Source organism: Dipteris shenzhenensis, chromosome 19 (assembly GCF_047967505.1).
Source record: "Dipteris shenzhenensis isolate YYH24624 ecotype China chromosome 19, Dip_SZ_1.0, whole genome shotgun sequence".
NCBI classification, from domain to species: Eukaryota; Viridiplantae; Streptophyta; class Polypodiopsida; order Gleicheniales; family Dipteridaceae; genus Dipteris; species Dipteris shenzhenensis.
Window position 1 is genome coordinate 42,195,620 of NC_141614.1, and position 72,089 is coordinate 42,267,708.

Genomic DNA, 72,089 nt, shown 5'->3' on the forward strand with positions numbered 1-72,089 from the left:
CAAAGGAAGAGGGAGAGCGGCATGCTGACAAAATGTGCTTGCCCAAACTTCAATAGACACACAATCATCAACCCTATTAGTGTGTAGCTCCTTGGTAGCACTCTATATCGCAATCCCAGCAGAGATATAGGAGAGGGAGGGTGAGGAAAGGCAAAGGAAGGGGAGGGAGGAGAGAGACATGTTGAGGGAGGGAGAGTAGAGGGTTGTGAGAACAGGGAAGTGCAAGAGAAGAAGGGGCATTGAGAGAAGTGGGAAGGGGAGGAATAGAGAAACTCAGGGGGCAGAGGTGAGGAGAACAAGGGTAGGGCAGATGGTGAAATTTTTTCTATACGAGGGGTTTTAGAATTTTCAACTAGCTTACATTAGTTTTTGGCTATTTGATGTTTTCCAGGGAGGAGTAAACTAATACTATTCAAATATTGAATTTTTATTCAAAGGGGGGAGATACTAGAGTACCTCAACCCTAAGCTTAAGTCCCCACACTTTGACATGAAGCGCACCCCTCTCTAGAAAGAGGTCCCAAAACATGTATGTGCATAACAATCATCCAAAAGAGTCGTATTTCCCAAGAAGTATCAGAATGATTGTACCCCCCCAAAGCTTAGGAGGTCCCCACACTATGACAAAAAGTGCACCCTCTCTCTTCTAAGAGGTCCCAAAACGTATCCAATGTGCACCACCACCACTCAGCAAAAAAGTCAACATTTTCAAAGAGACATCCAAATGGCCCACAATCCATTTCAACACCCCTTCGTATGCACCTAAGCCCAAGTGTTCCTATAACAAAGCCCTTCCTCACTTCCAAATTTCTACATCTTGTATAGCCTTCCCAACCTCCAAATCTCTATCATCTTGTACATATACCCATCCCCAACTACCAATTCTTATCATGGATTCAATTGAAAAGTATCATGCACAAAAAGTTGAAGTGCATTCTCCACTGTGAAGCTCAAACCTTGGACAAAGAGAAAGTGTGGTCATGTATGCAAACAAGGCGGACCAAATCACATTGATATATAAAAATTTCTAGCTCTTGATGTTACACATGAAGAAGGCCCTTCTAGTAGGTTATCGCTTAAAATCATCTTGGAATAGAAATCTAGATTGTGGTATTCTAATCAACTATTATTTTTGAATTTTAGGGTGTAATTCATGCATGGATCACCACACCAAAGAAGAAGTTTGAAATTTGGGAGGAGAAAGGAGAGATAACAATCCCACAAAACCATGTTTAGGGAGAGATCTATTTGTGCCATTCCATATGGATAACAATATTTGGATCAATTGGAGCAAGGTCACATCCTTAGTCATGCTACATAAGGGACATTTTTCCTTGATGAGTTACTTCTAAAATATTTGCATTATCATTTTTACTATAGTGCTCCCTATACCAATGTGGATGTATGGGTCATCAATATGGTCCACCCACATGTATTCTGATGTGGCACATCTATAAGCGTGAAGCTAGGTTAATGAGACCCTAAGAAACCTGAGTCAGTGTGGTCCTTATTGACTTTAGCTATCCCACATCAGGGTTTAATATATATGGTATCAGATTCCTTGTAAGGTTGAACCCAACTTTCACAACCAATTAATGATTTGTTTTTTTAAAGAATGTTAGGGCCCCCTATATAGATAAAATTCATACGAGTGGCTATTTCTATAAAAAATTCATAACTTCCCAACACTCGAAGACTGATTAATTGAATTTTTGGCCTACCCTCTGGGTAGCCTTAGCAACGTTTCAAATTGGACAAAGCATAAATTAGGCATTTTTAGAATTTTTAGAAGTGCATTTTTCCTATTGGACAATATGTCGATACTTGGCTTCTCTTCATTAGCTCTGAATTTTTGGCCTACCCTCTGGGTAGCCTTAGCAACGTTTCAAATTGGACAAAGCATAAATTAGGCATTTTTAGAATTTTTAGAAGTGCATTTTTCCTATTGGACAATATGTCGATACTTGGCTTCTCTTCATTAGCTCTGAATAGACTTCAATGTAGACTTTAAAGTGGTTGACTCTCTCTCTCTCTCTCTCTCTCCCCCCTTCTTCTTGATCTCCTAAAGTCTTCCTACACACCATCTTGACTGTTTCTCGCTCCCCCCAGCTCTCTCTCCCTCTCTCTCTCTCCCCCCCCCCTTCTTGATCTCCTAAAGTCTTCCTACACACCATCTTGACCGTTTCTTGCTCCCCCCACCTCTTTCTCCCTCTCTCTCCCTCTCCCTCCCTCTCTCTCTCTCTCTCTCCTTCCTTTACCTCCTACAGTCTTCCTCCACACCATCTCCAGTGGATTTTTTTTTGGTGTGACCTACATGGGAAGGGTATAGGAACAATTCATGTGTTTAGCAAAGTTGAAATGATTTTTTTGCTTTTTCTTGGATTGGCCACGTGGAAATTTGGTATTGGTGGCAGGATGCATGGTTTAATAGGGGTATTGATTAATAAATCTACTGAGGTAGATTCCAGCGCGTCTCCATGAAGCCTTGATGGCATGCCATTGTGCTTTGATTTTGAGCCTTGATGGCGTGTAGTTGTGCTTTGAAAAATTGATGCTTCACTTGATTTCACCTTGTTCTTGATTGCACCTTGTTCTCTTCTAGACTGGCGAAGGATTTGCGAATTCATAAGGAAGATATTGTATCGAATGTTTCATATTTGTGGCATAGGAGCTTGGTGTCATAAGAATGTGCTTCCTTCGATGACCCTCATCTTGTTCTTCTCTTTGTTTTAGCGATGGTGGTTGACCACAATTATTGTCCTGAGGCAATGGACAGTGAAAGCAACACTTTGGGCACATATATGCTACATTTCCAAGATTTCTCTTCACACTTCTGATTTTTTAAAATTTTTAATTTTTGTCAAAGAAATCGTTGATTATATTACAATCATATGATTTGTACAATGATGTCAAAAGTGGACAGAATAATCTCCTCTAGAGAGGAATTTCTATCTTGCATACAAGAAAACCACTGTCTAAGAGTGAGAAACAAAAGATCTTGTAGCCAAAGATTCACTATTCTGATCAATAAGGCTTTATCAAATGTTGCTCTGTTTGTTGAAGGATAATCGTATCTTATATCCTGAGACTAGGATGCCTCCTTATCCAACCAAAAGAAGCAAGATCTGCTGCAGTAGACCTGATGCCCAAAAAACATATAGTTGATTTGGAAACAAAATTTGTTGTTGTTGTCCTGGTAACCACCAAGGCTGCAGCAGTCCTAGTAGCAAAAATTGGTGTAGTGGACCTGGGAGCAGAAGAACAATGTAATATAAAATGTATGTGCCACAGAAGGGTCTCTAGACAGTGGGTTATGCTTTAACAAGGAACAGAGATGGAAGGAGCTGTGCTTGCATGTCAACCCTTGAATTGGAACATCTCCCTACATCCTGGATGTGTTCTTCAAGGTCCAACAAGAACTTGGCCTGGACCACAGCAAATAGTGATCAGTTAGTAGTAGAACAGCTTTCATACCAATTAAAAAGGATCTAATCAACATGCATGACCTCTTCATTGAATTGAAAAGCATTTCTAGAAATCCAAATAAACCATAATGCATATGCCCTGATGTGTACCCATGTAGCATAAGGAAGTTTGAGTGCATCTCCCAAAAGAATAGACCTCAAAGGAAATAGGGTCAGCAACTTCCCATTCACCATGCTTGGCATATTCATCAAGGTGTGGCCCCGTAATGCCCGGGTGGAGAGGTTTTATTTCCGTCTCCACTGCGGCGTTGCAAGTGCTCAATGCTAGCCCCTACATTTTAGGGGCCATGCATGGGAACATTTCGATTGGTTCCCCTATTCTTAACTGCACAAATTTCCAGTCTTTTCTTGCTCTAGGGCAACAAGCTATAAACAAATGGAAGATGTCCTCCTTGATACCCACACAGTGTTTGCATGTACCATCTCCCTTACCAATTTTGAAGCTTCTACAGTTAGTCCATACAACCTTGTGTAGAATTAAACACAACAAAGTGGACATTTTAAGCCAATGGGCATCCTTGTCTTATGGATCTTTTCAGCATGAAGCTCTAAGACATTTCTCCATTAACACCCACCTTTGCAGAGGCATTGGAGAGTAGTAGAGCTACATAAGAATTAGTTCCCAGTCCCAAACTGTTAAGGCACTATAGCAAAAAATCCCAATTAAGTCTGTCACATGCCTTATCAAAGTTTATTTTTATTGAACAAATCTCTTGCTTGCTTTCTTCAGCATGTGTGCAGCCTTCCCATAAGTTGATGATTGTCTCCAGAAGATGTATGTTCTTTATGAAACCTTTCTGTTCCCCCAAAATCCACTTGTCCATTTTACATCTCAATCTCAGAGCAATGGGTTTGGCATAAATCTTATATGAACAATTTAGCATAGTGTGGGGTCTCCAATTTTTAAGAACGGACCTGTCCCCTTCTTTTGGTATAAGCTTAATTACCCCTCCATTTAAGTGATCTGGAAGAAAGCCCTGATTAGCACTCTCTCTCCAAATAGCCAGTAAGGAAGGTCCAACAGTGTCCCAGAAAAACTTGTAGAATTCTACAGGTAGTCCATCTTCTCCAGGTGTTTTGCCATCAGCCATTGAAAAGGTAGCCTCTTTAAGTTCATGTAGGGATAGATCATTTTCTAGATGGTTTCTGTAAGTTAGACACTTTGATTTGTTTGACTGATTGACACCTGTCTCTAGCCTTTAGGACCTTGGTACTCAAAAGATTTTTGAAGTGACTGAAAATGATGTCCACCTTTTCTGGTTTTGTTTTAGCCACTTCCCTATCTTTCTTCTGCAACAAAGGAATTTCCTCTTGGTGTCTCTTTTTTCTAATCCTCATGAAATTCTCCTTGGTTGGTATGTCTATCTTGCCTGCCCACCAATCCCTGCAGTAAATTTTGGCATTTTGTATCTTGATCTGCTCCTATATCCTGTGCTGAGCATTGAAATTCATTCATCCTTGCTCTTTGTTCCAGTATTTCAATCACCTACTTAAGTTTCTCCATTCTCCTTGCTCTGATAGTAGCTCTGTTTTTTCTGGCTTCCTTTAGAATTGTCTAGACACTTTCTATAGCATTGTGCCAACCTTGTGAAAATGAATCTGCTGTTGAAAAAGAAAATTTCCATTTTTCTATAATTTATTTTTGGACCTGTCTACAGCTGGAACAAGAAAGGGTCAGCTTTAAACCATGAATTTCCTTTTTTGGACCTGTCTACAGCTCGAGGAAAGGGTCACCTTGGTGGGCGCCTGAACATCCTCTTTCTTCTGGCTCGAAAGCAACCCCCCCTCGAGGTGTCTGCATCAACACTACCCCCGTCCTTCGTTTAGTGTCTCCTCTCGGTTCTCCTGATGATCCCCCATCATCTCCATTGAGTGAGTTTCATTGTTTAAGGGAGATGCGATTCTTTCTTGTTCCTTCACATTCTCCTTTGCTGGCAAAGCTAGAAGCAAGATGCGTGAACGGGGGGGTGAAAATCCCTCCTCTGAACTCTTGGACAACGCCCGCGTATGAGGGCCTTAGTGCCGGCTTGTGGTTTCCACTGCCAATGGTTGGAGAGTGAGGGACCGCAGCATTAGCTCTTGAAGGTTCATGCTCTACAGTCGGCGAGGAGATCGTATCCTTCAGGGTCACCACGAGCAAAATCGCCTTGCCATACGTCCTTGTCGATGAAGTCAGCATCAAATCCATGCAAGGAGGATGGTGTCATGTTGAATGTTCATTAGGATGAAGCTAGATTTGGAGGACCTCTTCCTCCAGTGTCTGTCCCCATCTTCCTCTCTCTTCCACAGTTATTCCAGGTGTAGTCACCCACACTTTTGATTTTACTTCAATGAAATTTTCAATATGCCTTATAGAGCGATCGTGTTGACATGCAAAAATCGTGAAACGGTATAGGAATGGGACAGTGGTAGAAACGCACAAGGAAAGCACTGATGCGCCTTCTGGTAGTTGCATGCAAGAGATTTTCATTGGGTGAGGTTTTGTTAGTTGCATGGAGAGGGGGTTTCTTAGGTCTTCATCATTGTTTGTGTTGTGGATTTGTGTGTGGCAAATTCCTGTATCCTTCCCACTCAGCCGATTGTTCTCTAGCTTGAACTTGTTAATGCAACATAACCAATTAGAGAGGTAGTTGTTGGAGAGATTTAAGTCCTACAGGAGTACGAGTAATCCAAAACCAGTTAAAGAGTTTGCAATAGATCCAGATTGAGAAACCCGGCAAGGCAGTGGAAGATTGGTGGAATGGCACATGAGCAGTAACAATGGTCAAGAAATGAGAGAAGTATTTTCGTAAACACAGATCGAGGCAACAAATACACAACATTTGCACGATGTCAAAAGAGAGAGAGATGTTGGGCTTTCAAAAAGGTATCTGGAAGCAAGAACAAAAGAGCTGAGGTGCGTGAGCAGTCATAGGGAATGAGGAAGGTGCCCAACCAAAGAATTCTCACCGAGAGGTAATATGATGAGGTCCTTGTAGCAATCAAAGAGATATGAAATTTCTCCTTGGAAATGGTTCGAGCACCTATGCCAGGAGTTGCAGTCTCCTGAGGTTCAAAAGTGAGAGGAGAGCTCGATCATGCCTTCCCATGAGTGGATTGTCACTGTCAACCTTCGAAGAGCCATGTTTTTGCCAAAGTCCCAGGCATGTCATGCATTGAGCCTATTTCTTTGAACGTAAAGCACCTCCAATTGACTCAGCATGGTTGATAGGTGAATGCAATTACTTTTTACTACTTCGTGCTTCTTCAATCTAGTATTTATACTTTAAGCAAATCTCTCTTTCATCTGATGGTTAGTGTCTGTTTCTTGAAGTAATTCCATGGATCTTTGTATCCACATTTTCTTTAGACAACCGTTTCCATCCGTAGCTATAAGACCCTCTGAAATTCGTGTCGCTCAATGGATTTTTCCACCATGAATTACTCTTGCACCTTTGTTCTTTGCTTCGAGTTTTGCTTGACTAACTTTGTTTTGGTCCAATTGCAGTCTTGTTGTGGAAGCCAGTCTGTGTCGAGAAGAGGATCGTTTGGATTCTTTCCCATCAATCTTCACTAGACCTTGTAGCTGCCAATAGTGTGCCAAATATGTCGGGGTTGCAATACTCAAAGACAACTTGTCTATCGAAAATGAGTCCTATCAAGACAATTACGTTCCCTTTTTCCTACAAAAGTAATCAAATCTGAGACAGCTCAGTTTGAACATTTGTAGATCTAGCATTTTGGGTAGGCGTCTTGAATGATACATCTTGTTGTTTGCTTTTTGGCCTGCCAGGGGGAAAGGCTATAGTGATTGGTTGGTCTTGGTGGAGATGATAAAATGTTATTTTTGGCATGCTCCTTGATATTCAAGTGCGTTGTAATTTTGTCCTCATCCAATTGGCGCTTGCTATTTTTGTCCCCATTTTTTTTCTCCCCATTTCTCTCTCTCTTCTTCTTCTTCTTCTTCTTTTTGTTCTCTCTGTGAGCTTCCAAGGCAAGCCTTTTGAATGATTAAATATATGTTCAATAGGGTGGTGACCTATTTTTGGCCTGACACAGGTAGAGGCCTAAGTAAACTCCTGAAAGCTCATTTTCTGGTGGGATTGGCGACACTTGGTAGAAATCTAGAGATCTCCTCTCTCCACATTTTTAGCCCTCTCCTCTCCTCTCCTCTTCTCTCTCTCTCTCTCTCTCTCTCCCCGCCCCCCTCCCTCTGAGTCCGGACTCCCTCTCTTCCTTTCTCTCTCTTTCTTCCTCCTGCCTATTGAATGATACATATCATTCATCTTGTTGTATTTGGTTGCCAAAAATATTTTCTGTGAATTAACATACATGATTGTGGCGGAGGGGAGGACACGTAGGGGGCGGTGTGGAAGGAGGGGACACGTGTGAAGAAATGAGTGGTGCGCCTGCCGTACGTTTCATCATCATTCATCGTCACTGTCGTCCATTCTTTTAGGGTTTTCCTTTTCCTGCATCATCACTTCCTTCCTTCATGCCTTATTAGGAATTTCGAAGATGCAAAAATTCTGATGTCTGCTTGCGATTAGAGTACCTCGAGGCTTTGACACGATTTTCGTAGAGGTAGCTTGCTCGGCTGAATGCATTGGACGTTTGCCAGATCAATCCTCGGAGGAGAGCGATCGATTCTGACCTCTATTCGTCAAGGACTAGAGAATTGCTTGCTCAAATGGAAATGATGCACGAAGCTGGATAAAATGCTTGAGGGAAGCCCGGGTAAAGGGAGCTGGTAGAGAGAGCGGCCATGGCGAGGGAGGAGGAGATGGCTCTGTCTCCTTATTCGACCTGTTAAGAATTCCCGTAATGTCAATTTACCGAAGCCTTCCTTGTACCATTTCTGGCTGCATGTCTCTGATCAACAGTCTCAGCGTCGTCTACCACTATCAGGCGTTGTCGCCTGATGAACCTGGATCTTTTGTGTTACTTAGTCTATCTTCATATCTGAGGTGGCGAAAGTTAACCCCCTCATTGTTGTTTGTACCATCAGTTAATGTTTCCCTTTTGGTTTCAAGCGGGAAACTTTCTGGGAAACACTTACGTGCCCGCAATTCAACCTGGTGAAAAAGATATGATGAAGAGTCGCCGTATACTTGTAATTGTTGCTTGCGGGAGTTTACCTGCATCATTGCTGTGGACCCTATGTTAAGGATGTGTCTTTCATGGAGGGAGGCGTTGCACGAGGAGATGCATCCATGTGTTACATAGTTTCCAGAACAGGGAAGCTAGTCTATCCACGAACTCAGGATGTTAAAACCGAGAAGCAAGAAAAGGAGAAGGGTTATGCGGAAGGGCAGGGTGAAGGTTTCATTCAGAAGAGGAAGTGGGCATCGGCGAGCTCAGATTGTCAGCTTACAACATCGAAACTGAGAAAACAAAGTGCTGGAAGGACGATTGGTTGTGAGGAAACTAGTCATCGGACTGGCACTTGGGAGCAAGGTGAATTAGGGCACAAGGCATGTAATCAGTCGAAGCATGTTGACGGAGTTCTTGGCTCAGAGCGAAAGTGTTGTCCTCAACAGCATGTCAAGAAAGGTCTCGCACAGCTCTCGGTCCTGCTTAGGTAAGTGTTTTAGTGACTTTTTCAAATATATTTTGCCCTTTTTGACGTGTTGGAACGGTGGCAGATCAAACGAGCGTTTAAGAGGCCACTTCCAGGAAATTTTGTGTTGATCTTTAAAGAGGAATGTAGGGTTCTTCTCAATGCAGCTTTATGACTTTGGTTGTATGTCTGAATCTTTTAATTGTGGGAGTCCCCCCCCCACCCCAAAAGATAATTTATATGTTGAGAGAATGCTACAACTTGTGTAAAACTCGGGCTCTGGCTAAAGGGCTAAGAAATCTCCTTCAAATCGTTCTCAAGAGTGTTTTAAAGGGTTTCTCTAAAGGTGGTTTGTATGCATAATATAATTGATTGCTGTTCACTTGCATGTAGGTGGGAACAAGGGACTAGAGAAGTTGCTGTGAAATGGGCTTCCTGGCTTTTAAAGCTGCTACGTAAAGCCAGGCCTCACCTTCGAGCCCTTCAGCATTTACTTTTTACTGTCTTCTCCTCTGTGCTGCCTCTAGTGTACTATAGTTTAATCCGTCAGACATGGCTTCAGACACAAGATTCAGAGGTAATAACTTCCTGTGATATCTATTGTAAATGTTTTGAAGGATGTAGCTCCTAATTGCACTCTGCAAAGATTTCATGCTCATTTGTAACTCCTTTCTTCCTGTTTGCAATCCTCAAGCTTGAATTTAAATGTACTTGACCTCTTTACAACCATGGGGACCAAGCATCGCTCCTAATGGTTATTTATAAAACTGCAGTACCGCAGGGACATGGTGCAAGGAGTTCTTGTTGTATGGAACATAAGTTTGGGTAACAGTTTTGATCGTATATGACACTTACTGGACGTAACTTTTGCAGCTGTTCAGGGCCGTCGATATTCTTTGTGGAGCTCTTACAAAAAGCCGTAGTTGCTTTTCAGAAACCGAGTGGGAGAGAATAGGGGAGAGAATCCATGCATGCCAGTGTCTGTGTTTGAAAGTAGGAAGTTGCAAGGAGGGATTTTTGCCATCGCAGGATGCTTCAAAGGTAGCCAAAGGGTCTTGAAATTATTACTTTAGCAATAGACAAATAAGTAATATATCAAGTTGTGCGCAAGATTTCATAACGTAACGTTGGATTCTGATTGGCCAGACTTGTTCCTCAAGACTCCACGAAGAACAAAAATTTGGTTGCTTTGAACTTGATGTTGGAGCTGAGAGGACGAGCGATGAGTTGATTTTAAGCGAAGGAGTACAAGCTTTGGTAAGGTATTGCTTGCTTTCATGTCCTTGCTTATGAAGTCTATTTTCCATTGTTTGTGCTTTCTTGAAATGTGGGTTAGTTACAGTGCAAATGGCATTTACTTAGTTGCATGTTGTGCAGGTTAGGTGCGCAGTAAGAGAGAAACTCCTTACCGGCTGTATTCATAAGTTCGATTCTGCTCAGAATTCTCAGAGTACAGGTAGGATTCCTTGGTTTGCAACTTAAATGCTTATTTGCGAGGGATTCCTTGGTTTGCAACTTAAATGCTTATTTGCGAGGGGATTATCACTTGGTTGAAGATATTGGGGACTGCTTTTTAAATAGCCTTCTCCTTTAGTGCTAGCGTTTGCCATGTTCCCTTCAGCTCCAGAGTTCTGACAGAAATTGACTAGGAGACATCCTTACCAATGGATGGTTACATGTTTGTGGGGTGACTATGATGAGGTTGAAATTGCACTATTTGTGTGTTTACCGCTTGAGTTTGGGCATGTTCTTTGACCCAGCTAGGTATTGTTTTCACCTTGTGAAGTTTCTGTCCAAGGTGCTGCCTGCCGGTATTGCAATAATTCTTTTCCTTGTAGGATTCCAGCTCCCTATCATCTTTAGTGTCTGAGGTTTTATTCCACTGTAGGCAGGCAGAGCTGGTCGAAGATGGCTCTACAACGCTTGCATGCTGTTATGAGCTCAAGAGCTACAGAGCTACAGTATAAGCAGTATAATTATGCTGGGCTTTCTCGTGTCTTTGGTGGATTAATCCCATAAGCATAGATGCATTTATGCCCAGTCTATTTAAAGACAGAGTTCAGTCATCTTGGAATAAGCATTGCCAATGCTGCTATTTCGAAATCACCCATCCAAATTGGATTCTGAAATAAATAGAGATATTTCACATTTGAAGGGGAGACTTTGGAATGCATGTGTGGAACGAAGGATTCTGGGAGGTTTAAAGCCTAAAAAAAAGAGCACAGGAAGGCACATTTGTGGAATTGGGAGATTAGGAAATTATGCTGGTGCTAACAGTGGATTTCTATGGGTGTCCAGCTTGAGTGCTCGGGCTCTCCAGAGCTTATTGGAAAAGAATAGAAACAGTGCACAAACATCTATCTTAGGAGAGTTGGGAGTTAAGACATACAGCTTATCTCATCGTGTTAGCTGAAACAGGTATGATACCACTGGAAGGTGAAGCACTATGCTATTATATAGGGTACCTACAAGATTAAAATTTGGATGCACACTAGATACCACACAAAGCAATGGAGGCCACTAAGACAATGGGCTCGTAGAGAGATGAGGCGGAATGGATGGATTTATGGGGGATAAAGGCGACTGATATACCAGAAGAACCAGGAGAATGAGAAACTTAGTGATGACTGAAAATGCTACAGAAAATATGGCGGGGCTCAAGAATAATAATGCAGTTCTACAAACGGGAAATCAACACGATGGACAGTTGGGGACATCTCAATATTCAAAAGACATTTTATGTGCAAGCTAAGGACCAGCTCACATGATCTAGAAGTCAATTATCTATACTTGAAGTATCATGCATGCTTCTATGATTCTAAATTCCTATGATGATTGATCTATCTAGTATCATCTATTAGCCATGAATGATGCTTCAACAATCAACATGTGTCGTGAACTAAGTTCTAAGTTCTAACTGGTAAAAATGGGAGATGGGCAGTTCAGATTTGGACCAGAATTTTTTTGGGAGATTATCCAAGAGGCTTCCAAATCTGGATGTCTTTTGGACACTTCCATTACTAAACTTGTGTCTGCCAATCTGGCACCTTAGCAGAAATTGGGCAAATGTATGAATTTCTCTCGAATTTATTACAAATTGCCATTGGACTCCAGGTACCAGATATTGTGTTCCACGAAGTGTAGGGGGACTCATGCAACGTGGAGAATCATCATTAGGCACATTGAGCCAATTATTTCTGTCAGCCTATTCAATTATGAAATGGGACGACAGCAAGGGTATACGCCTGGAAAAGTGCAACAGGGGAAGAATATTGAGGAGGATGATACAAGGCATTCCTATATCAGGCTCAAGCCCTGGCTATCTAGGGTTTTAAACATAAATTGGTCCAAATGCTTGAATTTCTCTCGAAAGTATCACAAATTGCTACTGTACCTTCTGCATGTATCACTGAGGGACTATATTTAGAAGATTCCAATTTTGAAGTTCTAGAATTTTGTGGCAGGAACAATAGTAATGTATATTGTGTATGTATAGCCATTTGTTACATCAACCTGTGCTGCTACCTATCTTGACCCTATCAAATTATGAAAGAAACTCAGTACGCAGATCTTATTATAAATGAATGCTCAAGTGTGTAGATGTGGCGATATGTATGTGTGAGAGTTACAATTGAAAACATTACAAAAGTACCATTGCCCCACACAAAGGAGCACTCTCATTGGTTCACCTCAAATCCCTCTCTAAACCCTTGAAATTAGGAAACACTAATTGGAGGCCCTTTTGAGACCCCATATCTCCTCTAATGCTTTGGATGGGTGCTAAGGATTGATGCCACACCACGTGGGCCGAGCCATGTAAGCATCTGGCAGTTGCCCACTCTATGGCCATGTTTCATGCATGTCCCTCTTGGGCCCCCTCCACGCGTAGGTCGTCGCCCTATCACATGCATTTACACTTACAATTGTTGTCCCCATTCTCTTGCGCATGTCGACATCACCCTGCATGCTACCCTCTGTTCCGCACCTCCAGCATGTCCCCCTTGGGCCCCCTCAACTCATATGTTGTCACCCTATCACATGCATTTACGCTTGCAATTATTGTCCCACTCCACACATGCATTCTCTTGCACATGTCGACATCACAGATGGGTATACAAATTGAAGTACAATCTAGATGGCAGTATTCAAAGATACAAATCTAGACTAGTTGCAAAAGGAGCTGATGATGTGGCATGGGTGACGTGACACATGGAGGGCTCTCCCAAACTATATGAAAATTCCCAAATTCCCAATATATCATAGTCTATATTCATAAGCTACTGCATGGTGGCAAGAACACGTAGCTACATTGACTAAAACTACGTATAGAAGAAAATATTCAATTTATACATGTGCAATATTATTATGATAATTGTTGCATTTTATAATTTACATTGCTGCTTTTTCGATGCACTTTCTTAAAATGAGGCTCATATAAATGTGAATGATACATGTAGAATCCACACCATCGAATCACCTAGCTGTTTTTTGGCTTTTTAGGTTTCTCCACAATTATGCACTTGACCATCGCGTGGCAGGTGCTGCATTGGTAGAGGGCTTTTAAAATATCCGGTATCGCTCTTTGTGGCTGGTTATTGAATTTTTTTTGACCCTTCTGCCTATAATTTCGAATGAGTAAAGTTCTTATGAAAGAAGTGTTGAGAGTTGTGGTGCCATGGGCACATGTAGAGCAAAGCTATGAGTAAAGGACAAGCTGCCACATGGCATGGAGGACATATCCCACATGTGAGCAAGCATATGGATGTAAGTATCCTCATCTATAAAAGGGAGGTTCATTTGAAGTAATATAAAATCAAGCACTTTGCACTATCTCAAGATTCTCTTTATGAGTCCAAGCTAATCTATCTTGGAACCTAATTGACTTGAGGTACATGTCATGAGCACTCTCTTCATCATGTCTCCACATAGGTTCCATCCACCTTAGAGTGCTCCATAGATCCTGAGGCGCACATGTTTTGTCATGGTATCATAGCTTAGGTCTAGTCTCCTAGATTAGTTGTAGGCATGTCGTAGGAGCTCATGTTTTAGGAGCTCATGTTTTTCTCCTAGGTTAGTTTTAGTTTTAGATTGAGAACAAATTTTCCGTCCATCCATTTCATGAGAGATTCATTGTGAGCTTGAGTGTTCCTTATTCTGTGAGAGCGAGAGAGTCCCTTTAGTATTTTCTTTGAGAGAGATATTGTGAGAGTTCTTCTGTCATTTGGAAACTCCCATCACTTGGAGGCATTTCATGGGCTGAGGCTTCGATAGTCATTGAGGCCTCTACAACCGGCTGGTCGTCTGCCATAGTTCCCCAACTTGAATGGATTAACGAGATGAGCTCTGCGAGACACTTATAGAGAGCGTAGTCAAAAATGGGAGCTGGGTAGCATGACAACAACAAGGGTTGAGCTACTGGGAGGAGTGAATGTCCAAGGCAAGCAAGCCTCCAGCAACAAGCCCCTGACGAACACCAGCTTCAGCCAAGCCTTCTCCAACAAGATGAATCTGCAGCACGACTAAGCTATCTACGCCTCTCCAACGACCAAAGTGGCATCTCCCTCGACTGCTACAATGCTCATGGCCCAACACTGGTCTTCAAGGCAACTCATTCATTGTTTGCGACGAATAGCAGCAAGCGGCTGCCCAGCTTTGGCGCCCTTCAAGTTACCCCATCGTCAAGCTTGCCCGCCATTTGCTAGCTTCGACTTTGCAATGTGCCAATGCTCTCTAGCGACTAGATTCAGCCTCACGGTGCATGCATAGCAGCGCCAAAACTTCAACAACACGACTCAAATGACCGAAGGTTTGCGCGCAGTCTTGAAAAGCTTGGACATCGACCACGACCTGCTGCAATAGATTCTGAGGAGCTCGTCACCAAGATCTCACGATGCTGTCGATTACAGCCCTCCACAACTCCAAAGATCCTCAAGGCCTTCAGCAAGCTTATAGCAAAGCTGGCCCGTCCACCACACACCGTCTTCTATAGCTCAAAAGAGCTACAAGTGCTTCACAAAGGCTTCCAGCTTCATGACTAGCAGCCTTCCTCTAGACAAGGAACCAGCGACGGCTCCTAGCTCCATCGCTTCCTAGCTTAAGCCAAACGTTCGGCAAGATGCTCCCAATGAATGACTCCCTGAGCTCCAGCCTTCATCAGCCATCGCCACCAGCACAGCTTCCATGTCACCAACGCCAGCCTACGGCCTCGAGGCTCTAGCAACATCTACAGACCCATAGACAAAGTTCTCTGCACCACCAGATTGAAGCGCAGCCGTCTTCTCTCCAGCACGGCTGATCCTGTACTAGCGGTCACGACGGTGGTATATACCTTCTCCAGAAGCGATGCCTTTCACAAGGTTTTCCACAGGACACGTGGCACATAAGGCGTGTGTAGTTAAGCTAAGGTTTGGTTGGGTTCATCATGTGGTTTAGTTAAGCCTATGGTTAGATTGTGTCCACATGGCAGATAGGACCTATCCTTGGTTTGGTCAACTCAACTTACCATGATGAGGGTAAAGGTTAGTTAAAAGTGCCACATCACCAAGTGCTACCTAAGCTCACAAGCTTCTTGATACGCACAATTTGTAAGCTCCATATGAACAGCCTATGCCACATCATCAATTGCCTCCCTTCTTCACAGAAACTTCGACAAGCTGTAACTTCCAATTCAAGAAGAATTTGCATGCGCTCCAAAGAAGAAAAAATGATCGTCTTTTCGAGCTCTACGCATCTATCAAGTCAGAATCATTGGACACTGCCATTGAAGCAAAATAAAGCTGATGGTAAGACCTTTGCAACAAATGATAAATCAAAGCATGAATGCACACATCGCTGTCATAAGCATGCCAAAAGCTCAAGTGCATGAGATGACCATAGCACGGAACATGGCATCCACACATAAAGCGTTAAGGCACATGGAGAACAAAGAATCATGCATCAAGCTACATCGAGTAAAGATGTGAACGCCATCGACATCAAGCATTGAGAAACAAAAACCTTGCCAACCTTGCCTATATTTTGTAAATCAAACCTGACCACTTGAGATAGCTATGTAAGCACCTAGGGGAGGATTTGATCTTGTAACTCACATCTGACTACCTTGCAGTAGCCAAAGGATCATGGCACCAAGGGGAGGTGTTGAGAGTTGTGGTACCATGAGCACATGTAGAGCAAAGGTATGAGTAAAGGGGCAAGCTGCCACATGGCATGGAGGACATATCTCACATGTGAGCAAGCATATGGATGTAAGTACCCTCACCTATAAAAGGGAGGTTCATTTGAAGTAATATAAAATCAAGCACTTTGCACTATCTCAAGATTCTCTTTATGAGTCCAAGCCAATCTATCTTGGAACATAATTGACTTGAGGTACATGTCATGAGCACTCTCTTCATCATGTCTCCATATAGGTTCCATCCACCTTAGAGTGCTCCATAGATCCTGAGGCACATACGTTTTGTCAAGAAGCAGGCTATTCATGGATTACAGTCTAGTATTGCTTTTGATGCATGTACTTCTCGATTAGAAGAGGCAATGCAACTGGTTGAAATGCTTGAAGTTGGCTCCTAGATAGCCGTGTCTCTATGGTTTACCCTCTCTTGAGTAATCCGGCATGTTGAGTTTGCTATTGCATCACCCACCCCACCCAAGTGTAGGAAGCATACACCACCTTGCGATCACCTGGTAAAACACTACTAGAACATAGTAGGTGCATCATTTGGCTCCCCTAATTTGCTAAATGTGTCCTATGATATTGGAGCCCTCTAGAACTCTTAGGACATCTAATTAGTACTGACTGTACTAATTTCTAGCACATTTGCTAAATGTGTCCTATGATACTGGAGCCCTCTAGAACTCTTAGGACATCTAATTAGTACTGACTGTACTAATTTCTAGCACCTAAGGAACATGACCATTGTCTTTCTTCCTAATTTCCTAACCCAAGACACCTCCTACGGGTAATGCCACTATTTCAATAGTTTAAGAGTCCATGCTCGCTGAGATAACTAGTGCTACAACTCTCTAGTGTTCAAGTACTTGTAGAAGGTCATGTTGGATGCCTGCTTGGTGATTACGCCATACATGATGGGTGGTTGTTTCACTAAGGCAAACTTTGTGTGCTTTCTTAGTTTCGGCTACTCATGACTCACAGTTGACATGCATCAATGTTTTGCAGGCACATTAGAGAATTGGAAATAAGTTATTCTGGCGACATTTTTGGAGGGAGGTGCACTAAGTATGTTTCTCTTATTAGGTATGCCGAAAGGTATAGGTTTTCCATAAGAAATTGCTTGGTTTACTACGGTCCCTGGAGATTCCCAGTCGGCCCTTTGAATGAAGTGCTATGTTAATGAGCAACATGTTCCATTAGTCCAATTGATTTTGAACACCACCTATTCCACTAGTGTGAGTAGGGCTTGCTGTGAGGGAAACAATTTCAAGTCCTCTGCCAAGCCTTTGCATTTCAAGAGCTTTTAGCAGGTCTGGTGTGAGTGAAGGAGAAGATTGCCCAAGCACATGAAGCTTACCAGACCAGGGCCGCCTAGTCAATGACTCAATGGGTCTATCTCAGAATCATCAAGAAAAAACTGGAAGAAGTTGCCAAAAGCTATCCTGTCAAGTTTGTGTTGTGGCTAAAGCCATATGTGGGACCAGCATTGACAGATTCCAAAAGTGGTGCCAGAGATTGTCGACGATGCGGAATTGGTTGAGCCTCACAAGGAGACTCCCAATCTTCACAAATAGGTGTAACACTCTTTCATATCAAGATAAGTAATAGGCTATGACAGGGACAGCTGCATCCCATGAGGCTCTCTTCGCAAGCATCAATCACGACGCACGTGCATGCTCTTCAGTTCAGTATAGACCAGTCACATATCCTATCAGAGAGAGTCGTCTGAGGAGTTTAGCTCATGTGCCTGTTACAGCAGTAGTGGGGTGGGGGGTGATTGCGGAAGAGGATAGCAGAAGAGAGAGACTGAGTACAGAAGAGGTATAGAGACTGAGGGGACTCAAGAGGCTGAGCAAGATTAGGATGAGGGATCAATTGTGCTGGTGAGACTGGGGGAAAGAGCAAGAGAGCATCTAACAGGGAGTCTAAGCATGTTTTTTTTTGGGGGGGGGGCGGGGGGGTTGGCAAGTAGTGAGGGCATCAAATAAAATCCCTACCTCGTCACTGCATCAGTCTGCTTTCTTCCCACCTTATGTTTCCCCATCTTTCCAACCCCTCCTCCGCTTACCTCAGGTAGCAATTTTTTGTCAAGTAGGCGGGCATACTAGTAGGTTGGGTGTTCCATGATCATGCCATGCCATTGTGGTTTTAGGGTATAGTATATATGCCACAGTTTCTTTTTATACTGCTCTTAGTGGCTCATTCGTAGAGTCTTGTATTTAATTTTACTGTCATTCTCTTGTGCTCTTGTGCTATTTATTTATTCTAATCTGATCAATGCAAAATGGGAATTCGTATATCAGTTGCTTCGAACATCGATTTGAGTTCACCTCAGAGCTATGCAATTGTAAAAAGAGAAACTATATAGACGTTGTGCCCCTTATTTTGGCAGAATCTGATTCTCTTCAACATTTAACATGTTCTGATACTTGTCCAAGCATTGTTCATAGGAGGGTTTGATTATGGTATGTGAATAATTTATTTGGAGCAAGGGGTGTCTTTCTCCTGTATGTGGGTTTTGTATAGCCCTGAATTTATGATGGCCATGGTCTTATCTTAGCCAAATAAGCATTACAGACTATTTTGGAAACAACCTGATGTGCTTTCAAGGGAACTGTAGCTTGACAAGATGACTGGTAGGTTTAGTTGTGGATTCTTAGGGTTTAAATATGTTGTTTGAATAAGGGGTATCCTTCTGCTTTATGTGGTGTTTTCTTGAACACGGAACTCATGGTAACCATGGTCTCATGTAGGCCAAAGCAAGCATTGTTTTCTATTCGCCTGGCATGTTTGACAGGAGTAGCTATTTACACAGTTTTTCCGGGAGCTACCTAAATCTCTTCTTTTTATACAAATATTTTAAAGGGAACTGTAGCATGACAGGATGACTGTGTATGTTTCTATGAACTGCTTGCCTTTTCAAGAAAGCTGGCATTCAAACTTGTACTCCACAATGTTAAACAGTCTTTTGGTGAATGCGAAGAAATACATTTGTTACTGTACTTATACAGTATATTTTGAGTTTCACTGCTGGGAAAGCTGTTTAAACTCCTGCTTGACCTCTGGAGGGTTGCATTTTCTTGAGAATTATTGCGGCTGACATGATGACTTTGTTCATCGGAGTAGACATTATAATTTTAACAATGAGAATGGCTGTCGATTGTGATATATTCTTATATGTTGTTGGTTGGTGGCAGTGTCTCTTGTATGCCCCTTATCAGGAAGTCGTATTAAGGTACTCGTCCACAACACAGCCTTGTGATTATCTGATTGGAGCTTTCCTTTTTTTAAAGTTTGGTTGTAGTCTCTTTGTATCTTTTTTTTATGTTTTGTTTTGGGTTACTTCATCATATTGACTACTTACATGGGAGTAAGGATTGGAAAAAGTAGACATCACAAGTGCTCCAGAGTCAGAGCAACTATGTATAAATAAGATTGAAAGCTGTACCTTTTAAATGCTTGAATGCATTAGAAATAAAGAGGCAAACCTGCCAGTATAAATAAGCCATTGACTTTTGTAAGCAAAGTAGCAGCAAAGCAACAATATTCCATCGGTAATAACTGGTTCAAATGTTCTAAGATGTTATCTTCTCTGCTATCCTCTATGGGACCTACGCAAACTAGTCCTGTTTGGTAGCGTAAGGGGGGCTAAACTCACGATTATCTTCATCTTTCTCGTGGCTGATATTGAGCTGCTTTCTCCATTCTGAGCAAACAAATTACTTTGCACTGAATTGCTCACTCAGTTTTGTTGAGCAGCTTTGTGTACACACCCAGCCAGTTTCTGATCTAGAGGCTGTAATATCGTCTCTAAGGCAGCCAACAAAATATTACAGACTCAGGAAGTTCTGTAATATCCATTGTGGCTGTAATGTTACCGCTTTACAAGTATCCCACCAAATTGCACTCGGTGGTTGTACAAATGACCACCAAAGTGTGTTCTCTTATCATATGAAAATCTCAGGTCATTTCTTGGAATTGACTGACCCTTGACGGAGGTGAAGTCTAATAGATGGTTTGCCGTCTATCTGTCAGCTTGTGATATGGTCCTTGCTTATCCTTTTGAAAATCTGACTCAAACACTGCATGGAAACGCGTAGGAACATTATTTCAGGTGAGCTGTGGAGCTCCTGCTGCCTCACAGTCAAGAAGGCATGGATTGGTGATGTGCTCAGTCTTTCTGTCCATGCCATCAGAGTTTTTTTGTTTATGATTAATTTCCACAAGATTACTGAGGGAAGCAATGGAGAGAGTGCCTTCAATTAGTCTTGATTTCATTGGATGCACTGATGGAGTAACATGCAACACGTTTAGAGATTATCTATATCAAACTGCAGCTAGCAACATCTAACGATTATGTGCCTCTTTACCTGATCAAAGAAGAGTACTAGAGCACTATGGTTATATGTAAAAGGCTTGGTCCTAAATCAACCTCTTTATTGCCAAGGATATTGGGCTGCATCAAGCGATTTCGCTCCATTTGTGGAGCCCAGTGGCTTTGCCTTTGTTATTTACATACATAACTTCCAACTCCTAGAAAGCTTATGCTGGTTCCTAATAGAAGCAGTCCTCTAAGGATCGTGCCTCTCCTCTTCGCAAAGCAATGACCGTCATCAGCAACACTAAGGTTTGGCCTCGGGCAAGAAGAGCGGTTCTAGCACAATACGGACAAGTTAAATTTTGACATCATGCTCCTTTCCCGGTACCATGTCATCCTCGGACAACAGTGGCTCTACAACTATGATCCATCAATTAGTTTCCATAGCCATACAATTCAGTTTTTTTCACCAAGGAAAACTTATCAAGTTAATTGTTCTAGGGATGCTCCTTCACCAGTTGCCTCTGCCTTATAAGTTAAGAAGTGGGTTCGTGTAGGCCATTCTATGGGCTTTCCATAGGTGCCACTCATGCGTTGGTATGTGCCTTGTAGGTCTAGTTATAGGCGGTAGTTAGGACAGCTGGTATAGTTAGTACAATTAGTACATGTACCATTTAGGACACTTACTCCAATTAGGACACCCTGCCCTAGGGTTTTGTTATATTGGGTGTCTCTCGTACTCTCCCATTCTTGTTTTCTTGAGCTTCCATTGCTTGCCCTAGCCTACAATGGTATCAGAGCTGTGTGGAGTGACTAGTAGACTCCTCATAGAGGGTCCACGGCAAAAATACTGTCAGCAGCTAGTACTTTGGGTAAGACCTGATGTGTCACCATGCAACCTCTAGATATCCTGTGAGCTATATGTATAATGAGGGAGCGGAGGTGCTAGCCCCCTCTCGAGCATCAGGCAATGCTCTAGACCTCTGCTCTACTGAGCTTGTACCACAATGGGCTCAAGCTGAAATGCTTCCAGGTAGAGCTGCAATATCCTAGGTGAATTTGCCAGTTCACCTTCCTCCATCCACTTGGCATCCAGTGCTGAGTAGTTCTGAAACTTAACTAGATACCTTTTGGAAACTCTACCTCTAACTTTTCTTTCACGGTGTGCCAGAGTCTGTTCCGGAACCAAAATCTCATACAGTTCCTTCACTTCAGGTTGTTTCTCATCAAGCATGTCTTTTGGCACATCTCCTTGGAAAGGCTTCAACAAACTCACATGAAAGGCATTGTGAATTGTCCAATGGCGTGGTAGCTTCAGCCTGTAAGCTACATCATTTATCTTTTGCAAGACTTGCAAAGGTCTATAGTACTACATCTTAAGTTTGGTGTACACCTTATCTTTGCCTTTCATCCTCTTAAGTCTTGCTTTCTGAAACGCAGCAACACCCAATCATTGTCTTTGAAGACCAAGTCACATCGGTGCTTAGCTGCTGCTCTTTTATGCTTCTCTTGGCTTTTCTGTTCACCTTCTGATAGGCTGCATCTAAGCTTTCCACAAATTTGTCCGCTTCATCAAAGATCTTCTCTTTGGTGTGCAAAATGGGAGGTACCTTTCTTCTGCCATTTACAATTTCGAAGGGTGCTTTCCTTGTGGAAGAATGCACTGCATTGTTGTAGGCAAACTCAACCAGTGGCAAAAATTGTTCCCATTTTGTTTGCTGTTCTGAAAGATAACATTTAAGAAGATTGTGTTGGAAAGGTCACCTCCCCATTTGTAAGCCCCCATATGAGGAGAGTGTGTGGGAGGGAGACCTAGGGCAGGATGTGAGGGGGCTGCCACATGGGCAGCACCTCACATCAAAGAAGAGAAAGATCATGTTCCTGGAGGCATCGAAGTGGCTGCAACAGATGTTGCCTTTGTGCAGGAGAGATGGAGGGGGCAGCATGCCTTGGATCTGTCCAGGCAAAAGGATTCTGATGAGCAAGATGGCGGGGTATCCCGGGGCCCATAAGCTTATGGCGAGCCACGTGGCAGCGGGTGGGGGCAGGAAAAGACCTGAAGCAGGCCCTACATGTGGCGCAACCTGGCTAGAGTTACCAGCATCCTGGTCGGCCAGAAAGGAGGGCTGGTTGGGCTGGTAAGAGCCAGCCAACCAGGCCCTGGTTGGGGCAGATCTAGGGGCTGGGCCCCTACATAGAAATGAGGGCAAAAGCCCCAGTTTTAAAGGTCCAAAGGGGGCGGTTTTTGGGACAGACCCTGACTGAGTCGGCTATTGCCCCTCTCCTGTTTGTTTATTTTGGGTAGACCTGGGGCCTATATAAGGAGGCCATCCAGGTCCTCATATCTCATCACTTGGAGCAGCAGAAAAGCCCCATCAGAAAGGAGCAGCAGGGAGCTTGTCTTGGGCCTCATCATTGGAGGAGAAGAGAGCATACAGTAGTTGCAGACTTAGCTGAGGGTGCTGCACATCTAGGCTGGTGCAAAGACAGCAAGGTGGAAGGGATTTGGACGGAGAGTCTACATATGCTTGAGGTGGAGCACACGGGCTCAAGTCTAGAGATATTCGAGAGATAGTAGGAGTACCTTGTGGTAAGATCAAAGGACCACGCTTTGGTGGGAATTTGGATCTCTCTCTTTTGTTGTGTCCAGAGTTTTGGACGAAAATATATTGTTTTGGTAGCTTCTATAGCTGGTTGGTTCATTCTCTATTGATGAGTCTACACATTTATTTGATGCACATAAGCTAAAGAAGTTTGTGATTCCACTCCCCACACACTGTGTGAGCGCCTGGGCTATTCTATCAGTCTTTCGTTGTGCGTACCCTCTGTTGGTCGATTTCTAACAGATTGAGGGTAGTAGAGTTTGCCTCTTCTGACTGTGGGTAGAAAGAAGATGAAAAATTCAGCGTAATGCCCATGTTCTCAAACAAACCTCTTTAGAAAAGGCTGGCCATACGGGGATCTCGATCATTGACAATGGGTTGAGGCATACTAAGGTGCTTGAAAATATGAGACATAAATAATCTCGCCATTTGATCTACTGTAATTTTTTTTCGCACTGGAATAAAGTGGGCGTGCTTGCTGAATCTGCAAATTATGGTCTAAATTCCATCATGTCTTGATGGTGTATGAGGCAGATCGAAGATGAAGTCCATGGCAATGCTTTGCTAGGGTCTATCTGGAATAGGCAAATGGTTGTAGCAATCCAGCTGGCTTCTTTCTGTCATACTTTACCTTCTGACAAGTGATGCATGTCTTGACATAACCCTCAACGTCCTTCCTCAAATTCGGCAGTGCTCCACACCTTTGACTGTGGCTTCAATGCCTCTGTGTCCTGCATATGGTGGGGGATGACTCTCCATCAAAACCTTTGGCCTCAACTACTTTGTGACACACAGTTTTCCATGCATCATTAGGAATCCATCCTTAAGCATATAGTACTCATGCCGATTTCCCTTAACCAGCTGATCATAAACCCTTGCAAAATCATCATCATTGGCATATTGATCCTTCATGGCATCAAGTTCACTGTGGTATGCAATGGTGACGGCTGAAACTTGCGGTTTATTTGATACTGTATCAGGATTGGACTTCAACATTCTTCTTGGTCAACCCAAATGGCATCACGAGAAATTCATACAAGCCAAGTGTGGTCCTTAAAGCTGTCTTGTGCACATCCTCAAGTCGTATCCTGATTTGATGGTAGCCACTCTTCAAATCTATCCGGCTGAACATTGCAGGCCCCTTTAGCCTATCCAAGATATCCTAGGTATCGAGAATCTGTTCTTACTGGTTATCTTATTCAGAGCCCTACAATATATGCACATCCTCCACGAGCCATCCTTCTTTTGCACAAGCAAGACTAGGGAACAATAGGGTGAGGAGCTGGGCTGAATTAATACCTTCTCCAGGAGATCCTTTATTTGAGTCATTATCTCCTCCTGTTGGGCTGCACTAACCCTATAAGGAGGCTTGTTTGGCGGGCTGCTACCTGGAATTACGTTTATGGCATGGTCGGGCGTTCTGGAGGTAATTCCTGTGGTAGGGAGTTAGAAAACATTCGTGAAACTGAATAAGGAAATTTGTCCTCTATTTATCCAGCTTAGAAAAATTAGAGTTTTCTTCTGCTTGCTGTTTTTCAGTTGCAAAAACCAAGTATGCAGAAAGATGCTTTTTCATTACATTTGAAATTGCCGAAGCCGATACAACTCGAATGGATTCTCCCTTCAGTTTAGCATCCAAAACATGAGTCTTCCCTCGGTGAGTCAAAATTAGAGTTCTGTTTCTGGCACCAAAAGTGCTCCCTTCCTATGGTGCCAAGGTATTCCGAGCAAAACATCGGTGTGCCTTGGGCAAGCCATATCTGCGTCACATAGTGGCCCCATCTCTTCTGCCCTTATTGTTAGAATTATTGGCATATTCTAGGCAGTGACCAATGTAATCCATAAGTGAGTTAGGGGCACGTATCCCTCACTAGAGGTTTTTTCCCCTAACCACATTCTGGAGGTAATTCCTGTGGTAGGGAGTTAGAAAACATTTGTGAAACTGAAAAAGGAAATCTGTCCTCTCTTTATCCGGCTTAGAAAAATTAGAGTTTTCTTCTGCTTGCTATTTTTCAGTTGCAAAAACCAAGTACGTAGAAAGATGCTTTTTCATTACATTTGAAATGGCTGAAGCCGATACAATTGGAATGGATTCTCCCTTTAGTTTAGCATCCAAAACATGAGTCTTCCCTCGGTGAGTCAAAGTTAGAGTTCAATTTCTAGCACCAAAAGTGCTTCCTTCCTATGGTGCCAAGGTATTCTGAGCAAAACATCACACCCATTCAGTGGCATAATGTAGAACTCCTCAGTGTCCATGTAGCTCTGTATGTGCATACAGAGCTTCCTAATGATGGGTGTGCCTTGGGCAAGCCATATCTGCGTCACATAGTGGCCCCATCTCTTCTGTCCTTATTGTTAGAATTATTGGCATATTCTAGGCAGTGACGAATGTAATCCATAAGTGAGTTAGGGGCATGTTTCCCTCACTAGAGGTTTTTTCCCCTAACCACAGTTAGTGGTTTAGTGTAGTTTTGTCACTTAGACAAAACCACCTCCACACTTGTAGTTCTCTTATCTTATCTATTGCAGTACGTTTTGTTCTCTACTCCCTTGCTTTCTTTTGCTCTCAGTTTCTACATTTGGTGTCAGAGCAACTAAGCTCCTATCTTCAATTTTTGCTCTCTTGACCAGGCTCCTAGTTCAACGATTGTACGATTGCCGTACAGACATACCGCCCACACATGCAAAGCGTTGCATCAGTCTGCTCGTCTGTACTGTGTTAGCCTGTATCCTTCCGTTGCCTATCCGTACATCGTACAGATTCTCGTACCAGTTTGCAGGCGACGTACAAGTTTGCAGCTCCGTAGTATAGGCATCCGTACATTGTTTCGTCATACCTGCACCAACAATTAGCTGTCATTTTGTACAATTGCCAGTCCGTACATAAGCATGCATTTCCATACTTGCATCGGTGCCAATGCCGTACACCATATCAATTGTACATACAAGAGTCCGTACAGGTCTTCAATACTTGCAGGGTCTGTCTTCCGTACATTGCATGCAGCTCCAGTCTCCTCAGCCATACGGGCTTCCGTACTAGCATCGACATACATCCGTACAAGCAGTCCGTACTGCTTGTTTTGGCATCAGCAAGCCTCGACCTGTTTTGGAGCTGTTTGCTGCAGGCTTCATTTCACATTTGGTATTGCAGAGTGCATTGCAGTTGCCTTGCACTTCAGTTTGCATTGCAGTTGCAATTTCTTGTAGGAATTTGGGGCTTTTGCATTTTGGATGCAATTTGGTAGTGGACAGATAATTTGGGAGTTTTGCAAGCAGTTTTGGACTCAGTTTGAGTCACATTGCAGACATTTGCCAATTTTTGTAGACAGATTTTGCAGATTTTGGGCATTTGCAGAGCATTCTGGTGCATTTTAAGCGTTTGATAGGCTGACAGCAAAATGTCATTTTGGGCAGATTTTTTGTAGACTTTGGTTGTGCATCTTACATCCCAGGAAGGGATTTCACTTGTCAGGTTTGCTGCATTTTTTGAGTTGTCTGGCAGATATGGCTCAGAACAATCCCAATGAGGTTTTTGGTGTCCTCACACAAGAGAATAAGTTGGATGGCACCAATTACTCCTTATGGAGTTTAATGGTTCGCAACATCTTAGTTGGCAAACATGTATGGGATTATGTGAGCGGAGATGAGACAAGGCTAGAATCTGTGGTTGCACCTCAAACTCCTCCTCAACAAGGTGGAGAAAGGGGTAGAGGCCAAGGTGCAGGACTAGAATAGGAGCAGCAGCTGTTGCCTTGGTGGCTCCCACATAGGAACAGAAAAGGTGGGATTCACGTGATGCACAAGCTCTTTCAGTCATTTTCCTTTCCGTCAAAAGGTTTATCATTCCTCACATTCGGTCATGCAAGACCTCAAAGGCAGCTTGGGATATTTTAGATGCATGTTTGCAGCCAGAAATGATGCCTAGGTCTCATTCCTAAAGAGAGAGCTATCTCACACACATGGATGAGGGTGATTCCATGAATGCTCACCTCACCAAGCTTCAGGGTTTGAGGGAACAATTGCTGGATATAGATGAGATCATTCTTGATTCAGAGATGATTACCACCACTCTGAATTCTCCTTTCGAGTCTTTTCTCAGTTTTCATACCTCGCTGAATTTGTCATTGAGGGGGGGTGCCAATCCTCTCTCCTTTTATCAGTTGGTAGGACTCTTGTTGCATGAAGAGCAAACAAGAAAGAACATGGCCACACGAGCTGGCGAGCATGCCATGCTTTCAAAATTCAGGCCCAAAGGGAAAGGGCAGCAAAAGCAACATGCTAATCAGCCTACACATCAGCATAAAGCTGACTCCGGACAGCCCTCTCACAAGGCTAAAGGTGATGCAGAGAAGCCAAAGAGGAAGGGTATTTGTCACTATTGTAAAAAGCCGGGTCACTACATTGGTGAATGCAAGAAGAGAATAGCACAGGAGAAGAAAAAAGGATTCGGGTATGGCTGTGTCAGATGCATTAGCCTCTAATGCACATGAAGGAGCGGATGTTATAGCCAACTTTGTGAAAGAGGATTATGCCTTTTTGTGTTGCATTTCAGATTTTCAAGTGGCTGGTCCAGATACTACAGCCACTCTTGAGGATGACTCTTATGCTTTCTTGACTTGTAGCTATGACCCTTTGAAGGATGCATGCACTTTCAGTGTCAATGAGACATTGAACACATGGTATTTTGATAGTGGTGCATCCAAGCATATCACTTCAAGGAAGAGTATTTTTGCATCTCTGCATGCACCACCCGCTAAAAAGAAGGTGACATGTGCAAACAATTCTTCTTATTTAGTGTGTGGAGTGGGTGATATTATACTACTGACAGAGGGGGAGAGTATATGTCTCATGAATTTGAGGCATTTTTGAAGGAGAAAGGCATCACACATCAGCTTACAGTGAGGCTTACCCCTTGGCAAAATGGCAAAGCTGAGTAGAAAATTAAAACTCTCATGGAGATGGATAGATGCATGCTCACTAGTAAGAAGTTGCCTCATAGATTTTGGCTCGAAGGCCTCATGTGTGCCAATTATGTTTTGAATTGGGCTCCCACAAAGGCTTTGAAGACAATTACTCCCTATGAGGCTTGGCATGGGAGAAAACCTTCAGTGGATCATTTTTGTGTTTTTGGGTGTGTTGCATATGCCCACGTGCTTGTGGAGTTTCAACATAAGTTGTTAGATAAGGTACTAAAGTGTATCTTTGTTGGGTATAGTGCACAAAACAAAGATTATCGTCTCTACAATCTTGCTACACGCAAGATTTTTGTGAGTAGAGATGTAATTTTTTCAGAGAATTCAGCTCATACACATGCTGAATTCACTATTCCAGCTTCTTTAGATGATGTTTTTGTCCTTTGTACTGACGATTGGTAGGAAGTTTGCTTTACCTTACCAATACTCGACCTGATATTTGTTATGTAGTTGGGCTATTATGCCAGTTCTCTGCTTCTCCCAGGAAGAGTCATTGGGATGCAGGTTTACGGGTGCTGAGGTATCTAAAGGGTACTTGCACCTACTGGATCACTTATACCAAAGGCATCGAACTAGGCGGGTTCTGTGACAGTGATTGGGCGGGTGATGCTGACACTAGGAGATCAACAACAGGGTATTGTTTTTTACTTGCATCTGGTGCCCTCTCTTGGCTGAGTAAGAAGCAACCCACAGTGGCCCTTTCATCTACAGAGGCAGAGTACAGAGTCGCGTGTGCAGCAGCGTGTGAGACACTGTGGTTGAGGTGGATTCTGGAGGACATGGACGTGTGTCAGAAGGACGCAACAGTGCTGATTGTGCGACAATCAGAGTTGCATAGCCATTGCCAAGAATCCATTGTACCATGCGCGGACCAAGCACATCGAAGTTCATTACCACTTTGTTCGAGAGCTCATCATCGACGACGTGATCGAGCTTATATACTGCCCGACCGCCGACAACTTGTCTGACCTCTTCACGAAGGCACTTCCTTGAGAACAGATGGAGCACCTCATCAAACGAATGGGGATTGGCCCACAGTGGTGACATTGAGGGGGGTGTTAGAAACTCATTGTGCCCACCTGTGAGCCCCCGATTTGAGGGGACAAGGGGCAGTGAGAGGTAGGAGGGGCTTCTGCAGCAGGGCAGACTGGCTGCACAGGGCACCCTTATATAGGGGCCTGTGGCAGGCCAAGTCGGCCTAACCAGGGCCATCGGCCTGGGCCAACCCTAGTAGGGCCCATGTGGTCGGCCACCAGACAGGGTACCGACCTTGCTGGTCGGTCATCTCAAGGGGCCTGGGTAGTGCCTATAAAAGGCCTACTCCTCCATTCATTCCAGCATCCATTGCAAGACTTAAAGCCCCTCTCCAAGGCTGTGTTCAGCACTCAGATCTGGAGCAGTTGCTGAGAGAGAGAGTCCATCAATATTCTCCAGCACTTTGCTGTGTTTTGTACTGCTCCCTTGGAGCTATTTTTCTGCCCACCATCTGGTGGATGAATATACTCTCTTTCTCTCTCCGTCCATATTTATTTCTGAGAGAGTGTTTGTTGCATCTGTGATCATCTATCTGAGTTGAGTGTGTGTAGGAGTTGGAGAGATCTTGGGTGGAGGTTTGAGTGATTCATTCCCTCTTGATTTCTAACACTGTCCAGGCCCCCAAGGGTGTAGAAATGGCTTCCAATCTAGGGGAAAAGAGAGAGAAATTGAGGATAAAGATTCTGGTAGCTGAAAAGAGAAGGAAGAGCAAGGTTCACGGGTGTAGAAGCTAGAAACATGAGAGAGAAGGGCTAAAACAACTGTAACAGGATCTGTGGAGGTGCAGAACAGTCCGTACAGTCAGGAAAACGTGCTGTACCAACTAGAGAACAGGTCTTGGACTGCATGCCAGCAGTTCTGGTTCAGGAGAGCTGCCTTGGGATGTGTGCGAGTAGCAAAAACGGGTTGAAATGCAGTAGAAAACAGCTGTACAACTTGGAGAACCTGTCTGTACTGTTTCGTACAGCAGCCTTAAAGGCTTCGTACAGTCCGTATGGTACCTAGGGAGTGGCCTTGGAAAGCATGCCAGCACCCACCTTGGAAAGCGTGCCAAAAACAAAGCCCAAAATTCCGTATAATCACCTCAAGATACGTTAAAAAATGAGAGCAGCCAAAAGAGACGTCAAAAAATCCATACTTTTACTTCGCAAGAGAGGAAGGGGAGGCAGGCTTGCATGTGGAATTGCCATGTGGCTCCTCATTAAAGTCTAACCGCCAAAACCAATTACAACATTGGTTTGCGCCCGCAGCAAAGCTCTAACCCTCTCCAACCAATGAAACATTGGTTTTCCTTGGGCTCGACTTTTAGACCCCTTTTAGCCTTGCCTTGACCCAGCACTTGGGCCTAGTGGGTGCTCTAGAAGCCAAACTAGGGACTTCTTGGAAGTTGACGCTTCCTCTAGGCCAGTCCTGCGGACAGTAGGAAATTCTAGGAACTAGACACTTCCTTTAGGCCAATCCCTTGCGGCCAAAATATCCATGGGAGTAGCCACGGGTTTAGATGCATATGAAGTTCACGTCCCCGTGACAATGGCAGCATTTATTGCTTGTATGTTGCAGTACGAATCATATATTGCAGGCGATTTTGCACCATCCATAGACCTCTCTTTGAGCCCATTTGCCATTCTTTGCCTCGGGCTTGGAGATTATCTCCATTGGATCCTTCTCCACTCATTTTGAGGTGCTCTCCTTCTTGTGGAAGCACATCCTCTTGCTGTAATTCCTATTTCCAGCCTTCTTTTGGCACTCTTCATTGCCATTTGCTATCCATTTCACCTCTCCACCATGGGTGACTATCTGTGCTCGCATTTGGAGCATTTTCCTTTCTGCATTTTTGTCCACATTGCTTGGTAAACTTGTACTACATTGATTCCTTTTATTTTCTACAAAACAGTCCTTTCTTTGCTTGATTGGCATTGTGGAAAGGCCTCGTGTTGCCTTTTGGGAATCTTTTTGTAGCAGATATACCTTGAGACAGCCAAGCATTTGCAGTGGAAAGCTTTAAAGCCTTTTGGTTTTGAGAGGTTGCCCTCCCCTCTTTTGCATTGTCAATTGGTGCTTTTGCCTTGCATTTCAGCAATATGGCTGGCAGTAAGGATGATTTGTTTGGGATACTTGGGGCTGAGGACAAATTGATGGCACAAATTATCCCATGTGGGCCTATATGATGGGGCATGTTTTGGTTGCCAAGAATTTGTGGAATATTGTTTCAGGCACTGAGGTCAGGCCTATTCGACCCGCTGCTTCTGGTAATGCCTCTGGTACATCTGGTACTACCTCAAGCACATCTGGTGATGGGTCTAATGCTAGGAACAAAGCGGTGCAAACGGAAATGCTTCTATGGCTATTGATCAAGCCTTTGCTGCACAGCATAAAAACAAGGGCAAAGGCAATGTTTCAGCTGGTAAGCCCCCTCATACACGTGCTTCTGTCTGTGGTGGTTGTAGCGTGACTACACTGTCAAGGTGAGAGCCACCACGGTGGTGGAGAAGAAGAGGAAAAAGAGATGCAACTATTGCAGGAAGCCTGGGCATGATAATTGTTAGGCAAAAGATAATTGCATCTGAAAGAAGAAGAAAGAATCTGGTCTTGTAGCATCTGGCTCTAGTCCAGATGATCGACATGAGTCAGCTGATTTTGCATATGGCCAGCATTGGTAGAGAATGAAAGGAGGCTGAAAATTGCCCACATTAATATAGACAGGGGGGGTGAATATATGTCAAGGAATTTGTGGATTTTGTGGCCTCACGTGGCATACATAATCAATGCACTGTGCCTTACACTCAGTAGAATCCTGTGGCTGAGAGAAAGAATAGATCAGTCATGGAGACGGCCATGTGTATGTTGAAAGGCAAACATTTGCCCAACAAATTGTGGTTGGATGTTGTTATGTGTGCAAATTATATTTTGAACAAATGTCCCACAAAGGCATTGAAAACCATCATACCTTATGCACTATTGTGAGTGCTCCTGGCTCTTGATAGAGCAGGTTTTTTCTGAGAAATCAGAATTTTATTCAGTCATTTTTTGACTTACAGGGAGTCAGGTACTTTCCTTATCTGATATGGCATCAGGGGGAAGTGAATCATCAATTCTGAACATAAAGAAATTGGAAGGGGCACACAATTATGCATTATGGGCAGAACAGTGTTTGAATGTACTTCTGCTAAAGAAGATTTCTAAGCCCATAAGGGTGAAGGGTGTCAAGCCATCTGGGATGTCAGATGATGAGTGGGAGGAGCTAGATTTGTCCGCGAGGGCTGCTATCATGCTTACTCTCAGTGATTCTCTTGTGTTCAATGTTCAGGCTGAAAAGACCTCTTATGGCCTATGGCAGAGGCTAGCAGAGTTGTATGCCCAAAAAGAGTTCAGCCAGCAAGGTTTATTGGTTGAAGAAGCTGGTTGATCTTCGCATGAAGGAAGGTACAGCTATGACCTCACACTTGAGTGAGTTCAATGCTATCTTTACACAGCTGATTGCACAGGGGTTGAACCTGGATGAGGAGTTCAAGGCTACTTTCTTGTTGTGTACCCTCCCTGAGAGTTGGGACACTTTCAAGACCACCCTGTCTAATTCAAATGTCACTCTTATATATGCTGATGTGGAGAGCTCTCTCCTTATGGAGGAGATGAGCAGGAAGAATAATGCGGGCAGCAAGTCTTTAAATGCTTTGCAGGTACAGGAAAGAGGCAGGACTCAGCAGAAGGGGAGATCTGCTAGTAAGTCCAAATCCCGCAGTCAGTCCCGTGGCAAAAAGGATATTGAATGCTTTTATTGTGGCAAGAAGGGACATGTGAAGTCTAAGTGCTTCAAGTTTATACGGGATCAGAAAGCCAAGAAGGCTGAGGCAAAGGATGCAGGCAGTGGAAGCAAAGGCAAAGGCAAGGCCAAGGTAGATGACTTGGATGCAGTGAATGTTGCAGCAGAAGACAGTGAAAGTGACAGGCATGATGTTTTATGCTCTTCTGCTATAATTGCACATACATTGGTTATTGATGGCCATGACATGCATACCTGGCTCTTGGATTCAGGTGCTTCTTTTCATGTTACTCCTCATAGGGAGTGGTTTACTTCCTACATAGGTACTCATGGAGTTGTTCACCTTGGGAACAACCATGCATGTCAGATTGCAGGGATTGGCAGTATACAGATAGTATTCCCTGATGGACGCATATTTATGCTTGATGGTGTTCGCCATGTGCCGCAAATCAAGAAAAATCTGATTAGCACTGGCTTGTTGGATGACAGTGGTTACCACACCACATTTGGGGATTCCAAATGGGTGATTACTGATGGCCAGGTTGTAGTGGCTGAGGGTTATAAGAGTGATACCTTGTACCCTCTTTATGTTTCTAGTGTAGGTAATCATGTTGTTGCCATAACCGAGCTGCCAAAGGTTTCATTGTGGCATAGCCGGTTGGGACACATGTCCGTTAAAGGAATGCAAGAACTGTCACGTTTGGGTTATCTGCCGTCTCTTTCTTTTTCAGATTTACCTACTTGTGATCATTGCATTTTTGGAAAGCATTCTATGACTCCTCATAAGAGGAGAACTCCCCAGAATAGAGCACCACTTGATCTAGTGCACACTGATTTGTGTGAGATGCCACAGCTATCACTAGGGGGTGCAAAGTATTTCATTACTTTTATTGATGATGCCACACGTAAAGTGTGGGTCTATTTCTTGAAGCATAAGAGCGATGCCTTAGATGCTTTCAAGAAGTTTGTCGCTCAGGTTGAGAATCGGACAGGTCGCAGGCTGAAATGCCTCAGATCCGATAATGGGGGTGAGTATGTATCAAATGCTTTTGTACAGTTTTGCGAAGCTAAGGGCATTAAACAGGAACTCACAGCCCCTCATAATGCATCTCAAAATGGTGTAAGTGAGCGGATGAATCGAACTATTCAGGAGAAGGTTCGATGTATGTTGTCTTATGCTGCATTGCCCCATGGCTTTTGGGCAGAAGCCGTGCAAACAGCAGTTCACATAATTAACAGGTCGCCGAACAAGGCTTTGGAGTTGAAAGTGCCAGAAGAGGTGTGGTCTGGCAAGCCACCTTCATATAAGCACTTACGTGTGTTTGGCTGCGAGTGCTTTGCTCATATACGCAAAGAACTGCGCACCAAACTGGAGCCAAAGTCTTCCAGATGCATCTTTATGGGTTATGGTGACGAAGGTGAAATGGGGTACAGGTTATGGGATCCCGTTAAACGGAAGATTATACGCAGCAATGATGTCATCTTTAAAGAGGATAGTGTACACAAAGAACCTGTGCAACCTGTGGAATACAGGAGGGTTATTTATGATGATGTCGGACAGCAAAGAATGCCCATTTATATGCAGCAGCAGGCTGCTGCAGATAACCCTGTTCAAGAGGGTATACAGGCTGAAAATCAGCCAGATAATTTTGCCAATGATGCACCACTGGATATGCCAGCAAATGGTGCTGTAGAACAGCCAGATATGGTGGTACAGCCACCCGTCATGCATGACGAACAGGCTAGACAGCAGCCTAATCCGGAACATTTTGTTAGGAGGAGCACCCGTATACAACGGCCTCCTAACAGGTTTGTTCCAGGAGCCAATAATGTGGCTGATTTTATTATGCTGACAGATTGTGGTGAGCCTTCCAGCTTCAAGGAAGCTATGGGAAGAACAGAGAAAAGGAAGTGGGAGAAAGCCATGCAATCTGAAATGGACTCCCTACTTCAAAATGATACATGGGACTTGGTGCAGCTACCTGCAGGCAGAAAGGTTTTGCCATGCAAGTGGGTTTACAAAGTCAAAGTGGATTCAAATGCTTTACCGAGGTATAAGGCCAGATTGGTTGCCAAGGGATTTAAGCAGGAGAAGGGCATTGAATTTGATGAGATTTTTTCCCCTGTAGTCAAGATGACTACTTTGAGAGCAGTGTTAGCTCTTGTTGCTCATGAGGACATGGATTTATGTCAGATGGATGTGAAGATTGCTTTTCTTCACGGAGATCTCCATGATGAGATCTATATGAGTCAGCCAGAGGGATATGCTGTTAAAGGGAAAGAGCAGCTTGTGTGTAAGCTGAAGAGGAGCTTGTATGGACTCAAGCAGGCGCCAAGAGAATGGTACAAGAAGTTTGATGCCTTCATGCAGTCCCAAGGGTATCATAGGTGTGAGACCGATCATTGCTTGTACACCAAACGGGCAAAGGATGGCAGTTTGATGCTACTCATTCTATATGTGGATGACATGCTGATTGCCAATAAATCTCAGTATGAGATTAGTGCTTTGAAGAAACGACTGCATAAGTCTTTTGACATGAAAGACTTGGGTGATGCAAACCATATTCTTGGCATGCGGATTACTCGTGACAGGTCCAAGGGACTTTTGTTTCTGTCACAGAAGGAGTACATTGACAAAGTACTGCAGAGGTTTAAAATGGAGGGGGGAAGTCTATTAGTACCCCGTTGCCTCCACATTTAAAACTCAGCAGTAAGGACAGCCCCAGATCAGATGATGATAAGGCTGAAATGGCCAAGGTTCCGTATGCATCTGCAGTTGGTTCTTTGATGTATGCCATGGTTGCCACTCGTCCGGATATTGCTTTTGCGGTGGGAGTCATCAGCAGGTATATGGCAAATCCAGGCAAGCGGCACTGGGAAGCAGTGAAAGGTGTCTTGAGGTATCTCAAGGGTACCAAAGACTTGTGCATATGCTATGGTAGGCAGGATGCATTGGTGCATGGTTTTACAGATTCAGACTATGCAGGGAATGCAGATAACCGGAAGTCTACTACCGGTTATATTTTCACATTTGCAGGAGGTGCTATATCATGGGTGTCTCGGTTGCAAAAATGCGTTGCACTGTCAACTACTGAAGCTGAATATGTTGCAGCCACTGAGGCTTGCAAGGAAGCAATATGGCTTACTCGGCTGGTGGGAGATTTGGGCATTACAGGAGATATGCCAGTTTTGCATTGTGATAGTCAGAGTGCTATCATGTTGGCAAAGAATCCGGTCTTTCATCAGAAGACCAAGCACATAGATGTGAAATACCATTTCATCAGGGAGGTACTAGAAGACAAGCGACTTGAGCTTGTGAAGGTGCATATTGATGATAATCCTGCAGATTTGCTCACTAAGAGCTTGCCTACAGAGCGGTTTGCACATTGCCGCCACATCATGGGATTAGGATGAGACCATTCTTATTTTATGGTCTTGTATACAGTAACTGTATATATTGCTGTAATTTTTATTCTTTTCTCCCCTTTAGGCACATTGGCCTTTAGGTGGGAGGTTGTTGGGGTAAATGCACATTGCCACCCCTTTATTAAAGATATGACACCTATGACTATCTTAAGACAGTCATAGGGTGAAAAACCTAATCCTAATAAAACCTATGAGTTTGTGGTGTGGCTCATCACTTCACACCCACATCTTTTGTGTCACTCCTCTCTCTCACTCTCTCCCCGGTTGTACTTCTCCCTCTTTCTTTTCCTGTCAGCGGGAGCAGCCAGGTCACAGCTCCAGGATCTCCAAGGCAAGAAACTTTACACATCTCCTCTCTCTCTTTCTTTCTCTTAAACATTATTGCCACATTTCAACATCAGACCGTCAATTTGGATTCTTTGTTGGGGTTGTTCCCCATAATTATTTGTAGTAAATGCTCCTCGTGTGTCAGTGTTACTCCACGTTTTCTGTTTTTCCCAGTTAGAAGTGAGGGGATTGTTTATGATGTTTGTAGTTGCTATGGGTGGAGCTCCGATGAATCAAGGTTGGAAGGCATTTTGAGGATGTTGGTTCCTTGGTCTCCTAGAACTCATCCATGTTTGAATTGGAGTCTCTAAGTCATGTTTGCACGTAAAGCCATGAGAGCAACCTTTGAACCATGGCAAACAAAAGCGTCTAAGTGGGCATGGGATATTTGGGGTCGTGTGTGTGTCCATCTCTAGTGTGTAAACCATTTTTCCGTGTTCACATGTGTATCTGCGTGTATCTGTCTGTGTATTAACCCGAAAGGGTTCGTATGTGTGTTCTTATTAATATGTATGTGTGTGAACACCTGCCTAGGTGTTTAATACCTCTTATATCTAGATAAGATAAGGCAACTTATGTTCATCTTTCAAGTTGCAGACAGGCACACTTGCTCATTTTGGAGTTCATGTTGCAGGTACCTGCTAGGGGGAAGAGCTGCTTACATCAAAGTTGCTTCGACCTTGAAACATATTTGGAGGTATTGTGACAACTAACTCATTAATTATGTGACGACCCTCAAGTCTTACTTTTAGTCTATGTTTCTGTTGAATTGTCTTTCTGAGTGTTGAATTCAAGAAAATACATCCTTACTCTTCTTTTTATCCACACCCAAAAAATCTTAATCCTGGGATTCTTGTTTATTGCTGCAGTACATGGTCAGGTTGACAGCTCTAGTGCCTAAACTTGAAGAGACATGTTTATAATCTGGTTGTGCAGGTTCAGTTGAAGATAGCATGCGTCAGTCGAGAGAATCTTGGAATACACCAGAGGCTTAACTACCAAACAACTTGGCGCTGTCCGATCTGTGGAGCCAATGCGTCTTGGTCTGAGCTTGTAGTGGATGTTTTAATTTTAAGGTAAATGAAAGCTCTTACATAGTAGTGGAAGTAAGACTAGACTGTTGGGATTGAGATTATATGGAAGGCATGTTTTACAGAGCTCCATCATTCTGCTCTGATATTGGCGATATTATTGGCAGTTTCTAGCATCTAGTACGGAATGATGTCAGTTATAAGTGTGGCAGATTGAATGTGAAAATGCTTGGAAGACTAATGTTTTTTGTTTTGTTTCTGAAATCCGGTCCTTGGTTCCTTGCTGTTGTCATACTGGACTTACTACATGTTCAGGATGCTGGATCATTTGCCTGATGCAATCTTAGAAGCACATGTGCCACTGGATGGCAGTATCAGTACAGCAAGTGAAGAATGCAAACCTACTGAAAAACAGGCTTGTAATTTAGGCAAAATAATGCAGGATCCACTGTTACACGTGGTGCTTTCTGCCGGATTTTGTGGGATTGATCTCCCAAGGGAACAGATTGATGACATTTGCAGAGTTGTCCAAGATATTACGTGTGGGAGCTCTTCAGATCCCTGTGACTCGTCACAGGGGTTTGTTGGCCTTCAGGATCTGAAGGAAGACAGGAAAGAAAATGCAATGGCAAGCAGCAGGGTGGGGATAGCCCCAGATTGTACTAATTTGAGTCTGAAATCCTCACATGATATAAATTTCCAAGGTCTTAAGGGAGAGCTGGAAAGCAAAGATGCGGAGGTCACAGGTTGTAATTCAGTACAGTTTACCAAAGCTGCCCCAGCAATAACAGCTCTAAGAAATGCAGACCGAGTTATTTTTGCAGAAACTTTGAGAAACGATGTTTCTGTGGCACCTTGTAGATTTGAATCGCCTTCACAACATGACAGAAGAACATTAATCGTAGGAAAAGATACAGAGGAAGTACATCTTGACAAAAAATGTGAAAACGTGAGTATAGTGCAGAATTCATCTGACCTGCGCCTGAATGGCTTGGCTGCTGTGCTGCTGAAAAATAGGCCAGCTCAAAGACCCAGGGCTAGACAAAAGCGTAAAGCCAGAAGGGTCTGAGCTTTGCCATTGTTTCTAGGACTACTTTCTGTAAAAGGGTTTTCTTTGCAGTCAGCCAACCGACAAGCATAGCAGGCCAAGACTGTAAAATATTAAGAATTACCCCAAGAAATGAAGGGCCAAGCAATCAATACTCAGGGTGTAATATAACATGCTTAGCCCTGAATTATGATGTGAGAGGGCTGTACAGTACATGAAGCTTTTGTAGGATGCTTCATATAACTGCACTAATGAGTTCTGTCTGATGATGCTAGATTATATGTGGATATATGTTAACAATGTCTACCTCCACTGTTGTGCCAGTGGCGAGGTCATAGTGTCTTTATTCCTTCCTACGTATGAAGGAGTTGACCATTGACAATATGGTGACAAATTTATCCATTGTTATTTGTGATGAAATTATTGGTTTTGCGTAGGAGTAAACCAATAGAAAAGAAAACACAAGCTTGGAATGGGAGTCAGCTAAGGTAGTCCGTCCTTTGCTTGAGGCGTTGGCGATATTGTGACATTGTTGCATCATGAGTGAGAGTGTATTCCCTATCGGTGAACTAATAGATTTGGGGCAGTAGAAAGCTGAAATCTGAGATTAAATTAAGAGAGCACCGAGCTTTAGGTTCAAAAAGTTGGACTGGGAGTGGAATTTTGGTTTTATATTGGTACCCTGCAAAATTATATACACATGCACAACATATGTAAGAGCTACATTGCAAAACGTGCTAGGCATAGTTAAAAGTATTACAAGAAATTATAGAAGTTAAAGATACAATATTTATTGATTTGTTTTCCGTCCTATCTCTAGTAGAATCTCCACCAGGCTTGAGTTTAATTTGCCAGCTCTGCAGATTAACCACATAGTCCACAATTAACAGTTCTCACTATAAGAGCCAAGGGTTGCATTTCTTGGGGGGGTTATTGTCTATCTGCCATGCGACAAGCTGCTCATAGGCTGTTGGATGTGGGATTAATAAGAGGCATGGTACAAATGGTATTTGGTGTGTGGTAGGTCTCGTGCAAATATTCCCAAACAATAATGAAATGAACTTAATCTTCATACATTCAAGGATAATCGCCAATGTTAGACACTAATTCCTTTAATGGTTTCCAAGTAGCCACATCATTAGCAAGGCATCTAGGCATCAGTTGTGCTTCATTGTATGAATACATTGTTGGGCTCCTTTGAGACAAGGACTAAGCTCCCATGGATCTCATAGCAGTTCATTAGCACATGTTCCTTGAGTCCACCTCTTAAATGTTGCATGTTAACTAGGAGATTGCCCCAACCTTGCAATATTTGCATAGAGTTCATTCTCGTGTCTTTCATATTGGCCTTTTCTCTTTCTTTTTTTGTATGCAAAAAGAAAGGTTTGTATCACAGCAGGAAGGGAAAATTACAAAGAATTTAAAGAGAGCCAACTCTCTCAGGAGGTTGCTGTCAAGAGCTTTGCAATACAAGCAAATACATCTCCCCAGGCAAAATATTGTACAGCATCTAGTATTGCATGTGCACTTGAGTCTGTGGGATAGTAATAGGTTGAAAATAACATTGTTTTTAGCAATCCAAACATGGTGGATAACTATAGCCCGAATTAACTGCTATATTCTCCATTGCCTTATCCCCAAGGATCACCTTAGTGGGACATGGAAATTAATTGAGCTTAGCCAGCGTTGTATGAGTTGCCATATTCATTGTGTAAATAGATAACCCACAAATGGTGAAAATGAATCTCAAAATTAGTCTTGCAAAATGTGCAATATGGAGAAACGTCTTCCACTTAGTTATTCGATCTTTAGTAGGGAGCTTACAATGCAAAGTCGGCCACAAGAGGAAATTATAATAAGCAAATTTTTAACCTATTAACCACGGACACAAAAAGAAAGGAGAAGACGTGCGACAGCTTGGAGGAGAAGAGCTTGCCACTTGTCACAAAGGAACAGGAGGTGGAAAGACAAGAGGCAACTTTAGGGGCAAGGAGGAGATAGAAGGTCAATGGAATGGAGGAAATGGAAGGTCACCTTCGGGAGGAAGGAGGAGATGGAAGGTTAATGGAATGAAAGGAGGAGATGGAAGGTCTAAGAGCCAAGGGTTAAGACTTAGCCAAAATTTAAGAATCAAAGATCCACCTTTAGATGGGAAATGGTTGAGGATGGTCATGCATCTTTGTTCGTGCAAAGCACAGGTTCAGTACTTGTGGTGTCAATTGACACACGCGAGCTGTTCTCATCCTCTAAATATCAATAGAAACAAAGGAAGCATAGCTACACAAGTTAAGAATGCAATATTTGTAGTTGGGGCATTGCTTAAGCTTTCTTAATTGAGCCTTTGAGATCTTTACTTGTTGTATCCACCCAACCTCTGATCACTATAATATCGGAGTTGTAGGCCAGCTTGGGTTGAGTCGAGCAAATATTGGCTTGATGAAATTTCTCTCCCACAAAGAGATGGAAGTGGTCTACAATTCTGAAGCCTTTACCTGAAAATCCCACTCAGAGGCTTGAGTGCCCTTGCCAGTCGCGGGCTAATTTGATTCCTATGTGGCCACTTGCTAACTAGATGCTGAGACCTAAGGAGCGTTAGGCTCTAATCAAGATGCTCCTTGCCAGCCATAGTCGCCTATAGCTCTTTGTCAATATGGATGAGCTTGGTGAGTAGCTCATAGCCCTTAATCTTGATCGGGAAGTCAGATTACAAAGCCTCTTGCCAAGATAATGAGCCATGCGATAAACTAAGTACACTAGTTGTTTGGACCTAGTGTCTAGCTAGGGTTGCCCATGGCTATAATGATTGTAATCGAAATAGACATTTATAACAAAGCTTGTCGCCCTTCTCTTTGAGTGATTGAATCCCTAGCCCTCCTGCTTCTTTTGGAGTGGTGGCAAATGACCAAGGGAAGGAATGCCATTGCTCCCTCCAAACCTTGTCTTTATGCGAAAATGAGCAGAGTGTGAAAGTAATGCTTGACTACCGTGATCTTACCCAGCAGTGACAGTTTCTTCTGCCTCCATTTGTGAAACTTCTCATTTTGAGGATAAGCCAATGTAAACGCTACTTCATAGATAATACTAGCCCAAGTGGGTACCCCAAGTAGGGAAATATTTCTCAAGTTGAATTATTTTGAACCCATAGCTACTTATGTGAACTCAGCATAAAGAGTAGATTATCCAAAATTTGTCAATCCGGCCCATAGCACATTAGTTGCAAATGTAACCCCCTTTGGTAGAGGCAAACCAAAATAGTTCCTTGATGAACAAAATAGTCCATTTGGTGCAGGAGAGGTTCAGTAACAATGGGAGCAATCGGGAAACCTTGACGAACAGAGCGCTTCAGAGGGAAATTATTGTAGAAATACCCATTGATTGAGACGATAGCCATGGCATTTGAGGACAAGATTCCTATCATGCGATCTGCCTTCCCAAAGATGCGTATCATGCCATTTGCCATCTTCTTTCATAGGTGCCGATCAGAGTGCCTCAGTCTGGACGGCTTTCTAGACTGCTACAATTGTGGACGTTGAAATCTAATGGCTATTCTTGGGGAGGACTCAGATCTCTTCAAAGAGATGCATCTTTGGGCATATCTTTGTGGCTTGCAGATTGGGCTATGGTAAGTGGGCTAGCATTCATTCGTAGAGCCATCCAAGGCTCGTAGCTCGGCTATACAAAAAGGGACTGGGAATTTACAGGAAAGGCCTTTTTTTACAACTAATCGTGAACAAGATCAGAGATAATTGGCCTACCAGCCATCTATACAAAGAAGAAGTGGGTTTTAGAGGTTTTACCAGGAGGACTGTAAACCAAGCTGAAAAACTTTAAAGAGTTGCAAGTATCCTCAATTCTAGAGTTGGCAAGGTAGCAATGGAGGCTTCATGCCCCTTTAGATAGGCTTGATGTGTGGACTTTGAGGCTGAAAAGAGTTTGGAAGGCACTCCTTCCTTCAAGCTCAATCTTCTAATGTGGAGAGTGTTAGTTGGAAATTTTTCAGTCAGCGCCAGAATATCTAAGTGGAACCCAAGAGTTAGCCCTTTTTGCCTGTTGTGCAATAGAATTAAAGAGACTCACTTACACTTGTTTTGGGAATTCATGGTCTCCACGGAAATGTGGAAAGAGATATCAGTTTGGCTATGTAATATCCATGTTATAATCAAGCTCAAATCTCTCCTTGGTGATAAGGGTGGCATGAATGATATGGTCTATGACATGTGACAGCTTGTCAGAGGTCTTGTGCTATAGTAGATCTAGAAATTCAGAAATGATGTTGCTTTTACGAGTGTTTAGAAGGGAAGGATGTTGATTGAAATGTACATAGAGGAGGTTTGAAGAATTGTGAAGTTTTTTGGTAAGAGGCATGAAGCACTTAAGGCTTAAAGCTGCTTATGGAACTAAGTATTCTTGCATGCACTGTAAGGCAGTTGGATTTTTCTTTTCTTTGTATAAATCTCTTTTTGAATACAAATCTAAAACTTTTCCCGCCCAAAAAAAAAGATTCCTATCATGTGACAAAATTCGCGCCTAAAGCCCAGTTTTTCCACGATCTTGAGAATGAAATACCAACTAATACAATCCCAAGCTTTTTCTAGATCAAGGTTCAGCAGCATAAGCCTCAGATTGGATGTGACTACGTGATCTATGGCCAAAATCATATTTGGAAGTGCATCATGAATGCTTTAGCCAAAGATGAAGCCATATTGCTGCTCATGAACGCACTGGCCAATATTTAGAAGTGCATCATGAATGCTTCGGGCAAATATAAAATCATATTGCTCCTCATGAAGGTGCTTGACCAATATCTGTTTGATGTGCAATGCCACAGCTTTTGGAAGAATTTTGCAAGAGGCATTTAACATTGTCAATGGCCTCCAATCACACAAAGTATACGATTTGCAGATTTTGGAATGAATTTAATCATGCCCTGGTCCACAAGTGCTGCTAAAGAGCCCTCCTTGATACACAAGTTAAGTAGTGTTATAAGATCTCATCCATAGGATTGCCAGTAGTGCTTAAAGAATTCAAGCAGAAGTCCATCATATCTAAGGGCTTTTCTAGTTGCCATGGAGCATACCACGTAAAGTAACTCATCCTGAGAGAATGGTCAATGGAGAAGGGTGGATTCTTGGGGGGACACAATCAAGTAATCATTTGTCTAGCATCCTTGGCTCTTCTCCACAACATTCCCTAGATTATGACACATATTCACTTTGGAAAGCCCATTGGTATGTTGAATAGGTTCAAAATCTCCCCTTTTTCATCTTTTGCACCTTTGTTTACCAATTTCGTTGAGCTTGAGATACGAGAGTATATTAAATCTTAGAATGATTCATAACTAACCTTGAGATGCATACTCAAGCATTGTGTTTACATCACGAGTGCTGCGTAATGGAACATTTCTACCATTAACTGGTCGATAATTTATCCATTAGTAGGTTGTTATATTAAGAATGTCCTTGCATTGTAGTGGAAAATAGTTCTATGAAACATATGAACTCCCTCCTTCTCTCTATTTAGGAGTTTAAAGATCCCATCCCAAATTTTTAGATGCCTTGTCATCACAATAGAGTAAGGAACTGTATGGCCTCATACTCACACCCTACCTATTTGAGTGATGATAGCCTCTAGTATATGTCTTTGTTTATGAGCCAATTTTTTTGCTTTCTAATTTGAACATTCATCTTGTCATTAGGTTATCTGTTAGACCCTTGGCAAACAACATATATTGTAGTTGCAATATGCATGTTAATTGATTGGTTTATCATGTGGCCCTTTGATAAACCAATTTAATGCAATATCATATCTCAAGATTGGGTGACTCATATACGAGGACCCTTTCAATATAAAAATGCACAAATGACACCTATATGGACAAATGGAGGGCTGGCACAAAGATGCTTGCCACCTCATCCTACTTTTCTTTATCCTATAAGATTATCCCATGGACTATGCATGACTACCCTGTTCAATATGCATGGGGCCATTCCCTAGAAGGGTTGCCACTTCAACATCAGTCCTATGCCCGCTTGTGTACAATATTGCATATGAATTACAATATTAGTATTGGTATTTTTAAAACAATTGCATATCCCCTTTTAGGTTTTAGATGCACAATATTATGAAGCCTATGTGAAGCTCAAACGTGGAAAAATTTTAGATGCTACTTGTATATTTTTCTGCCATATGGCTCTAGAATTTCTTGGACAAGAACCAAGCCATTGTCACATTCTTCTATTACGTTGTATGGTTGGACCATGTTGGCAAGAAATTGTTGTTGAGTTGATTGTCTAGATGACGATTCAAAACACAAGCCTAGGTCACCCTCCTTGAAGTGCCATTCCCATCCTTTTTGATTCGCACATTAAAATCTAGATTTTTTGTTTTTGTTTCTTGACCTTTCATGAAGGAGTGTAAGCCATCATGTTTCACATATATTTTTTAGTTGTTGTATCAATTGGGCTTTTGTTTCCTCATCCTTTATCAATTGATTTTTTAATGCATGATGAAATACTGATATCTCTATCTTGATGGGTAAAATAGCTTCAAGACCATACACCACTTTGGAAAGAGTATGTCTTGTAGAGGTTTTGAGCATGATGTTGTAGACCCATGCTACTTGCCACTATTTTTTTCTAGATACCACGACCATCCTTCTAATGGATTTACTATTCGGTACTAAATTTCGCACCATTGTTCCAATGGATTTACATAAGATCCAATTTGCTCTCCCTCCTTGCCCATGGGCTACCAAGTAGGAGATGCTTGAGAGGTGTGGTGTTTAATGTTCATTTGTTTCATTAATATCTCAACAGCATCATTGATGATGAACCATTGTTGGTGTAAATTCATTCTAAGATGAAGTCAGAACCACCTTTACCATTAGCTATAGGAACATCATGGCTTCAAACTAATTTGTGATATATTGAGTGGTCAATAGCAACAACAAAATCCACCCACCAATTTTGAAAGGGGTGCCTAGAAATAACAAGATGATGCTACCATGGGTGAAGGTCTTTCCTACCAAAGAACTAGTAAAATTCACATATTTTACAATACATAGTTAATGCTCATTCATTTCATCAATATCTCAACAACAATGATGAAATATGAACCATCATATGAGATAATTTCATGGGAACCTCAAACTTGGTGCAAATTAGTTCGGAGATGGAGTCACAAACCATTTTGTTGTTACTTGTATGAACAACCATGGCTTTGGACCACTTTGTGTCAAATTGGGTGGCTGCTAGCAACAAAATCCACCCCCCGCTTTAAAAGGGGTGCGTGGAAATCACAGAATGATGTCTCCCTAGGCAAAGGTCTTTCTTACCAAAGAACTAGCAAAATTCACATGTTTTACAATAACTAGTTACATGCTAAAATAAGGTAGGCCAATAATAGCTAGCATGAAGGACCTCCTTCATTATGTAATATGTGAAGATGGAGTCATAGGTGCCTTTGGTGGTGTGGGAGTTGTTGGTAGAGTAGCTTTAGTAGGACCCCACTTGGTGCAAACATTGCCTCATCCTCTATGTCGAGGTTGAAGGATGTCTCATTACAAACGATTGATTTGTTGGAGCGTGCTCTTACGGTGGTAAAGTGTACTTCACAAGCTCAAGAAAGAAATCTAAACCAACAGTCAAGGAAGCTATCTTATTGTATCGAACTAGAGGTGCAAATGGCAGCATTGAAAGGCACTTGGACACATGTTCTTTCAACTATAGGTGTGCGCGAGGGACTGAGTAATGGTTTGCAACTCCCCCCTCCCTCCGCACCCCAATTGTGCATTGGGACTTGGTATGCTTATGTCATAGCTGTTGTGTTTGATGGACATGAAACTTTCACTAAGTTTTTTAGAGTAAGGCCCATATGATTGCAAGCTTCGTAAGATTCAAGCATTGTTTGAATGGGGCAACATGCACTTTTTCTCATTTTTGGCCATATGGTACGTGTCAAGAAATTGTGCATTAATATGCTTCTCCCTCCATGGATAGAGAGTATTTACTTGTATCATTGTTTTGCCAATAGGTTGAGATACAACTATTGCCAATAGGATGAGATACAGACATAAATGACAAACTATTGGGACTAGTGCATGGTGGTCTTAAAACATTGATAGTTGTTGGTATTGGTATCTAGATTCACCCTAAAATGGAAGAAGTTGGAAAAGTGTCATTTCTGCATGTGAAAAGATATTTTAATAAATCCAACACTATTTACAATTTTGAATAGTTTCTTTCTTCATGCACTTGCTTTCTATATGACTCATAAGCATGCCAAAGGTCATTGCATTTAATAATACATAGCATCAAACCCAATAGCATGCCCTTTGGCCTATTTGTGTTTTGAAGCATTTTAGGCCACATTGCACTTGTTTGGGATATTCAATTCTACTGACGTGTATCGCTGGAGGCGGGAAAATGAGCGGTTGAAATTTCTCTACCCCTACAAATTTTGAATTTTCACACCTCCCGCCCATCAAATCTTGGAAGATTAAGTACTTGCAACCTGCCTTGTCCCTTCCTATAGGATAGAGATGGAGAGAGGAAGATTGCACCACTTCTCCCTCTTTGTCCCTACTGCTCAAGGATTGTGAGGGTTCTCCTATAGGTTATTGGAGGGCCCTAGGCTACATCTAAACATTGGACCTATTGCTAGTGATAATGGATGCTATAGAATGACGAGAGGGCTACCTTTTTTAGGTAGCAACCCTACCTAGACCCGCAACATTGCCCTAGACCTACAATCAACTATTAGACTCAAATGGTCTATAGCTTACTTGACTACCTACTACACAAATTGATTGAGTTGATGCCACATCAACATATTAACCTATCCTTGCCAACATTAACCACCATATATTAACATCTACCACTTTATTGTTTGTGTCCCTATGTATTGTATTGTTATGTAAGTCATGTGGCAACCCTACATGGCTATTTGTAGTTACATGCCCTGTGGCAATTTGCATGGCTACTTGGCTATTTATGTGGTTATCTGTGGCTACATGGGCATCCTAAGAATGTAACGGCTTGGATGATGCCCATGCTCTTAGTCTCAATCACTCAACATGTCAATCCAAGAAGCATCAATTGGCTTGCATACATTAGGATCACTGGTCCTTGTGAGCAATGCTTAGGTTTGGAACCCTAAGTCTTCCACTAAACATACTATGCAACAGACACGCCTCTCTAGCCTCCAACACGTCTTTGATTGATTTTACTGGGTGAATCTCTAATATCCTACAATTGGATCTCATCCAAAAAGCATCTTTAACAACCGACCTTGTCAGCATCATAGCCTTCATCATGTCCATGACACAAACTCTTGTAGACATCAAGCCGGAGGTATCACATGCCTTTGTATTGAAGTGCCTAATCTCTTGGTATGGATGGTATTTGATCTCCATTTTCATTATTGAGAACCGTAGGCCGACCAAAAACTCCAAATCAAAATACCAAATTCCTAAACAAACAATGAGAATACATATCCTGGGAGTAAATCTTGATGTTGCTTGCCATTGTAGCAAGCTAGACACACCTCAGTGCTTTCCTTTTCTTCAGTATCTTGTAATTTTGGTACCCTTCAAGACTTGGATTTACTTCTAAAGTTCCATCTCAACAAGCACATCTTCATATTATACTCCATTAGTGGTGAGTGCCTTATCGTTAGCCTACGAATATGAGCAACACATGATGTTCATATTCACAAAGGAGGCTTGCCTATGCTGGCTATTTGCCCCTCATCCTGCCCTTAGCCTACTTTGGCTGACTTGAGTCTATGAGAGTTTTTTTGGGGGCCTATAACACCCTGTCTACCCGAACACATGATGTCCATCTTCACAAAGGAGGCCTACCTATGCTAGCCATTTGCCCCTCAGCCTACTTTGGCTGACTTGAGTCTTTGAGATAACTTGTTTAGGGTCCTATAACTCCCTGTCTACTCCAACACTTTGGCTGGACTCAGATGTCCCCTATCTACCCCATATTTGGGCCTCTTTTTTTTAAGGGGCCATGAGTAGCCCTAAACTTGGATTAGCGCCTAAGACACTGATGTTTCCTAGTAGGCAAGTTGAGTCAAACCCAAGAAGGAGTTCACCTCTGTGTCCATGTGGTAGCTCATGTACTGCCACATGGCATACTATAGCTCCACCTATACAACAATCCTGTTAATTGCCCATGTGGAATCCCTTTCTACTTCTAGACTGCCCATAATGCAAGCCTATCTCTACCCATGTGGCAATTTTCTCATTCCCATTTCTTTTGCAAATGTCACTTCCCCTTGTCCTCCTCATGTGTGGGCTCATAGATCAAGAGTCGATGCATCTATTCCAACATAGCTACCTTGCTGTAGTAGTCCTAGGTAGAGTATGACATGTCATGTTTGGATTGCATATAGGTGACAACAATTGCTTCTAACTTTATTAAACGTGGCTCTTGAGTTGTTCACCATTTCTTAAAACATTCTAGCCATGGGTGCAAGAAAGAAAAAGACATGGCTCTCCATCCCCCCTCCCCTCCCCCCCCAACCCAAGTGCAAAAGAAGTGCAATGACTTTGGAAACCATACACAAGTAGATAGATTGGATGCTTATGATAAGGTACAACCATCTCTATAGATGCATGGGCTAGGTGATATAAGACTGTGCCACCTTCCTTAAGTTCCATGTAGGCGTATGGCCTACTATGCTCAAAGCTAATAGTTGCCTAAGTATCTCTTCTTCAAACATGGGCTACAACCAGATTTCTTTTCAATAGCAAACTTCTAAGAGCTGCATGATTGCTACATTATATCCAATCTTTTTGGGAGCTCGCACATGGAGCTCTATAGTGGTAGCAAAGACACCTTGATTTAGGCACCCGTGGTAGGCTTTGTTGGACATTGTTGGTATTGCAAACCTTTGATAGGTGTAATAGTTCCGTACAAGGATTCAATTGGTGGATGGTACATGGTAAATCACCTAATAGAAGGTGATTAGACATGTTTTGGTGGTTGAGTTAAGTGCAAGAGGTCCCCTTAATGAAGGAAACACCTGGGGATGATAATAAGGAAGTTTTGGCAAGATTTGTCTACTTCTTGCTTGTAAGCAGTTTTCCAACAAAGAAAAAACTTGATATATTGGAGGCTACGCTTTCACCATAGTTATGAGAATCAATTATGGAGAACTTGATTATTAGGACAATTATCTTGCACAAAGAGATGTGGGTTCAGTAGTTGACTTTCTTTGTGGGTGCCCATTGTGTAGACGGAAGTCATTTTTGTCACAAAGCATAGCCTTTTGGGTGTTTTCCATACACTGTGTCAATTCCTCTCCTAATGTGAGCTCCCTATGTACTTGAGGAGACGTCTTGAATAAATTTGAGTCAAGTTGTGTTGTAGGTTGTTAAAAATATGTTGCTCCAGTTTTGTGTCAACTATTCTTCCTCTGGGTCCTTGGTTTCATACCCAAATCATTTCTCACAGGAGTTCTAATTTGCATCGTCAGTGTTCCATGTATCCTATAAATCGATTTCATATCTCCAGTTTCCAATAAGCATTCATGGGCAAACCATTGAGGTGACCATCTGTGCATGCCATCGAACTACAACAACACTCATAATGCCAACACTCATCCTCCTTGCTCATGATGAAATACTTCCACCATAGGTGGTCCCCAACTATGTCCTCCAATACCCTGAACGTAGATCTAACCCATCACTATATCTAGCCTAACAACCCAACCACATAGTCTTATACCCCCATCTTCCTTCCATTCTTTGGATCCTTCCTAGAATGTAGGACACTTTGGGACCCCTCTCCCCTTTGCCACCTCTCTCCTATACTAATGTGCCCTTGCTCTCAGTGGTTGCTATCTCCTGCCTTCCTATATCCCCCCCAATTCTTGAAATTGCTTTTTCTTGTGCTCTGAAAGGAAGATATTTAAGAATTCTTCTACTCCTCTTTCCCCCAAAAAATCCACCATCATGAGGCTCCACTACTAAATGGTAGTCCAGCCAATACAACTATATACCAAGTTTGCTACTTAACCATTTGCTTGTAATGATGTAGGCCAATGACATTGTCCTTTTAAAAAAGGGACCACACGCCAGTCATTGTTCTCTTTTGGTTCTGAGAAACCTAGCCACAACAACATGGTACATCAACTATTATACAATACCTTAATGCTAGAATGTTTAAAAATGTAGAGACCACAATGTTGTTGGACGCCCTCTCTTAAAGCACCTTAACAAATCCTGGCAAGATTGACACTCTAAACACTTGAAAATGATTTGAAAAGAATATGGATTTTATTTATGATGACCTAATATGATTTTTAGAATTGCAGATATTGTATATCCATAAACAAAACATTTAAACAAAATTTTTGTTTAGTCCACCTTGGCAATACATCAAAGCATTTGGAATTTATATCTGAACTAATATGATTTTTAAAATGTGGTTATTATATATCCACAATTTTTTTCTCGTTTAGTCCTCCTTAGTAGTACTCTCTCTCTCTCTCTCTCTCTCTCTCTCCCCCTCCCTCCCTCCCTCGCTCTCTCTCTCTCTCTCACACACACACACACACACACACACACACACACACACTTTTTCGATTATGAATTATTATTTTATGTACCCTTGTGAAATCACTCATTTGCTCCTTACTCCACTTGTGACTTAAACTTCACTTGTCGCTTAAATTTTTTTAAATTATCTAAGAATCCATATGGTTGTCTATATTCCTAGGTAAAGCAATAACAAGCCAGGGAAAACAGTCATTACGTGTCTTCCCAAATGTAACTTTGATGTTCTAACACCTAGTTTGTTTAGATGGTGGGAGGTAAGTGGACCCTGATCTCGGATACTGGATTGCCTGAAGATTCGATGTCTTTTTCAATATTATGTTTGTCAAACTCAATATTAGTAAAAGATCTTAGTTTTGATCAAAATTTTTGTAAACTCTAGTTGTTGTGTTTTTCAACTTAGATGACTCAAATATTGTTTCCTTATATGTTTTCCTTTTTTTGCTTTTTATCCAATTGATGGAATTAATTGTATGGCTCAATTATTGATGGGAATTTTTAATCTAAACACACACCTTGATTTCCCAACTAGCCTTTGGTCACGCTAGTGCCATACAATTAATTCACATCCATTGGATAATTCTTTAGCATGGATAATTCCTACTTCATTTTGTGATCTAACTTATGTTTTACTATTTATATCTATTTTGCAGAAGTTTACGCATTTACTAGTGGCATCATTTTTTCATTTTGACACCTATCATATAGATCCACTTTTATTCACTTGTTATCAGTAGTAGGTGGGGAGTGAGTTCCACATGGTGGGCTTACTCCCCACCACCATGTGGTCTTACCCTCTGGGTTGGGGGTGGGCCACACACACACACACACACACACGCCACACACACACACACACACACACACACACACACACACACACACACAATGTATACTTTTTTAACTATGAATTATTCTTTTATGTACTCCCCGTGAAATCACTCATTTGCTCCTTACTCCACTTGTGACTGAAACTTCACTTGTGGCTTAAATTTTTTAAATTATCTAAGAATCCATATGGTTGTCTATATTCCTAGGTAAAGCGATAACAAGCCGGGGAAAACAGGCATTACCTGTTTACCCAAACGTAACTATGATGTTCCGTAACGATGATGTTTTAACACCTAGTTTGTTTGGATGGTGGCAGGTAAGTGGACCCCGACCTCTTAGAACCTAGACTGCTTGAGGAATCGACGTCTTTTTCCAATATTATGTTCGTCAAACTCAATATTATTAAAAAAAAAGAAATTTGATCAAAATTTTTGCAAACTCTAGTGGTTGCTTTTTTCAACGTAGATGTCTCAAACATTTTTTCCTTATATGTTTTCCTTTTTTTACTTTTTATCCAATTGATGGAATTAATTGTATGGCTCAATTATTGATGGGAATTTTTAATCTAAACACACACACACACACACACTCATGTACATACACATGCACATAGACTCACACACATAGATACATACACATGCATGCGCACATGTATACACAAAGAGCAGCCATCAAGTATAACTTTATGAACAAATACGTGAATATCTTGATCATATACATAAATTTAAATGTGCAAAAAACTGGTAAAAAATGTTTAATATTGGGTTTTACCACCAGCCTAATTATTCTATGCAAATCAAGTGGGTTCCAAAAGGGGATAAAACAAGCAATGCCCAAGCTTCGGGTACAATATGAACATAAAAGCATGAAAGAGCCACATGACAAGGAGTGAGAAGAAGATATGAGGGAAACGCTTAAGGGAGACAACTATGACAAAAGGAAATGGCCAATGTTGGTAGTCATGAGCCATATTCCTTTGTCATATTTGGCAACATCAGGCCTTTCACAAATGTCGAGGTCTAAGGAAGGCTGAAGGTTTTAACACATAGAGAAGTTACCAATGAGGTTCAGCCATTTAGGCTTTCAAAACCAATTGTAGAGGTGATGTGATTGTCGGTCCATGTCTCAAGGCGATGTGACCTATCGAACCAATTCTCGAGGTGATGTGAGCTCCATTTCATGCAAATGTGTCTAAATGCCATCAATTGTAAGGGCCAAGATTTTTATCAGGCTGCCCAGTGTGGGTAAAAGGAAAATATAATCTATATCACCCAAGGATGAGAGGGATAGAATTAGGGCAAAAGAGAATATGTTGTGAAATTTGGAATTCTTATTAGGGAAAGGAGATGACCACATGGTGGAGAGGGGAGGAGAGGCAAAGGCAAGAGGAGGACAGAGAGGTTGAAGGGTGGACTTGGGTGGCAGGATGTAGAGTGCCATAGCCGTGGAAGATGTGAACCCTAGCTATAATTTCTTTTCTTCTTCCTCTTTTGCATCCTTGTATTCAAGGCTAGCATGTGGAGGGGCGTTTTGTTGCTTTAAAACACTGCAATCATCCGATCATTCACTGGCACTGCTACCTATCCAATATCCATTTCTCCATGCTATATGCTTGGACTTCAACATCCAAGCATATCAACGCCAATAGGGCAGCCCACGGCTACCCAATTTCTTGCCCTATGCTCAAAAAGGTGACCATTGGCCACCCTTTTTGGCACAATTGTCTGATAGGGGAACCAAAATCCGCCCTATTTCTTGCCCTTTGTCCAAAAGGGAATGCATAAGCTACCCTATTTTCTACAATTGTCTAATAGGGTAGCTAAAGGCTGCCCTATTTCTTGCCCTATGCTCTAAAGGCCACCCTATTTCCTCCCCATGCTATATGACCAAACTTTAAGCGGTCCAATAGGGCAACCTATCAAGATATTACCCTTTTAAATCATTTTACTTGTAGTGACAAGACCCAACCTTAATAGTTATGCCATCAGTGTCCTAAGCTACTCAATGCAATAAGCCAAGATAGTTGAAGGCTGTTGCTCCGATATGTGAAAGGAGCAATCGACTTCGGATTGATTGAGTATAACAACTACTTAGAATTTCAAATTTAACATTCATAGATTCACATCGGATTGGTAGCACTGATGAAGTAAGATCTACCAATGGAATCTCATTCTATTTTTAATTTCGTGACAAATCAAGTAGCAAGCCATAGTGGCCTTGTCTTCTATAACAATAGAGTATGTACTACCCTTTTGCCTTGCCCTTTCAAACCATTTTTCTACTAGTGACAAGACCCAATCTCAATATTTTTGCCATTATTGTCGTAGACTAATATACACAATAGCCAAGAGAGTTTAACATGAAGATTAATGCTTTCTGAAGTGAAGGGAGCAATTGACTTGGGATTGATTAAGTGTAGCAACTAGTCAAAATGTCAAATTTAACATTCATAGATCCACATCTAGATATAACAATTAGTCAAAACTTGAATTTAACATTCATAGATCCACATCCGATGATGACGGAAGATCTACTAATGGAATCTCTTTCTATCTTAAATTCACAACAAGAAGCATGCCATAGTGGCCTTGTCTTCTATAACAGTGGAGTATCTACTACAATAAACATAGCTTGTGAAGCTATATGGTTTTGGAGACTCTTGTCAGATTTGGACTTTTGTAGACTCTTGTTAGAATTGGACTTTTCTCCCACATATATTGGAGACTCTTTATTGGACTTTTCTCCCACATGTCATACACTTGGTTAGGAATCCTTTTTGAGTTTAAGCTAGGTACATCATTAGAAGCTAAGTTCTAAAAGCTTGTACAAACTATGTACAATGAAACCTGAAAGTTTCAAATCTACCTTAGAGATTTATTTCTGCAATTCCAAAGACCCCTAACTTTTTTGGTGCTTTAGTCATATTTTGGTACAAACCACTTTACACACCGAATGTTGCTAGGAGTGAGCTAAATCATGCAAAATAGAATCCTGGTTACACAGCATTGGAATTGGTAGTTCCATCTTTGTAATGCTTGAGTCCACGTCCTGCCTGTCACTTTGGCTGGGCAGGGAGGCTTGGCTGCCCAAGTTTGGGCACTCAAGCTAGAGCCAATCTTTGTGCTTTGTCCTTTGACATGAGAAACTTATCCATAGATGAAGTGCTAAAAAAGAGGCGACCATGTTTTGTTAAGCAGCACAAATGAATTAGGCACTTGGTGTGTGATGGGTGCAGTCATGGAAGAGGCCGGTTGTGCCACAATTTTTTTGCCTGTCCACAAGTTGGGTAGAGTTCAAGCAAGTGATGACAAAGCCATCTATCTTGATCATCAATCTCAACCTTTGACCATGATTACAAAGTTAGGGAGGGTGAAAGAAAGAACTCGATTGGGGTAGCAAGAAGGGGGAGAGGACCACGAGCGAGCGTTGACCCATCCCTCCCCGCTACCCTTGACAAGGCTGTGTGGCCCTTCCGACTTCTGGCTCCGGCTGGTCATCGGAAGCGTCCCGGCGTCCTCTCGGGAAAGGGCTCCCAATGGCGCGGAGCGCAGTGTGTGTGGGGTGAAAAAGCCGGAAAAGGGAGTAAAAATGGAAGTGACCGTTGGGGAGAGCAAAGTTTGAAATTCAAAAATTCCTCGATGGTCATCTTAATCGTCATCTTAATCTTAGATCTTAATCTCGATTTTAATTTTGTTCTTCAGCTTCATCTTCTTCTTCATCATTTTCATCTTCATCGTCTTCCTGCTCATCATCGCCATAGCCACCTCTGTAGCCTTCCACATCGCCATGGCTCTCCACCAACACTCCCCTTCCTACGAGCAAGCTCGCCAGCACCGCCTCCAAGACAACCAGCGCCGATTGCAGGTCATTCTTCCTCCCTTCCCTCATTTCTCCACATCTGCTTCTCCCTTCCCATCTCCTCTCTTTCTTCTTAGCTTGCTTCTTCTTCCTGCAGGAACTCGGCCTCGCTAGCCTCTCCAAGTCCCTTTCCAACCCTTTCCGCCGAACCTTCACTTCCAAATCGCCGCCTGTAAGCGCCCAACCACTTCCTTTTGCAAGCATCTTGCCGCCCTGGACGATTTCCCATCTCCTAACTTTGGGATTTTTCATCTCCAGAAGCCTCGCAACAAGCTTCTCGTCCCACCCGAGCTTCTGGAGCAGCGTCGTTCTTCTCGAATCGCTCAGAAGCCTGCACCAATATACAAAGATGTCAGTAATCCTCACTCCTCCGTTCTCATCGCTGTTCATGTCCCATATGTAAGGTGTGATACACTATTCTTCTCGGGTTGCAACTCCGAGAAGTCTCTGACTCCACTCTTTGTTCATTCTTTCACCCGGTCCTGCAGATGGATATCGATTTCCCCACTTTCAGGAGAAGGTAAGGCTCGTTTATGTAGCCTTTGATGGCGGACCGTCACTCGTCGCTTCCTTTACTTCACGATGGGTTGCAATCCATTTCCTGTTGTACAGTGTGGCACGTGGAGTCAATATCAGGCGCCGTTGCATTTCAGATCATGCGAAAGAGCAAGCTGCAATGTTAGCCTCAAACATCGAGACAAGTCATCCGTCGTTCGTTAAGAGAATGCTTCCGTCTCACGTCTCTTCATGTTTCTGGCTGGTAAGTAGACAGAATAACCCTGTAATTACAAGCACCAGTGGACTTTTCCCGTGCTATGCCCTTTTGTTGAGCAATTGGTATTGGTCATTATCAGGGTTTGCCGCTGTCATTTTGCAAAGCGCATCTCCCGAAGAGTGACGAATATATGGCTCTCGAGAATGAAAAAGGTGAGGAGTGGCAATCGCTCTACTTAGCACGAAAGACTGGCCTCAGTGCCGGATGGAAACGATTCGCAGAGGATAATGAGCTGGAAGATGGAGATGCAGTCCTTTTCGAGCTTGTGCAGTACAACAAATTCAAAGTGAGTTGAAAGAATATCTAGCCTTTCTCTGAGTTTGTTGTTTTACCCACCTCAGGTAGAACAGTATGTCCACTAAAGCCATTTCATTGAAAACAAAGCTTCCTTCCCCACATTTCCCCCTTAGCTCCAAGCCCTACCTTTTGGAATTGATTATTACTTTAGCAAAGGCCTTCTTACTATGTCAATGAACAGTACGCTTGACTCTTTTATGCATAAGCACCCATGACTGTGGTTCAAATTCATACATCTGTCCATATGGCAGTCTTGCATAACTCGGATCATTTCGTATATCTGTCCATATGGCAGTACACTGGATGCTTTTAATGCATAAGCCCCCATAAATATAGTTCATTTCATGCATCTGTTCATATGGCAGTCCTGCATAGCTTGCGAATTTGCAACAGTTTCAAAACAGAACATGTCTATGTGTTTTGCAATTCATGTGGGTAGCTGTGATGAAGGTGGTCATCCTGCTAAATCTAGGTCTTTGTGTTGTGCAATTCATATAAGATTCATCGGCTAGTGATGAAGATGGACATCCAGAATGTGTAGTTCACATGGGTAAAGTTTTGAAGATACTTATTGACAGAATAGATGGAATAGAAGCTTATTGACAGAATAGATGATGTAAAAACTCTCTCCACAACCATAACCAGATTCATGTTTGACAGTACGCTTTTGCCTTATTACAATAAGTTCAATTTGAACGTGAAGCCATGTACCAATCGAGTGAAATAAACTGAAGCGCAGAAGGTGTGAATCTTGGGTGATACAGGTTCACATCATTCGTGCACAGGAGTATGAGACAAGAGGTCAACTAACCGAAGATGAAGAGGATGATTCAGATAAAGATGATGAAGCTCCCAACAAGAGAAGAAAGAAATTGAAAAAAGCATGAAGGCTGGATGAAACAAGCCACCTTTTTGGCGAAGAGGAGACTTTTTTTTGCGGTGAGATGTCAACTAATCGGGAGGCAATTGGCTCGAATGCTTGGACCTTGGGACTTGAAATGGGCTGCTTTGTGAGCCTCACCCAAAGCAGGTTCTTGTAAATATATTTTGCCAGCTGCAATCTCTAAACGCCCCTGCATAATTATGTGTAATTTTAACAAGGTCCATCCCACAGGCCTTTCCAGCTTTTCGTTGTATGCTGTTGCATATTCATATTCATGATAAAATACAAAGTCTCATATCGTTTTGGTGACAACTCTCAAATCTTCTTTCGTATCAAGCAATTGATGTTCTATGCCCTAGTTAAATAACCACATACTCGCAAACATAGACCGTTGATCCCTCGTTGAATAATGCATCAATCGGTACTTGGCAGAGACAGACTATCCACGTGGATTGATATTGATGCTAGATGCACACTACTTGGAGAGGCAAAAACAGAAGGTCCTGCATTTCTTTTGGACTTGATCTCGAGGCAAGGGTGGTCTACGATTGGACAGTGGATAAAGTGGTTCTGGGATACTTCTCTATCAAGGGACATCAAAGTCTGCTTCGTTGAACATCAGAGGGTTGTCCTCTGAACCCTGTACTTTGGGTGTCTGGAACATGAGAAACAAGGCAATCGGAGGTAGTTAGGGCCATAGGCTTTATGGCATAGATATAACTGTGAGATCGTTGGTTCAGAAAAAAATGTGTGTCGATGCATGGAACAATATTGCCAGGTGCAGTGATGTATACCCTTCGTTTGACTAATTGATTTCATTATTGACAAAATAGAAAAGAAGAAAAGATGAGGGAAACAAGCATATCCCATTGCTTTAGACACAGATGCCGACCAACAATCTTTGCTTGCATTTTGATCATTACCAAAGTGTCTTAAACACTGTTAAGTAATTTTCACAATGCTCTTCAAGTAGCTCCGGCTCCAACGATTCAGGCGCATGTTTGTTTTTGACTCGTGCTTGACATTACTCGCTTTCGCAAAGCATCAACAGCACTGGGCAAGCAGCATAGCATGTTCTTCCAACCAAGTTAAATGAGGTCATTTTATTGGTTTTCGCAGTCGCATACATTTTATTGAGACATTCATTTTACTCCAACTGCGAAATGTTATATCACTAGACATGTTTGCAACATTTCAAACTGAATCACACTTTTCATGCCTTCCCCGTCGTCGTTTTGCTAGCAATGTCATTGGCAACCCATTTTATGACAACGGAAGTATCTATGCTATACAAAAAGAAATGTATTATATTCTCGGTGTAGTTTCACAGTTATCCCATCGAAACATCTGTTACGTTCTTGCAAATGAGTGTTGATTTTGTAGAGATGCAAGCTATGACTACGTTAATAGAGCATCAATAAGACATCCCAAATGGGTGCCGCCCTGCTGAACTTTTTTTGCAGGAGATCCACATCCTCCTACATCCTCTTCACCAACGAACTGCAGCAAACATAAATAAATATCTCAAGGACATAAATTAACATTGAATACCTAGCGGAATGGTTCACGATATAATGAGGAGCTCTTGAAGAATGTGATCCAAGTGTGCCAAAGCTTTATTTCTTGCCACTGGTGATTGCACCAATTAGGAGACATTGGCTCACGAAAAACCAGAAGTGTGACAAAGAGGTGTCTCAATCGTACACTTCTTACACCAATTAGGAGACATTGGCTCACGAAAAACCAAAAGTGTGACAAAGAGGTGTCTCAATCGTACACTATTCTTATAAAACATAGCTTCTTGCATACACACAAACCATTTGTCATCACTTTCTAATAAACCTTTGGCCACACATGTCGCCTTGAAGGTTAAAAAAACTTTTCCATGAAAAATGCGTAGCTCATCAAAAGACTTGTAACCCTTGCAAACATTAAGCAACATATGCATGAAGTAGAGCTCTCCAGCAGAGGGTTAAATATTATACATTCGGTCGATGATATTGCTCTGCTTTCTTCTAGTTCACTTTTTATCGCTTTTGTTCCAGACTAACTCGCCTGGAAGGTCACCGTATAGTAAATTATTTAAGTCATTAGGTAATTGATTATAAGTGAACCATTTTGTGAGAGTAGTCTTTTTATTCTGGTCTCTATTCACTATGTTATGCAAATCATCATCATCTCGAAATATGACGTTATTCATCATTGGTAGATGAACATGCAACCTTTGGATATCCGGTTTTTCATCGTGCATAGCATACTCATAAATCTACTAGCATGCTTTTGATGCTGACACATACCATGCATTTAAGTAGCTACTAATCTCATCGATGCCACCATTGATTGGGTTGTGCATTTGTCCTTGTCCTTTAACACAATTTAACTGACACATATATTGTGGCCTCTAGTGAAAGAAGATAGCAACACGACTTTACAACCCACACCATTGCCCATTACATTATGTGCCCCATCAGTTTCAGTGACCATATCCATCAATCCCTGATAAACCTCTACACGTAAAGAAGCTTGATTGTTGTGTATCAATATATCAACTTGGACTCTTCTATACTATCGTACACATCAATAATGTATTGTTGCAACAATATCCCCCCACGTAAAAGACGCGCATTTGTATCAAGCCTCACCTACAAACAATATGCATAGTACTCTCTTTGTGTAACACTTTTTCGACTTTGTATCTCATGCAGTGACATTTCATTAGGAGCATCACTATACCAGATGTATATATGCTTGCCATTCTCCCTTCAAGGAAACAATAGAACATACGTGAGTGGCATGTATAATCGATGCAAATTAGATATTCTTTTGATATGGCCATTGTGGGTTAAAATTTAAATGTCCCGATTCCCAACATTAGAGTCATTCCCTTGCCCTGGCATGCTAGCTGCAAGCTCCCTAGCTGTGAGAGCCAAGTATTGCATAGAGGTTGGCTGTTTCTCACAAATCACCATTTCAGTTCTACATGTGGATTTGTCTAAGAACTTCTTCCACAGCTACTAATGCATTGGCATATGGATTGCATGCATGCATCATTATCTATAATAACTCCAAAATGCCAGGATCCAAACCAAGCATGCCATCCAAACGGTTTGGCAATTCATACTCTCTGTCGTATACATACAGCTGTGCAAACCGTGGGACTTCTTGTGTAGCCTCATCAAGCAATAAACTCCCAACACGATGATGTACACTACCATGAACTCGAAAGTTTTGCATACCTCTATTTCTAGAAAACATTCCATCAATTTGAGCACCCAACAAAATGAAGGCCATCACACTATTATAAGCTCTTATGTTTTGCTTAAATAGTCTACTTCTTGCATCATTGCCATTCAATAAAACTCTCAAATCCTTGGGTGGTTCCTCTAATGGAAATAGTGATACACACCCAACTTTACAACAATGCTTTCCCACAACTTTATGCATATCATGGTTGTTAAGACATTCGTGTCTTATGGTAAGACACTTAAGACATGTGTCTTACATAAAGACATGTTTAGACACGCTCTAATTTTTTTATAAAATTTAAGAGCCCTAAAATTTCAATGTTTTGGAACCTTAAACTTTGTAGATAGAATTTTTGTTTCGTGACTCATTGTCCGGACTCTGTACACACCGTCTGTACTGCCCCATACACTTTTTTACCTCTCTTGCACGACTGGCGTAGATTCGCCGTACATTGTATGGACCTGTCGTATGGATTTATCGTACCTTGTACGGATTTGCTGTACATTATACAGACATGCCATACCCTATACGAATTTATTGTACGTTCAATCCTACTGCTAGTTTGGGTGACGAGCATCAACATTGGAGCTCAGCTCGCCTTCAGGTTCACATTGTGCATCATTTGCTTCTTTTATCACGTTATACAGCGTTGTTTGTGAAGGCCTTGAAGGCTCCATTCCACTCTGCATCTTGCTTTCTCCTTCCCCAAAAAATTGGGGCAATTATGGGCTGAAAACCCTAAGAAAGTTGGGCCCCTTCTGGGCTTGTTTCAAATAAGAGCTTGCTAGTATAACAGTAAATTTAAAGGGGGTTGAAAGCCCTAATTAATTTGGCCTCCTTCTTGGGGCTGCATAGCAGCATACTAGCATTACTTATGCTTGATGCATGAGACTTGTTACTACTTAATGCTTGAGCCTTGAAGCTTCTATTGCAGCTTGCTTGGCATGTGCATTTCTCAACACAATTAGTCTATAGATTGCAGTTTACTTGCTTGTTCTACTTCTCCCAAAATTTATATTGAATTATGCTCGTGTGCATGCCAACATGACAGGTCATAGGTCATAGCAGCAGAGAATTACAACATAGCAACATAGATTTACCATGCCTAAACCTCCAAATCCACTTTGGGGGATCCATACCACTATGATTAACCCCGCAGTGGCAATGGGGTCATGAAACAAAGAGTGGAAGTGCAATTATTGTGGCAATCCTTTTGTGAGCTCAGCGACACGTCTTATTCTCAATGTGTCTGGACTTGGTGGTAGGGGAATTGGTGGATGTACTTGTGTTCCTTTTGAGATTGCACATAAAGTTATCAGAGATCATCCAAAACTTTGTGGTGGACCTAGTACCATGCCTGCTGCCTTGTAGGATGAGGATTTATCGAGGCGTGAGTCTCACACTATCAACCCTGATGATGCTGTGGATAGGACTCTAGTGCTATTGGTTCCTCCATGCAGAGAAGAGGGCTAGGAAAGGGGGCATTGCTTTTGCTACATTCTCACCACCATCCACTGCTATGCCTACTTTGAAAAAGAAGCAGGGGACTTTATCAGGTGCATTGTCCACATAGTCTTGGCAAAAAGAGCGACAGCGTTTGGCAGATATTGAAATTGGGAGGACTGTGATTGAATGCAATTTTGCTTTCAATGTCCTACAAACACCACAGTGGAAGAGGATGATCAAGGTAGTGGTAGCTGTGGGAGCTACAGATACATGGACAGGTGTGACATATGGTGTGATGAGGACATCTATGTTGGAGGAGGAGATAGGTAGAATTAACAAAGCTCTTGATCCTATCAAGGAGGGATGGAAGAAATTTGGTTGCAGCATTCTGTCTGATGGCTGGAGAGATGTTAGGAGGAGGGGCATCATTAATATATTGGTATCCTCATGCCTTGGTACCTATTTTTTGAAAGCTGTTGATACAGGTTAAGGAGGTGCTAGCACTACAGGTGGTCATTTTTCAGCATATCTGAGCAGCTATCATCAAGATAGGGCCTAAGAATGTGGTCCAAGTTGTTACAGACAATGCAAGTAATTGTGTGAGGATGGGAGAGCTTGTGGACGTAGAGTTTTCTTCCATTGTATTGACTCCTTGTGCTTCACATTGCTTAGACCTTCTCATGGAGGACATTGGTCGGCTCCCTTGGATTGCTAGTGTGATGTAGACTGCTAGTACCATTGCAACCTTCTTAAAGAAGAAGCCCAAGGCCTTGGCCATATTTAGGGAGCATAGCAACTTGGAAATTGTCTAGCATCGAAGACATGCTTTGCATACATGCACATTGTTTTGGAGTGCCTTCTTGAAGTGCATGCAGCTCTTTGACAGACAGTGGTGTCTCGCATAGTGAAAGCTCTCCATCCTTTATTCAATGTCTTGTGGGTGGCTGATATGGAGGGAAGTACTCTTGGCTTGGTCCATTATTTCATGGAGCAGTTGCATGTTTCACTGAGTACATCTAACTCCCTCGCACCTAAGAGGTAAGGTTGGTCTATGCCCATTATATTAATAAGTAATGAATCATCACTTTTATCATAAATCCATTATCAGTGTTTATTATAATTTACAAATTATGTTGATATGTAGATTGGAAGAAATAAGGCCTCTAGTGGATATGAGATGGCGGTTCATGTGTAGGTCCATCCATGTGCTTGCAACGCTTTTGCATCCACTGTTTAAGTCAGCTGATTTATTCAATAAGTCAGAGTTACTAGCGGATAGAATTGCCTACACAAGGACGGTTTTTTCAGAGGATGAGCAATTGGAGTTGGACTTGGAGCTCTCTCAGTATCAGAATAGTGTGGATGTTTCCTTCTCTAGACCCACATCTAGAAGGAAAGAGATTTGTGTGACGCCAATTGAGTGGTGGGAGACATATGGCTACTCCACTCCTCGAGTGCGGAAGTTGGCTCTTCAGATTTTATCTCAGGTGAGAGCTGAGACATATATCTTTGGCATTTGCTATTCCTAGTTTGGTAAACCTTAAATGTAGATGATGATTGATCTTGATTCTCACTCCTTTAATCTCGATTTGTAAATGCCAATCGGGATTTGGAACCAAAAGGAATGAGCAGGAGGAGCATGTGAGAGGAATTAGAGCTCCTACTCTTTGATCCATACGAAAATAATAAGGAACAAGTTAAGCACAAGGCAACTCGAGCACTTAGTATATTGCTGTGCAAACTTGAGGCTTATAAGAAAACTTAAAAACTTGGTAGGTCCAATGCAGGTAACATTGGTAGCTTGAGTCTATTGTAACATGTTCTATCATCTATGATTTCGATTCTAAATATATCTAGGAAATTGAAATCACACCAATGAACATTGAACATATGCTTCTAAATGTTGTTGCAGGTGGATCCTACAAGCATTGACATAACCAAGTTGCCTACTTTTGCTAGAGTTGAAGCTGATGAGGAGGAGATATATGCACAGCTACATCGAGAGCTAGAGACCATAGATAGACGAGTCACTCGTTTACATCGTAGATCAGCCATTGCTATTCCAGCACAGAGGGACACAAGTGAGGGCAAGGGTAGAGGCCAAGTCAGAGGCAGGAGTGGTGGAAGAGGAGCAGTCGTGGTTGTGCCATCTGATGTGGCCATGGGAGAGTCGTGGCTGTGGCTAGTACCTCGTCAGATACACCTATGCGGTCTACCTTAGACGAGGAGGAGGGGGAGGATATGGAGGAGGAGGAGGAGGATGAGGTGCATGAGGAGCCACAATATGATAGTGAGGGTAACAATATCACTAATGGTGACTTTGGATCCAATAGTGGCAATGACCTAGTAGATTCAGACTAGGATGAGTCTTGAGAGACTTGACTCTTGAGATTCGAAAGTTTCCTTTCAGTTATATGTATGAGGATTCAGATTTCATTCATATCAAATGTGACTACTAGATTGTTGGCATTGGCCGAGTTATTTATGACATATGTAATGCTTATTGATCTATGATGATTGACTTACATCTATGTAGCCCTCTAGGCTCTTTTTAAGCTGTAATTTGGAATTTTGAATATCAAATTGTTGGTTTGCACTTTAAACCTTAAAGTTGTGGGTCATGACTTGCAAGCCCATGAGTCTTGAGTCTTAACTTTTAACTTTTAAGTCTTGAATCTTGACTTTTAACTTGCAAGAAGTCTCGGGTCCGAAGTCTTGGCATTTAAGTCTTAGTTGACAAGTGAGAAGTCTTCACTCTTAACTACATTGTACTTCTGAAATGTTAAAACTAGCAGCTAGTCATGCTACCAAGTTATACTTATACATACTTATATTTTTAAATTTAATATTTATTTAATATTATTATAACAGGAAAACGTGTCTTACTGTCTTATCTTTAAGACACTTTAGACACTCGTGTCTAAAGCGTGTCTAATGTGTCGTGTCTTAAAGTTTCTTACAACCATGATGCATATTTCCTCTCCTCTCTTGCTCCCACAATCGAGCATTGCAAAAATTACAAAAGTAATTCATAGCTCCAAGCCATTGGATATAAAGATGGGTGTCCCACATCATCTCTCAAAAAAAATCGATACGGAATAGAAAGGCAGCCCTCTACATTGAAAACCATAGCCATGTTGCCAACATTGCATTGCATTGCAACTAAACATTTGAAAGACCTACTTGCAACCATTCGAACCCTTCTTATTATAGTTGGAGTATTTTTCTCATTTCTTTCTCCAAAAGTATCTTGTCACACATTGGGTGCACCATCAAGGCAAAATTCCATAGTCGTCTCTATGTTTCTTGTAGGTTGTTTGTTGAACATTGTTCTGTGTCTAGTAAAATCATGACATGCACTAGATGTTGAATGCAACATCTTTCTCCTATGAAGAAGTATTGAACATGAAACACGTTCCACCATCTCCTATAAAAAAACACAACAATGTATGAATGTGTTGTTCCTATATTTGTGTGTCTGTACATTTATCGATAGTCATTTACTTATTTATTTATGTGTGTGTATATATATTTGCATGTGTGTGTGTGTGAGTGTCTCTCTCTCTCTCTATATATATGTGTGTGTGTGCATGTGTGTGTGTGTGTGTGTACACATATATAGGCACACACACACACACACACACACACACACACACATGTTTATATGTTAATTCTTTGGACAAATGAGTGAGTGCATTTCTACGTGTGTGTGTGACTGCGGTGTTGCTATATTTGCAAGTTAATGTTTGCATGTGTTCACGTATGTGTGTGTGTGTCTCTAAGTTAGTGTTGCTACGTTTTCATGTGTGCACATTTGTATCTAAATGTGCTTACATATAAGCATCAGATGATTATAATTCACTACTCATCCATTAATTTTATTTGAGACACATACACATTCTCCTACAGAGAAAAACTATATTTTAACTTTAGATGAAGCTGAAAAACCTTATAGTGTTGTTTTTACAAATGTAAAGTGGATACAAAACTTAGAAGCAAAGGATGAGGCAAGTATGCACATAATTACAATCCATGACTCATCCATTTATTTTATTTGAGACATGTACAGCTTTTCATATTGACAACCACTATATTCTAACTTAAGATGAATTTGAACTACTTGAAAGTGTTGTTCTTACAAATGAAAAGCAGATACAAAACTTTGAATAGTTCAAGGATGATGTAACTTTGAGTTCCAACACAATATCCATACATCTGTATCAATTCAATTGCCATGTTTGCACCTTGGTCTAGCTTACAGCTCATCTGTGCCATCAGAGTTGTCAACCTATTTAAACCAACTTTGAATGTCGACACCTTGTTGTGCACCAACTTCACTTAATCCTTTAAGGTCTCTACCTGTAGCCTACATCCTTTATCGCATATAATTGAACCTTCTCCATCCCTCCCCAGAAGATACTACATGTGGCCTTTACGCCCCTCTCAATTCACGAAAATCTTGTAATGATAGATAGATGCTCTCTCATTGCTCCGCCACCATTCGAATGGATTTTGCTCCAAATAAGGAGCTTAAATATGTTGTGTTCATTGTACTCACACAATTCTTGAATGGACTTTAAATGCTTTGCAATAGCAATAACGTTTTCGCTTGAAGATAGGCAATTAGTTTCATGTTTAGTTGTACAAGTGGAAGACCCTACTCTTGTGAATTGTCTCATTGTTCGAAGACTTTGAAGTCCACCTATCAAGTTCAAATGTTTTGCAATATCAATAGTGTTTTGTTTTGAAGAGTTGTGTCTACTTGCTTGCTTGATTGCATGGGTGGAAGGCCCACCCCTTGCAAGTCGTTTAATTGCATGAAGGACTTTTCGTTCACACATAGACGACACAACGATATTGGGAACTGCCTTGTGAGCACTTCAAGTCATATTCGCAACTATGTCCAAAATAACTTGTGAAAATCTTTGTATGCCTAGAATATTTCTCTCTATGTGTGTGTGTGTGTGTGTGTGTGATTGCACTTATAGGTGTGCATGAGGTGTTTTTTGTTGAGCCTAATATACAAATACTCTTGGTACTATGCATTATGCTAGCATATAATCTCTAGGGAAGAAAGGCCCAAAAGCATGCTTCAGTTTGCAAAAGAGAGTGCTTGGACAGAAGTGCCTACAATTAGAAAAACAAAAAATGCATGTTTGGTTTTTTAATTGTGTGCGTGTCATCGATACATGTGTGCAAGCATATTAAAATGTGTGCCGTGATCCCTACCCTTTAAGAAAATATTTCTTTAAAAGCTTGTACAAACAAATTCTTTTAGAAGCTTAAAAAACAATGTTGACTTTCAACACACAACTTTAAATGTCACATCTAAGGTCCCCTACCCATGAAGAATGGATTTATTACATCAATTCAAGAGATAATTGAGAAGCCTTTAAAAAAATTTACTTGTGGTTGTGTAATCATCCGTGTATTCATTTCAAAAACAAGCTACTCAAAATTTGACAACCAAAGAAATTACAACTATTTCATCTGCCATCATGATAATGTATAGAGAGGTGACAACAAAATTTAGACTCTTCATTTCCTTTGATTTAGACTTCTGTTTGCTTGGGTGGGGATGACTGACGTACATATTTCTTTGCTTGGTTTGTTTTTGCACAAATTCAAGGAAATTAAAGTGGTTGATCCTTTTTGTATGTGTTGGCAAGTGAAGATCATGACAATTATTGTTTAATTTTCATGTATGACGAATTCAATTAGTCACTATTTCTGAGGCTCAAAATGGTAGTGGTGCACGTTACGATCTTGGATTTCCATGGCAACCTCTCTCCCTCCACTAGCTAGCCTTCGGCACCAAAAATCAGCGATTCATTCTCTATTCCATGAAAACGTATCTAAGTAACAAATCTAGATGATTGCCATAGCAACGTGTATGAGCAGTCTGCTACCCCTACGATGTTTTGCTTTTCAATCCTCACTGCCTCACTTTAAAAAAGGCTAATCATGTAGTTTGATCAAAGTGGAGGAAAGGTCCGGGTGTTCTTTCATCCTACTCTGGTTGTTTAATCTTCAGCCTCCTAGGATTTTGGAATGTGAGAATGACAATAAGGTTTGAGAACCAACGATGACAGCAAGCATCGAGACAGTGGTAGCGCCAAGCTTATCTATCTACAATGCAAGATTCTAGATTTGAGATGGCAAGAGATTACAAGAGAGGTTGCAAATTCAGCGATGGAGAATGTCATGGCAAGCAACTATCCAAGGCCTACACACACTTGTGTCGACCACGATGTCCAGGCACTTTCGATTCAAGCTTGCAATCTCCTCAGCCATTTCCATTGCGTTCAAATTAAACTAGGAAGTACATAATGGTAAAAGAGGCACCAAAATTAAATGCAATAGCACACTTATCTGAGGAAGCCAAAATAGAGCTATAGTTAAAGAAAACTGTTTACAGCAGCAAAGATCTATGGTGAGCGGGTGGATCAAACACGCTTGAAGAAGCTTCTTCATAAGAAAGCGCTGAAGGTATAGAACTTGGACGGCAACAACTTGCATAATTTATACAAAAATGCTTCGGTCAATCCATAATGTCATTTCATGCATTCAAAAGCCCACAAATGTATGTTGGACTACGATGCAACAAAAGCACACATTGATCAAAATGCCCCTAAAAGGCCTTGCAATCGTCCTTTATCTTGTCCCATCTTTCTTCCAATTCGTTAGGAAAGTCCCACACCTAGGATTTCAGAATTTGAGAATGGTAGTGGGTTGTTTATGCAACTGCATTTGTTGAAACATTTGAATGAAAACTTGAGCTCTGCTAACGTAATGAAACAAAGGAAGATCTCCCTTAAGGATACAGAGACTTGTCATGAAATCTTTCCAAACATTTACAAGGAGGACCTGACCCCCGGCTAGTGATTTACTTTCATGAACCACTCATTTCTGCAAGGGAAATCTCGAGCTTTGTTGAAGTTGGCTAATACTGCCCTTGGCAGAATCACTTAGGTACTCCCTTGCACTCTTCTCCCACAACTTCAAAATCAAGCTGTGCTAAGGTAATGAAACAAAAGAAGATTTAATCTAAGGATATAGAGACTTGTCATGAAAATCTTTCCAAATGTTTACAAAAAGGACCTGACTCAATTGGCGATTCACTTTCATGAACCACACGTTTTTGCAAGGGAAATCGCGATTGATCACATACCTGGAGTGTTGCTCGAGCTTTGTCGAAGTTGGCTAATACTGCCCTTGACAAAATCACTTCCCTTGCACTCTTCTCCCACAACTTCAACAATAGGATCTCTCGATGAGATTTATAGAAGTTGGTTGATACTACCCTTGACAGAATCACTCGGGTGCTCTCTTGCACTCTTCTCCCACAACTTCAACAACATGATCTCTTGCTTGATCCTCTAAATTGAGGTCTTGTCAAAATCTCTCACCCTTGATAAAATATCTCTCTTGCTCTCTCAGGCTCTTCTCCCTCAACTTCAAGAACTGAACTTGCCTGATTGTGCTTTCCTCCATCTTGAGCCTAGGCATTGATTTGATATGGATGTCCATCTTTCTTCTTTTCTCTAATGTATTCTTGAGTCTTTGTTCAAGTCTTTGTAACTCAAGGGATGCATGCACAATGTGGGAGTGATGGAAGGAGAGGCACAGTTGGGAGAGTGCATTTCCAAGGCACCAAGTGGCATAACCGTCAGATGACACATGGATCTTGAAAATAAAAGAAGAATAGATGTTAAAAAGAAGCTACCCACACTAACCTGAAGTTTAGTCATCCTCCATTGTGGAGTTACACCTATACAATGTAGTTAAGGCTCATTAGTAGTACCATGACATTGGTAATAGTCACAAGAGTGGGTGATTGTTCTAAATCATTGTTTTTTGAAGTGTTCCCTACGTAATACTCACTATCAATCCAAAACCTTAACTTGTATGCAATTCAAATGCCCTAACATCTTTCAAATATCATAGGTCAAAAAATCTACTCCTAAAACTTGCAATTCATGAAACCTACTACTTCTATTTTTCAATGAATTGAAATCTCAAAATTTATCATTCACATGACTTTAAACCTTGGTTTTTCAATGAACACTGGCTACAACACAGAGATCTTCTCCCAATCTTCTTCAATTCACAATAGCCTCTAAGATTCCATGATGCTGTGTCTAGGCCAAGATAGTTGCCTCTAAGATTGCATGAAAATATGTCCATTCTACTATTCATTCTTGGCAAGGTTAATCGGTTTAGCATTGTAGAGCCATCTTTAAAACTCATCATCATCAAAGGGTTTGAAGAATTTGATAGTAGAATGTTTTGTTTTGCGTCCTTGAGTGTTCCCTTCTATTGATGTGTAGCCAGCATAGTCTATATCTATAGAATTATGAGGTGCCTAGGGCCAAAGGGCATCTTATCTCTACATTGACCCAATTTCTGGTATCCATCTTCATCTTTCCTTATCTAGTTGTTTTATTTTTAGAGGAGGCTTTGTTACTTGAAGTATCTTCAACACTTCTTCCTTAGCGGGTTGTTACTAGAAGTGTCTTCAACAGTTCTTTTGGGCTCCAATCAGCAATAAATGGACATGCACACACTTAAGAGATGGTGGGAATATTGTTTATGTAAGGCCACATGACCAATGTATCCATTTAGCCTTCATATCATGGCAAGTAGTTTTCTAGGAATGATTGGCTTAAATCGGGCTAATGGAATCCAATGAGTAGAAGGCTGTACACACACCTAGAACATGGTGGAAGAATGATCTATGCAAGCCTAAATTATCATTTGATCCCATTTTTCCCTTCATTATTTGCAAAGACTCCATTTCTTGGCAATTTTCATACCATGGCAAGCAATCTTTTAGGAATGATTGGCTTAAAGTGTGTGAATGGGTCCCAATTGCCACATAGGTGTACACAAATCGAGGATATAGTGTGAAAACTGTTTGTACAAGACCAATCTATATATGATTCCACTTACTCTTTCAATCCTCTAAATACTAGTTCTTAATGGGTTTCCTTACTTGAATTGCCTTTAACACTTCTTCGTCATCATTGATACTTCAAGTGTTTGAGCAATCCTTTCGTTGGTGAATTGTTATTTGGGAGGGGTTTGCTTTGATGTTGATTCTTTGGAGGCATTTATTCTAATAGCATCTTGATCACTCTTCTTCTCTTCCTCCTACTTGGTTGCCTTTGTCTTCTTTTCCCTAGGGCCCTATTGTGGAAAGTGCTCTACTTCTCCATATTCATAGCAGACATTTGTCAAGAATCACTCAGACTTGGCCACTCGGCTAAAATTAACTTCTTTTGATATCAAGTATATCAAAGGAGTCATGTTGTATGTTTCAAAGAATTTGCATGTGCTTTTTCCCTTAACTTCAATTGAGTTGCATGGTAGAGTAAGGGAATACACAATTGACCCATTGCTTTTGTTGCACTTTGAGGAGATGCTGAGCAATAAGTCAAGGCTTGATATCAAGTAAGATAAAAGAAGAGGAC

The 72,089-nt window shown here is 41.8% G+C and overlaps 2 protein-coding genes across 3 annotated transcripts; both read left to right on the forward strand.

Annotated features, from left to right (window-relative positions):
* The first annotated feature begins 7,937 nt into the window (after positions 1-7,937).
* On the forward strand, positions 7,938-39,344 carry LOC147890496 (uncharacterized). Its single transcript, XM_087390863.1, has 10 exons — positions 7,938-8,284; positions 8,472-9,044; positions 9,417-9,600; positions 9,897-10,064; positions 10,170-10,280; positions 10,401-10,479; positions 19,392-19,429; positions 37,271-37,333; positions 37,573-37,712; positions 37,983-39,344. The coding sequence occupies exons 2-10, from the start codon at positions 8,644-8,646 to the stop codon at positions 38,734-38,736; spliced, it is 1,938 nt and encodes a 645-aa protein (XP_087246989.1). The 5' UTR covers positions 7,938-8,284; positions 8,472-8,643; the 3' UTR covers positions 38,737-39,344.
* Positions 39,345-55,840: 16,496 nt separating this feature from the next.
* On the forward strand, positions 55,841-58,738 carry LOC147890497 (B3 domain-containing protein At3g19184-like). 2 transcript variants are annotated; one of them, XR_015542783.1, is made up of 8 exons: positions 55,841-55,975; positions 56,067-56,141; positions 56,228-56,320; positions 56,458-56,489; positions 56,582-56,729; positions 56,824-57,030; positions 57,806-58,071; positions 58,357-58,738. XR_015542783.1 is itself a non-coding variant. In XM_087390930.1 (7 exons), exons 1-7 carry the CDS (start codon positions 55,898-55,900, stop codon positions 57,926-57,928), a joined length of 756 nt encoding a protein of 251 aa, XP_087247056.1. In that variant the 5' UTR covers positions 55,841-55,897; the 3' UTR covers positions 57,929-58,308. The 2 variants fall into 2 exon arrangements, 1 of the variants encoding a protein (XP_087247056.1); XM_087390930.1 differs by lacking the exon at positions 58,357-58,738 and having other exon boundaries at positions 57,806-58,308.
* Positions 58,739-72,089: the final 13,351 nt, after the last annotated feature.

What these genes read in the sequence shown, in the direction of transcription:
- LOC147890496 (XM_087390863.1), top strand. Translation starts at nt 8,644, where the DNA reads ATGGAGGGAGGCGTTGCACGAGGAGATGCATCCATGTGTTACATAGTT. An exon ending in TTCAGACACAAGATTCAGAG is followed by an intron (nt 9,601 to 9,896) that starts GTAATAACTTCC and finishes TAACTTTTGCAG; the next exon opens with CTGTTCAGGGCCGTCGATAT. An exon ending in ACCTTGAAACATATTTGGAG is followed by an intron (nt 37,334 to 37,572) that starts GTATTGTGACAA and finishes CTGGTTGTGCAG; the next exon opens with GTTCAGTTGAAGATAGCATG.
- LOC147890497 (XM_087390930.1), top strand. Translation starts at nt 55,898, where the DNA reads ATGGCTCTCCACCAACACTCCCCTTCCTACGAGCAAGCTCGCCAGCAC. An exon ending in ACAACCAGCGCCGATTGCAG is followed by an intron (nt 55,976 to 56,066) that starts GTCATTCTTCCT and finishes TTCTTCCTGCAG; the next exon opens with GAACTCGGCCTCGCTAGCCT. An exon ending in CTGCACCAATATACAAAGAT is followed by an intron (nt 56,321 to 56,457) that starts GTCAGTAATCCT and finishes CCGGTCCTGCAG; the next exon opens with ATGGATATCGATTTCCCCAC.